General features: G+C 32.4%; 1 protein-coding gene across 1 annotated transcript; it reads right to left on the reverse strand.

The window, feature by feature from the left end:
• Positions 1-11,641: 11,641 nt before the first annotated feature.
• Positions 11,642-46,337, reverse strand: LOC133191488 (eomesodermin-like). The gene is made up of 6 exons (XM_061327239.1): positions 45,154-46,337; positions 37,984-38,138; positions 31,792-31,916; positions 27,847-27,993; positions 16,753-16,814; positions 11,642-12,625 (listed from the first exon to the last, which is right to left on the reverse strand). Exons 1-6 carry the CDS (start codon positions 45,777-45,779, stop codon positions 11,962-11,964), a joined length of 1,779 nt encoding a protein of 592 aa, XP_061183223.1. The 5' UTR covers positions 45,780-46,337; the 3' UTR covers positions 11,642-11,961.
• Between the last annotated feature and the right edge of the window lie 25,752 nt (positions 46,338-72,089).

Here is a 72,089-nt window from a genome sequence, read left to right on the forward strand (position 1 = left end):
AGTTGTAGTTTGTTAAAATAAATAATTTTGCTTCAGTAATGTATACAAAAATATTGTTTGTTTAAGAGTTATCGTTTAAGGACTTTCGGCTCCTATCGGCCCCTAAGGTGATGAGTCAGCCCTTTTTTCTTGATATCGTGTTACAGATCTTTTTATTCTGCACAAATATTGTTCAATATGTTTTAACAAAATAATTATACTTTAAAAGATATGATACAAAATGTCTCAAAAATTCACTCGTGATTTGTGTCCTAAATTTTGACCCCTACCGAGCTTCCATACTATGCACTTCCGGAAAATATTTAAACCCAGGTGCAATATGGCAACATGTCCTCTATCATCACTGAAAATTTCAGCGCTCTAGCTTAAGCCGTTTTTGAGTTCCATCGCAGACAAGGAGGTCCTCTAAATTTTAATAAAAGGGCGATAACTTATGACCGGAAGTGATTTTCAAAAAACCATATTGCCGGAATTAACTTCAGATGTCAACGCATCTACCATGAAAATTTGAATAAAATCGAACCAGCCATCTCCGAGAAATCTTCTGCACAAATTTTGTAAAGAAAAAAAAGAATAATAACTAGATGGTTCTCGTTGCGAGCAACGAGTGGGTCTTCCGTCTGATTTTGGATAAGATTAGTCAAGATCTTGACTGAGATATTCGTCTGTAAAAAGTGAAAGGACGCATATTGTTTAGAACATTATTCTGAACATCTTTTGTTCAATATTGCTTATCAAAATATTTCCCCTTGTTCGAGGTGTCAAAGATTTAGCATCCTGGCCCCTTATTACGTAACATATGATCAAAATTTTATAATATATAGTTGCAGGATGTTAAGATAAACATTTTTGCTTCAGTAACTTATAACAAAATATTCATCATTAAAGAGTTATAGATGAAAGACTTTTGGCCCTTCTGAGCCCCAAATTTGAGGGGTCAGCCCCTTTTTCTTGATATCAAATGAAAGGTCTTGTGATTTTGAAGACTTTTTGTTCAACAACTATTCAGAAATTTCCTTTCGTTTAAGAGATATATAGAATAAGAATATTTAGGGGCCAGCCCTCCAACTCCTTAATGGAGATGTCTTGCAAAAATTATAAGGGTGTATATTGTTTAGAATATTATTCTGAACATCTTTTGTTCAATATTGCTTATCAAAATATTTCCCCTTTTCGAGATATAATGTGTCAAAGATTTAGCATCCTGGCCCCTTATTACGTAACATATGATCAAAATTTTATAATATATAGTTGCAGTATGTTAAGATAAACATTTTTGCTTCAATAACTTATAACAAAATATTGATCATGAAAGAATTATAGATGAAAGACTTTTGGCCCTTCTGAGCCCCTAATTTGAGGGGTCAGCCCCTTTTTCTTGATATCAAATGAAAGGTCTTGTGATTTTGAAGACTTTTTGTTTAACAACTATTCAGAAATTCCCTTCCGTTTAAGAGATATATAGAATAACACTATTTAGGGGCCAGCCCTCCAACTCCTTAATGGGGATGTCTTACAAAAATTAAAAGGGTGTTTATTGTTAAGAACATAATTCTGAACATCTTTTGTTCAATATTGTTTATCAAAATATTTCCCCTTTTCGAGATATAACGTGTCAAAGATTTAGCATTTTGGCCCCTTATGGCCCCTTATTACGTAACATATGATCAAAATTTTTTAATATATAGTTGTAGAATTTTAAGATAAACATTTTTGCTTCAGTAATTTATAACAAAATATTCATCATTAAAGAGTTATAGATGAAAAATTTTTGGCCCTTCTGAGCCCCAAATTTGAGGGGTCAGCCCCTTTTTCTTGATATTAAATGAAAGGTCTTGTGATTTTGAAGACTTTTTGTTCAACAACTATTCAGAAATTTCCTTTCGTTTAAGAGATATATAGAATAACACTATTTAGGGGCCAGCCCTCCAGCCTCTTAATGGGGGTGTCTTACAAAAATTAAAAGGGTGTATATTGTTTAGAACATTATTTTGAACATCTTTTGTTCAATATTGCTTATCAAAATATTTCCCCTTTTCGAGATATAACGTGTCAAAGATTTAGCATTCTGGCCCCTTATGGCCCCTTATTACGTAACATATGATCAAAATTTTATAATATATAGTTGTAGAATTTTAAGATAAACATTTTTGCTTCAATGACTTATAACAAAATATTCATCATTAAAGAGTTATAGATGAAAGACTTTTGGCCCTTCTGAGCCCCTAATTTGAGGGGTCAGCCCCTTTTTCTTGATATCAAATGAAAGGTCTTGTGATTTTGAAGACTTTTTGTTCAACAACTATTCAGAAATTTCCTTCCGTTTAAGAGATATATAGAATAACTTTATTTAGGGGCCAGCCCTCCAACTCCTTAATGGGGATGTCTTACAAAAATTAAAAGGATGTATATTGTTAAGAACATTATTTTGAACATCTTTTGTTCAATATTGTTTATCAAAATATTTCCCCTTTTCGAGATATAACGTGTCAAAGATTTAGCATTCTGGCCCCTTATGGCCCCTTATTACGTAACATATGATCAAAATTTTATAATATATAGTTGTAGAATTTTAAGATAAACATCTTTGCTTCAATGACTTATAACAAAATATTCATCATTAAAGAGTTATAGATGAAAGACTTTTGGCCCTTCTGAGCCCCTAATTTGAGGGGTCAGCCCCTTTTTCTTGATATCAAATGAAAGGTCTTGTGATTTTGAAGACTTTTTGTTCAACAACTATTCAGAAATTTCCTTCCGTTTAAGAGATATATAGAATAACTTTATTTAGGGGCCAGCCCTCCAACTCCTTAATGGGGATGTCTTACAAAAATTAAAAGGATGTATATTGTTAAGAACATTATTTTGAACATCTTTTGTTCAATATTGTTTATCAAAATATTTCCCCTTTTCGAGATATAACGTGTCAAAGATTTAGCATTCTGGCCCCTTATGGCCCCTTATTACGTAACATATGATCAAAATTTTATAATATATAGTTGTAGAATTTTAAGATAAACATCTTTGCTTCAATGACTTATAACAAAATATTCATCATTAAAGAGTTATAGATGAAAGACTTTTGGCCCTTCTGAGCCCCTAATTTGAGGGGTCAGCCCCTTTTTCTTGATATCAAATGAAAGGTCTTGTGATTTTGAAGACTTTTTGTTCAATATGTTTTAACAAAATACTTCTATTTAAAATGTTATTATCAGAAATGTCTCTAAAATTCACTCATAAATCACATCCTAAATTTCTACCCCTGCCGAGCTTCCATACATCGCACTTCCGGAAAATTTGAAAACCAAGGTGCACATCTAGAGTATATCCTCTATCACCACTGAAAGTGTCAACACTCTAGCATTTGTCGTTCTTGAGTTTTTGTGCAGACAAAAGGTCTATGTAAAAATCGATCAAAGGGCGATAACTTCTGACCGGAAGTGATTTTTCAAAAACTGAAGCGGCGTTATAAACTTCAGTTAGCAACGCACTAACCCTGAAAATTTGAAGCAAATCGATCAAGAGATCTCCGAGAAATCTTCTGCACAAAATCGGTAAGGAAAAAAAAAGAATAATAATAATAACTAGATGCGATCTCGTTGCGAGCAACGAGTGGGTCTTCCGTCCGATTTTTGATAAGATGAGATGCGAATTTAACTGAGATTTTCGTTCATAAATATATAAATAGTCAAAGCGTACAATTTGCTTCAGTTATCTTTAACAAAATTTTGATCATTAAAGAGTTATGAATAAAAGGTTTTTGGCCCCTCTTATAGCCTAAGAACGAAATATTTGATGAAGATTTTAAAATATATATAGTTGCAGATCGTGAAATGAACATTACTGTTAAAGAGTTACAGATAAAAGACTTTAGGCCCCTCTGAGCCACTAGAAGATCATTCTAAACAACTTTTGTTCAATATTGCTTTTCAAAATGTTTCCCCTTTTCGAGATATACGTCGTCAAAGATTAAATATTCTGGCCCCTTATGGCCCCTAATTCCGTAATGTTTGATGAAAATTTTTAAAATGTTTGGTTGCAAATTGTGAAGATGAACATTTTTGCTTCAATAATTAATATCAAAATATTTAACGTTAAAAAGTTATAAGTGAAAGACTTTTGTCCCCACTAAGCCCCTCATTTGTGGGGTCAGCCCCTTTCTCTTGATATCACATAAAAGTTTTTGTAATTCTGAAGACTTTTTGTTCAACAAGTATTTAGAAGTTTCGTTTCGTTTTCGAGATATGTAGACTTGAAATATTTAGGGGCCGTCCCTTTAAGTCCTTTTAGGGGCTGTTTAGGAAAAATTAAAAGGATGTACATTGTTGAGATCATCATTCTAAACAACTTTTGTTCAATGTTGCTTTTCAAAATGTTTCCCCTTTTGGAGATATAAAGCGTCAAAGATTTAGCATTCTGGCCCCTTATGGCCCCTAATTACGTAATATTTGATGAAAACTTTAAGATATATAGTTGCAGATTGTGAAGATGAACATTTGTGCTTTTATAATTAATATTAAAATATTTAACATTAAAGAGTTATAGATGAAAGACTTTTGGCCCCTCTGGGCCCCTAATTTAAGGGCTCAGCCCCTTTCCCTTGATATCATATGAAAGGTCTTGTAATTCTAAAGACCTTTTGTTCAACAACTATTCAGAAGTTTTGTTTCGTTTTCGAGATATGCAGACTTGAAATATTTAGGGGCCGTCCCTTTAAGTCCTTATAGGGGCTGTTTAGGAAAAAACAAAAGGATGCACATTGTTGAGACTATCATTCTTAACAACTTTTGTTCAATATTGCTTTTCAAAATTTTCCCCTTTTCGAGATATAAAGCGTCAAAGATTTAACATTCTGGCCCCTTCTGGCCCCTAATTATGTGCCATATGACGTAAAAATTATAATATTTAGTTGTAGATTGTTAAGATAAATATTTTTGCTTCAGTAATGTATGCCAAAATATTGCTTGTTTAAGAGTTATCGATTAAAGACTTTTGTCCCCTATCGGCCCCTAATGTGATAAGTCAGCGCTTTTTTATTGATATCATGTTACAGATCTTGTCAATCCGCACAAATTTTGTTCAATATGTTTTAACAAAATAATTATACTTTAAAGGATATGACACAAAATGTCTCAAAAATTCACTCATGATTCGTGTCCTAATTTTCGACCCCTACCGAGCTTCCATACTAGGCACTTTCGGAAAATATCTAAACCCAGGTGCATAATGGCAACATGTCCTCTATCATCACTGAAAATTTCAGCACTCTAGCTTAAGCCATTTTTGAGTTCCATCACAGACAAGGAGGTCCTCTGAATTTTAATAAAAGGGCGATAACTTCCGACCGGAAGTGATTTTTCAAATTTTGAAATGCCGGTACAAACTTCAGATGATAAGACATAAACTCTGAAAATTTGAAGTAAATCGATCAATTGATCTCCGAGAAATCTTCTGCACAAAATCGGTAAGGAGAAAAAAAAGAATAATAATAATAAAAGTGAAAAAGAAACATAAGAATAATATAAGGGTCTTCCGCTGAAGACGGAAGACCCTAAAAAGAAAAGTGAAAAATCAACAATAGAATAATAGAAGGGTCTTCCGCAGAAGACGGAAGACCCTAATAATAACTAGATGGTTCTCGTTGCGAGCAACGAGTGGGTCTTCCGTCTGATTTTGGATAAGATTAGTCAAGATCTTGACTGAGATATTCGTCTGTAAAAGGTGAAAGGATGGAAATTGTTTAAAACATTATTCTGAGCATCTTTTGTTCATTATTGCTTATCAAAATATTTCCCCTTGTTCGAGGTGTGAATGATTTAGCATTCTGGCCCCTTATGGCCCCTTATTACGTAACATATGATTAAAATTTTATAATATATAGTTGCAGAATGTTAAGATGAACATTTTTGCTTCAGTAATTTATAACAAAATATTGATCATTAAAGAGTTATAGATGAAAGACTTTTGGCCCTTCTGAGCCCCTAATTTGAGGGGTCAGCCCCTTTTTCTTGATATCAAATGAAAGGTCTTGTGATTTTGAAGACTTTTTGTTCTACAACTATTCAGAAATTTCCTTTCGATTAAGAGATATATAGAATAACAATATTTAGAGTCCAGCCCTTCAAGTCCTTAACGGGGATGTCTTGCAAAAATTAAAAGGGCGTATATTGTTTAGAACATTATTCTGAACATCTTTTGTTCAATATTGCTTATCAAAATATTTCCCCTTTTCGAAATATAATGTGTCAAAGATTTAGCATTCTGGCCCCTTCTTGCCCCTTATTACGTAACATATGATCAAAATTTTATAATATTTAGTTGCAGATTGTTAAGATGAACATTTTTGCTTCAGTAATTTATAACAAAATATTCATCATTAAAGAGTTATAGATGAAAGACTTTTGGCCCTTCTGAGCCCCTTATTTGAGGGGTCAGCCCCTTTTTCTTGATATCAAATGAAAAGGTCTTGTGATTTTAAAGACTTTTTGTTCAATATGTTTTAACAAAATACTTCTATGTAAAATGTTATTATAAGAAATGTCTCTAAAATTCACTCATAAATCACGTCCTAAATTTTGACCCCTACCGAGCTTCCATACTTCGAACTTCCGGAAAATTTGAAAAGCAAGGTGCACATCTAGAACATGTCCTCTATCACCACTGAAAGTTTCAACACTCTAGCATTTGTCGTTCTTGAGTTTTTGTGCAGACACAAAGTCTATCTAAAAATCGATCAAAGGGCGATAACTTCAGACCGGAAGTGATTTTTCAAAAACTGACAAGCCGTTATAAACTTCAGATACCAACGCATTAACCCTGAAAATTTGGAGCAAATCGATCGAGCGATCTCCGAGAAATCTTCTGCACAAAATCGGTAAGGAAAAAAAAAAGAATAATAATAATAAAAAGAAAAGTGAAAAATCAACAATAGAATAATAGAAGGGTCTTCCGCAGAAGACGGAAGACCCTAATAATAAAGGTAAAAAAGAAACCGAAGAATAATAGAAGGGTCTTCCGCTGAAGACGGAAGACCCTAATAATAAACAGTACAATCACTATAAGGTCTTCCGTCTGGAACGGAAGACCTTAATAATAATAATAAGAAACAGAGTAAAAACAATATGTTCCCAAACTTCGTTTGGGGAACATAATAATAATAATAATAAGAAACAGAGTAAAAACAATATGTTCCCAAACTTCTTTTGGGGAACATAATAAGCCTTATTGTCTGGCATAATTCATTTTAAATGTATCATTATATATTTTGGGACTGATTTCGACAAAATCTAATTAAGATTAAGAGATAAAATGTAGAGGTATATACCACAAAGCAACATATCTGGTCTTTGTTCCCAAAATGTGTACAAAATGCACGATTTTGCGTTAAAGGGAAATGGGCTACCTCAACACCCCAGCCCAAAAATACTCAATGCCCCCCCTCCCCCCCCCCCATTTGCAAAAATCTGGATCCACTCGGATCCTGCTATTTCAACAGCCAAATAATTATTGAGACAATTACATTCCAAAATAAGTATAAGTATAAATAAGCAAGCTTCTGAAATAACGCATCTAGAATTTCTGTAGAAAAATCAATCTTATATATCCTACCATTAATTCTCATTCTGGGCAAAAAAAGTAAAAGACTGCTAAATCAGAAGTTAAGTTTGTACAAGCAGTAGTCACTTCCGCCTCAGTGGGAAGATTTATCTGCGGCTATACAACTCTACACATATTACTAGTAGGGAATATCCGCTGTGATAATCAGTCACTTGCATACATGTTCGTAAACGTGACTGTTACAGCTAGACATCGCGTTTACATCAATTAGATACAGTTTTCTATATACCATCATGCGCTTTGAAGGGAAATTTGCGGGTCTTGCGGATAAGACCTTAAAAACCGAGGCCCCGTGTCGGGACAGGCGTTAGCACGATAGAAATCCCTCACTGCTCAATAGCCCTGAGTGCCGAGTAAAGGTCTAAATATGAAGCCCTTCACCGGTATAAGGTGACGTCGTCTAGCTGTTAGATGGCCTGAACGCACTAAATTTTTAGACGTGACTATATTATTAGGAAAATGTAAAAAAAAAATTGAAAGAAAAATAAAACAACTTGAATCAATCCAATAAAAATCAAGATAGCCCGTGCGTCATTATATCCTACATCGATAAAATCATATTACGAAACCTATTCATTGATTTTCAAATTCTTCAATTAAAGAAAATATAAAAATTATTTATTAAAATAGTTTTAGCTTCTATTTAAACATGTATTTAAAAATAGTTGAAAAATGTAATTTTAAAAAATGTTAGATACACAACATCTAGCCTTTCAAAACATACTTTTACGGATTTAAATTATATCATCTCGTATCCTGTTTTCGACCGTATTGTATTTTCGACCATTTTTTTCCCAATCTGCTTCCTGTGCAGATACCGCGCGGTACAGCATTATTTTCTGCTGCTCCACTTGGAATAATACATTTCAAGTACAACTGAAATGAATATACACAAAATAAATTAATTTAATGGATTTCCCTCATGATTTTAGACCGATATCAAAAATTCTAATCTTTTTTAAATAGATATCGGCATTTTCTTGCAGATTTTCATTGAAAAATTCAACGTAATTTCATTGATTTTTTTTTTTTGAAATGCACAGCTACTGACGGAAGGGTATAACCAATGAATAAAATTGTCTACAACCAAAGTATGCAACTTGTTTTAAAAGTATTTTTATGAAAGAGAGATGATAGTATTTTTATTGTTTGGAATATCATACAGATTGATATTTACAGCCAATACTGACTGGGAGTCCATACTTTATTTAGGTAGAAAACACATGACGATATTATTTTTGTACGGAAAACCACACCCTCCTCATATTATGGCATATAAATAAAGTTAACAAAAAACTGCAATTTGGGTTATATTATTTTATTAACAGACACATATACTATTCTTGTAAGCCTTAATTTTTAAAGATTTTTTAAAGCTTGCAATAAATCAATAAATAACATCTAAATAGGTCGAAAATACAATACGCCAGGATAAGAGCTCTTTTCAATTTTTTTTCTCATAAATATATGCATATATTTATTTAAAAGAGTGATATACATATTAAATTTCATGTGTTTTCTAAAAATTTTTTAATGATTAAGATTTCTATACATTTAAAACACTTACAAGTACACATACAGGTTATACATCGCTAAACAAGAAAAAGAATGTAAACGTGTACATGTAATTTTAACTTGTAGTTTACACCTACCAGTACAGGTACAGGTATGTTTGCTAAGTACGATTACAAGTTTCATTCCTTGAATATATTCATTTGTAGGAAAATTTCCCAAGTTTTTTTAACTACAATTTATAAATCGGTAAACCCGCATTAAGTTCAACTCAGTGATGAGGTTCAAACTAAAAGCATGAATTAATTACAAGCTGCTAAAAAATATTGATATCTTTTCACTACCATTTATTATTATTATCACCACTTTCACTGCTTACGTATGGTATCCATGGAAACCAAGTTATATTCTTGAGGATTAAATCAAATAAAATCTGCTTATTATTAATAGTTCATGTTCATTTGAATAAAATCATGGATGAAATAACATATACCTTCTACTAGCAAAATCGTATGATTCTACTGAATCACTGTACATAATATTATCGCCATGATTACAGGAATAAAAACAATCTTTTTTCCAACATCCTTTTCACTTTTTTATGTAACAAAATTTTATATAATACATGTATAACTTACAATGTAAAATTAAAAGTTTCTGATAATTTTGCGTTTTTTAAAATTTGATAAAAAACTCATACTTTGATTTCAAAAATCATAAAGCTCTGTTTCCATAGCAACCAAAATACCTGAAGACAAATTATATATGTGTTGATCCTTACGTCAAGATCTTAGGATTTTTTTGTTTGTTTGTTTATGCTGTCATATAATGATCTGGGAAATAAAAAAAAGATTTTTTTTATTTCAAGACACAAATGTATGTTCAAATGTAACCATAGTAACAAACTATTACTCATGGATTCCCCATAGATTCAGTATAAGACTTCACCTTCCTATGTGTGGTCATTTACATTCTTTGTCCCTGAACAAATTCACAATGAGGGGGGGGGGGGGTGAAAATAGCCAGAAATCACACTGATTTTTCCAACTTTTAGGCCCATAACTATATTAACAGAAATCCATGATAACCAATATAATAATCTCCCCTTTATTTTCCAAGAAAAGTAACTCTTCCGTCAATGTAACGTAAAGATCAATAATACAATATTTTTTTCTTACTTCATCTCCATTAAATGAATAATTATACATATATATAAGTATACAAGATGAAATGTCTTTCTTTATTTGTTAATACGGGGATTAACGGTTGAAACCGCGGTAGGTAAAAAAAAAAAACATACTAGTAACCAGATTATGCAGGTTGTTGTATGGTTGCAACCTTTAACTCCCGGATTAGATAGCGTTTTATTGCTTAATTATTGATTTAAACTTGGGATTTGGCTCAATGTATAATTTGCATTCATAATTACATGCAATGTTTTATTGTTACATAAGTTTGTGTTATCTATTCTAAATATGACAGAAAAACAGGTGAATCATGGGTGGGGGTTGATTTTTGACATTTAAGTTGATCGTGTCAAGGTTTGGAAAGGGGTTCTCCGAGTCCTACCCAAATACTGATAAAAATTTGCACAAGTTGTCATCTTATTGTTTTTAAAGTTCAACAAAAAAGCTATGCACTAATAGTAATAATATTTGTTGTTTTGACAATAAATTCAACAAGTTCCAATTATGGGCCAAAAATTAATCAACCCCCTTTTTTTACACAAATCTTTCAAAAATTCTCTCTTTAACAGAATTTACATTGTTAAATTATGTAATATCAGACTGGTAATGAAATATTTACGCAAGAGGCCCATACGGGCTGCATATTAATGCTTGATTTAAAAAAGTGTGCTACTTCCCTGGTTACCAGAATTTGAAGGAGAGCGCATTTACATGTAGTATTACTGTCTTATGACAGCATCTAGTTTATTTCTTAACCATATTACAATGTTCAGAAAATCATCAAATGATGAAAAATATAATAATTATTCTAATAATATTGTGTTTTTTCCCTTGTTGGCTTGTTTGTTTTTCCCGGATAGAGAGATAGGTTTCTGATTTTAGGGTTGACGCTAAACATAAAAATAACTTGGAATGGCATCATGGCAGGGGAATGCTTGTATGTTAGTACGTGTCCATTGTATCTTTAAGCTTGTGACTAAAAATTTTATAACCATGCCTGTACCTGATGTTTATTTGAATTAAATAATTGATTGCTGTGAGCCCCATCCTAGCCCAAAGAATGCACTGTGTCAAATTATTTCTTATCTGGCCCTGTGGTACTGAAGAAAATAAAAAAAAATATACAAAGACAGACGTTATACAGAGAGATGTTCCTTGGTCAGAAAAGCTCACATGAGCCTTTGTCTCATATAAGCTGAGAATGACTGAAAATAAAACATGGAAGAACATATAAGCATTTATTTACACCGTTGTACAAATATCAATTCACAAATCGTGAATTTAATCATTTGTTATTCACAACTTTTTAACAAAGCTAAGACAACAGTACGGAATACAAACTGCATACGTTTACAAAACAATATCATGTTAACAGCAAATTAAAATCAGTTACTGGGTTCATTTATTTTACAATTGCATGCCAATGCCATTAAGTTCAAGTACAATGTAAACGTTCGCGCCAGTATTAAAACGTTTGTGTTCACAGCACTCTATTTTCATAGATCCTGGCACTTTTCATTGTGGAAAACAAAGTGGTCACATAAAGAAAAAGATACACTCAACAACAAAGGGTATATAAAGTTATATATACCGTCATTAACAAACAAACGAACAAACAAAAAAAAAAGAGGAATCGGTAGAGGAATTAATACACAGAGGCTTGCTGTCCCTGAAAACTTCCCTGAAATACTGAATGATCTAACACCTGTTTCTTATTATTACTTATATAAATGTCACCGTTGGGGTACTCCTCGCTTATTCCCGAACTATTTTGTTCGTTTTCTTGATCTGCTTTTTCTTGACTGGAGAGCTTTTCTACCGAGTCACGTGATAAAGACTTACTCTCAGACACCCTTGCTCTTTTTGTTGGCTGTTCACTTTCATTGTCATTGTCCTGTGAATATTCAAACACCTGTTCCAAAGCTCTTTTCAAGTCATTCTCGCATGTCACAGAGACAGGTTGACCACATTCTGAACTATTTAATTCCTTTTTTATGACGCATTTTACCTGTTCTGCTTGCACAGTTATCGAATCTGACATCATCATATGTGTTCCAAAGTTATAGCTGCTAGAATAACAACCTTCTTCTATTTGTTTAATTTCTCCCATACCGGAAACGTCATGGATGCTGGGAATTATGTTTTCCTGGATCGAGTTCGGTTGGTATTGTGTAACGATTTGAGGTGGATATGTAACAGCCCGTGCCACAGGTGTCGTTCCAGTGAAAGCTACATTGGTTGGAAACAAACCTTGTTGAGGATACGTCATGTAGTTTTGGTGCGATTGGTTCGAATTGTCAATGTGGCGTCTACAAAAGTTTAAAGTAATTCTGTTTACGACAAAATACTTTCAAAAAATTATGCTATATCAATTTAAAACAGTAACAAAAGGCCCATGCTCACTTTGTGCCAAAAATTAAGCTCTTTCAATTCTGATAAATGAAAATGTGATAAAAACTTTTTGTTCCTTCTACTATTGTTTTACCAATGGCCATTATTTTATTAACGATTTTAATCGACAACATTTATGTCTAATATATATTTAAAACTAATGACCTTATTGATCCAAATCCCCAAAGTCATGTTACCCTTAAATGTCATGGACTTTTATGAACTAGTAATTAAGGGGGATCGACCCTCCGATAAGAAAGATAACTTTCCAAGTAAAAAATCCTACTATTACTAATAGTTTATTTTACCAGAGTTCAATATTTGAGATCTTTCAGTAGTCAATTCGATCAATCTTAACACACAATGGAAACATTAACTTCTATTTCCTTTTGCCTACACTTTTCAAATTGTTTTATTATATTCAACAAAAACCATTTCAATCCAGATTTAAATCCCTTTCAAATGGAATAAGTTCTATCTTTTTATGGACCATTTTAAAAATGCTTTGATGTATCAAGTACCAAATGTAGAATTTTAATATAATTTTTATTAGTATTGCATTTTTTTCCATCGAAAAAAATATTTATAAGAAAGATAACTCTTGCTAATGGATGTATTCTTTTCTTAGAAGCACATATAACACTATGATGTTCTGACTTAGGAAGTAACGCTTTATTATGTTTTCTTATATGAGTTTAATAGGTATGACACTAAATATTATTTTCCTTTACACCTCATATTTTTAATTTTATGCTGCGATATTCTCTGTGTTAAAAATTTCCTCATATCATGAGCTGACAAAAAATTCGTTTCTGAAAAAATAAGCTATGGAAGGGAATTACCGCCAAAAGTCTATTTATCTTGCTTTTATTCTTATTCTGCCTACTTCTTTATTCTTTGTTATTATTGTAACTATATGTCACTTTATTGTTTTCATATTCGTCTTTATTACATTTTACTTTGAACTTTTTTCATTCTTCATTTTGTCCTTACTTCTATGTTGCTTTATTCTTGTAAATACGTTCTTTTTTCTTTTAAATTGAAACAGTTTCTTTAATAAATAATTATGATAATTTCTATTACAAATGTAAATTCATTCACGCAAACCATGAAGCGCATTCAACGAAGACAAATGCAAGTAGTTTGAATTTAATGCGGCATTATAACGCTAGGAGGCAGGGTGTTCGCTGCGAGTGTTGGTAAAATTAGGTAAGCAAACCCGGGCCGGGGTTATTCGTGATTTTTCAATTTTCTGCCTTAATACTTTATCAATCGAACCCAAATTTTCAAATGATGTATGTTATAGGCTCAGGCATGTACCTGGTGTCGTTCCCCCTGAAGGCTGGCTAGATGGTAAGACTTCGCCCGGAAGACTAGCTATATAGTGAGACTTCTCCAGGGGAAGTCTCACTATATATCCAGTCTTCCGGGGGAAAGTCTCACTATATAGTCAGTCTTCCCCCTTCATAGCGAAGCTTCCCCCTTTAATTAAGTTTCCGATTATTTTTTTTATTGTAAAACAATGTTTTTATACTAACGTTTTCAGTATTTGGATAAAAGTTCTCCATCCTCTATGAATGAATAAATAAATCTATGAATAAATAATTAAAACATTTTAATAGTGCTTTTATAATTAAAACATCTTAACCATGCAGGTAAACATAGGTAAACTGCACGTTTTTACGGGTAATGACCTCTTTACTGTTAAATTAATTGTGTCTAAATTTTCTTTTGATAAGAATCGTCTCGGAACAATACAATAATCTGCTGTGCACGATAAATTTTTAATGCGCACTTTTATATTGATTCACTTGAAACTATACATCTTTTATATATATATATATATATATATATATATATATATATATATATATATATATATATATATATATATATATATATATATATAATATATATATATATATATATATGATCATTACCTAAATATACAATATATACATCGTCGATGTAAATAAAATCCAAACCAAACACGGAAGGGGGAGTCTCACTATGGTCGTTTAGGGCGGAAGGCTCACTATATAGTCATTGCCCCCCCCCCCCCCCGAGAGGAAGTCTCACTATATAGCCAGACTTCCGGGGGAGGACTCACTATGGGGGAAGTCTTACTATATGACACCGATAGCAGTGGGGGGGGGGGGGGAGGGGCTGGCCACCAAACATTTTTCTAGCCATAACTTTTTACTACTGAAAATGTTCAATGAAAGTCTGATTCCCCCCCCCCCCCACTTTTTGTTGCAGTTTAGTCAAACAAGGGCAATGTATGTAGTGATGTATGAGTAAAATTTGGTATTGAAAGAAGTTGGACCCCACCCCACCCCACCACCAATAAAATTTTCGAGTTTGAAGAATTTTCCTCTTTTTTTGTTTGTTTGTTTGTATGTTTGTTTTTTGCTTGTCAAGATTTTTAGGTAAGTTATTTTTTTTCTTTGCCTGCCCCTTTCAAAATCAATGCTACGTCTCTAAGTTTTATCTGTATTCGCTATAAAAATTGCCAATATTTATATTCATGTATTTATATTTTGAAAATCTCAATATTTTAGATTATTTTTGGCGATTTTTTATTTCCAATTTGCTAAGATGGGTAGGCAATATCAAGCCGACATTTTACGCATTTTTTGCCAAACGAGACATCGACAAAATAATTTTTTAAGTTATTCTAATGTCAAACACTGTGTGCTTACTAGAGATATTTACTTCTTTATTGAAAAGTGCTATTTCTATACAAAAAAAAAAAAAAATAAAAAATAAAAAAAATAAAAAAAAAATACATATTTTCATAAAAACCGGGGGAAGTTTCTAGTATGCCCCGGTCTAGCCTGGTGCCGGCCACGCCTACCTATGACGTTCCGCACTACTTTGCAGTGCATTATGGGTTGACCGAAACCAGACTAGCCCCGGTCCCCAGAATCAGGCGAATGCGCATGAACAGTTATTATTCTGAAAGAAAGAAATGTCAGTCCAGTGGAAGAATATATAGGGGTCCTGAAAAACAACTCAATTTATAAGGGTAATTTGGGTATACTAGTAATTATCAAAATATTTAATATTTTTTATATCAATAAAACTGGAATTCAATCATCCAACAAAAAACTTGAATAGAGTAATATTTTTCAGGTGACAGAAAATACACAATTATTTTGGAGTTTTCCTCATTGGTCCGGTTTTAATGACCCAGATTTTCTTAAAACGTGTTATTTAAAGCAACAAAAACACATTTGAAAGAAGAAATGTTTATAAATAGTTAAAATATAATGTTTAACACCAGAATAATTTATAAATTTATTAGCTTTTAGTAAAAAAAAAAAAAAAAAAAAAAAAAAAAAAAAAAAAAAAAAAACCACTTAAAATGCCAGCTTGATACTGCCTTCCCATTTTACCAACTTGGAAATCAAATATCTTCGAGAAAATCTAAGATATTAAGCATTTCGGGGCAATTTAACGCGTATACAAATAAACCTATATCTAAGATAACTTGAAAGGGTTCGATTGATAAAGTATTAAGGCAGAAAATTGAAAAATCACGAATAACCCCGGCCCGGGTTTGCGTACCTAATTTTACCAACACTCGCAGCGAACACCCTGCCTCCTAGCGTTATAATGCCGCATTAAATTCACACTACTTGTATTCGTCTTCGTTGAATGTGCTTCATGGTTTGCGTGAATGAATTTACATTTGTAATGGAAATTATCATAATTATCTTTTAAAGAAACTGTATCAATTTAAAAGAAAGAAGAACGAATTTACAAGAATAAAGCAACATAGAAGTAAGGACAAAATGAAGAATGAAAAAAGTTCAAAGTAAAATGTAATAAAGACGAATATGAAAACAATAAAGTGACATATAGTTACAATAATAACAAAGAATAAAGAAGTAGGCAGAATAAGAATAAAAGCAAGATAAATAGACTTTTGGCGGTAATTCCCTTCCATACTAACGTGGTTGTCCATTTAATTGATATTTTCATTAGCTTCTCTTGTGTGGTATTTGGAAAATCCGCCAATAGGCAGCGAGTGAAGACTTACCCTTCATAGTTGTCACGGAAACCTTTTGCAAAAGGATTGTGATCAATTTTCAGCTGCGTAATCTACCAAAAGTAAAACGAAAATCAATTAGGCAAATTAAGCAATAATCCGGGTATTGGTAAATCAGTCCCGAAGGAAGCAATTTCAGTTTGGGAGCCCGATATGACAGAAAATTCATGACCTCTTAACAACCAATCAATGGTTTTGAGGAAGCATGTTAAGGGGGCACAACCATAGATTAACTTTTTTTCTAATGTTTAGTTGGTATGGCCATTTTTTTAGGGGGACACAACTGTTTATAAGCTTTTTTTATCGGCTGCAAGAGTGGCACGTCTATTTGTGGTTGTAATTAGACGTTATTTTTTACTAGATCAATAGAATAATACCTTAATGATAGCATACTTAAAAGTTATGAGTAAAATAATATTGAAAACTTGCTTTATATTACGTCTTCAATTGTTGTTATTATGTTTAAATTCTATTTTTATTTCTCACCAGATATTTATGAATTTAAGATTTTAAAATAAAGGTTTACAAGAGGTACTCCCCGACATGGGAGTATGAAAGATATGGACGCAAATCGTTGTGAGTTCCCGGATATTAATTGATAAAAAAAAAAGGTTCGTAAAACAAGTAGATTCTTTTGAATATCCTTCAACTGTGAATGATATAAATAGTAATTACAGTAACTACTACCGAATATAATATTGTTGGTTATGCGCAGATATCCAATGGGCGTGGTCACAATGACGAGGGAGCGTAGCTCCCGAGTTGTCAATATGACCACGTCCATCGGGTATCTGCACATAATCAACAATATTATATGGGGTAAGTCACTTGTACCATAGTTGATTGTTTCTGATTTTAATCTTTACATACAAATGTAATACGAATTTTGACTGACTTGCATTATTGAGAATGTGCCTGACTTCAATGACACATGTTGGTTCTTATTTTTGTCGCATATTCAAAATGTGAAAATTAAATGATTCAAACCTTTTTCAACTTAATTTTAATTTTTTCAATAATTTCAAATATTTAATAATGTAAAGGAATTTATGCATTTAGAATAAAACTCAATTATTTAAGTAAGTTTTTGATTTTCTAGTTTTCTTGATCTGTTATTAATTGAACAATCTTGGAATCATTTAAGAGATACCAACGATGCCATTACCAGACAATATTCTCAATACTAAGGTTATGTCTTCATCAATATGAAAACCACGAGAATAGTGTCAAACGATAAATTGTGCTTTTTTGCACTTGTTTTTGATTTGTTAACGAAGGTCAACGTCTTAAATTTGGTATATCTAACTAATACAGATGATTTTTTCTTTTAGTTAAAAGTGTGGCTTGGGTCTTTGCGTTGTTCTTTTGTCTCAACTCAATGGGCGGAATTTATCGAATAATGTGAGTTACGTACAGATAACCCACAATTTTAACAAAAGAAAGCACGCCTAACTATGGTACAACGAATGATACAATGAGATTTTTTCTACACTAAACATTTATTGTGTTGTCCATCTCCGCCCCGTGTACAGAGCATCAGCAGACAAAGATCCAGGGTATTAGCACGAGGAAAGTCGGCTGATTTTGCATTATGATGATAATGCATTCTTATCATTTATCACTGGTTTTTATCTCGATAAATTTATTTTGATTAACACTATCTTGAATATTTTTTTTTAGCTCTGAATACAGTTTTTAAAGTAGCACGAGATCCTCGATGTTATGATGTACTTCCGATTGAAATATTGTTTTAATTTGGTCGAGTGCTTATTATCGGGTCAAAAATTTTGATACACCGTTTAAAAGAACTCCCTGAAGCTATTTTAATGCAAGTTTTCACAAACTGGGATTTTTATTTAAAATAGAAAAAAATTACAATTATGTAACTACTAATATTTATACTATGGACGTTAAAAAGTGCAAATCCTATAAAAGATATTTCAAATGTCGCTGCTTTTGAACACTTTTTAAAAGAAGATCTATAGATGTATTTCCATTGTTTAATTGTATTAAGAGAAAAAAAAATCATGAAATTAAAGATTCTTAATTTCCAAACCATTTTTGGAAGATTGGATGCATACAACTTGAAACAAATAAGCATGGCACGATTTTTCAAAGTCTACGGAATATCGGTGCTCAAGGGAGTTGTTATTTCCAGAGATTTATCATGAAATTAAAGATTCTAAATTTCCAGACCACTTTAGGAAGATTGGATACATGGAACTTGAAATAAACAAGCAGACACGATTTTTCAAAGTGTACGGAATGCGCGAAAGGGAGTTGTCTTTATTTCCAGAGATTTATAAATTGATTCCGAAAGTGTATACTAAATAGTTACGTAATTGGTGGCAAGCAACGGAAAATCACGAAGGATAGTAACCTTTCTGAAATAGCAGTCATTTTCGTAATGTTAAGAGGGCTGGGAGGTCGTGGCCATTTTTAAACTATATTGATCTCCTTTAGAAGAAGAGCTCCATATAAAGATATAAAAAAAAAATGATCAAATTTTAAAACTAAAATGTATGAATTTTTTCTTTGCCAAATGATAGTTGACAGCTTAAAATATCATATCTAAAAAAAAAGTTATATCTGATGGATAATTTGCTGACCACCCACCCTCTTAAATGGGCGTAAAATGTAGGCGGGAATCAAGAGTTAGCGTGCGCAGTTCTTTACTGCCGTGTCAATAGATAAGTTCAACTCGAGGGTTCCTTTTTAAGCGGAAAGTTTGCGGGAATGATCTATTTACCTTGAAAGCCAAGGTATTTATGTATTTTGAGATCAATGTGATGGAATTGGTACAGTGGGATATACTGTAATCGGGCATCTACAAAAACAAGTCTAAAGGCTTTGATACTCTTACACCTCCTCCCATAATTAATTATCTTCTCTAGTCTCTAAGCCATAGAACTTGGTCCGTTTGACATGTGATTAGTTGCGAAATGATTTCGAATAAAGTAGTTTTTTAGCTTTTGAAAAGAGACGCAAATTTTCATATCTTGTGATTGGTCATCTTCAAAATTACTTTCTTAAAATTTACTCTGATTCTACACGTAAGTTGTGCGAGATTGATATTAAAAGGATGCTGGAGTTCCTCATTGACAACATCTATGTAGTTTTTGGAGACTAGGTATTCCAACAATCCGTTAGAATCTTGATGTGTACTAATCGGCTCCTTTATTAGTCGATCTGTCATTTATATTCCCATGAAGCAGAAATTATTCAAAAACTTCTACATGAGAGGAAGAAAACACTTGCTATGGCCTTCAACTCGGTATTCAGATATATCAACGACTTTTTATCAATTAACAATAGTATGTCGACTCGATATATCCCAGTGAACTCGAAATAAAAGACACTACAGAGTCTGCCTACAGAAGCGTATTAGTCACATCCTACATGTATTACCGGCAACTGGGACTGCCGATGCAACTGGGACGACAGACGGCAAAGTTGTTTATCGCTATGACAGAGACCTGATATTTATCATATTTTTGACTATAATTTATAACATTCATTTACTAACGTGTGGTGGTTCCCGTTTTAACGATACCATTAACTATTTTTTGTAGAATATAAAACTATGATTTCTTATAAAAATAAGATAAGAACAGAATAAAGTTAAATTTCAAGCGTTGTTCAAGAAAATTTTGTCAAACTGAGCTAATATGATTAAAAACTGCTAGTCATATTTCTTGTTGTATATAATAGATTTAGGCTCTCTACGACAGAACTGCAAAATGTGAATACTAGTGTTTGTTGTTAACTAAGTGTGCCACAAGTGTTTGATTTTGGTGGGTTAAGATAGATCTATATTGGCTGTCGTGAACGGCAGACGGTGCAAAACAATGGCAGAATATGGCAATCGGAAACAATGGATACGATTTTTAATAAAATATAAATTTACTGTATCTTATTGAGCTTCAAATTTCGGAAAACATTTTTTTTTGCTGTAAATATTGGTCCCATGTATAGTAGTTGTTATACAACAGTTACTGAATCAAACTTTTCATTTATTACCAAAATGAACGTTTAAAACGGTCCATAGATGATTTAAGAGTCGCAAATTTTGTTTTCCAGCAACACAGAACGAAAAACGGATATTTGGGACTGTAAAATATGATGGACCTTAGTAAAGTATTCAAATATAATAGTTATTTCAATTTCTATGCTTAAGTCTTATGTCATCATAAACTTGGGTTTTTGAATTGCTGGTTTGAGCATTCCATTTCTGAAAAAATAAATCATACAATTAAGAGATATCTAACATGCTAATGACAATGTTGTCAATCAGCTCCGGTACAGACTGATTTGTCATTAAAAAAATCTAATATTAGATACGAGAATGACGCCCGAATAATGATTTTTGTTTGAATATTCTTCTGAAAATGTGTCAATCAGTTCATTTCCTGTGATGAGATATTTTTTTATCATGCAGTGAAGCCGGGATTTTCTTTAATACAGAGGGAAACTGATATAGCATGGCTCCTAGTTTCTCTGGTTCAAAACTATTTTGGTTATTAATTTTAATTTGAATGGTGACGATTAAACACATGAAATATAGAATGCTTACTTATCTGGTGAAATAAATGCTACAAGTTTGATTCCTCTTGACCCTCTCGTGCCCGATTTTATAATTTCTTTTGACAAAAACTTTTGTGAAGGAGTACATTAATTTTCCTAAAAAGCATATAATGTCTACAAAATAAACTTTTAAAGGCGATAGTTATCGGAAATGACAGCTATCGATACATAATAAAAAAAAAAAAAAGCAAAGCATAGCCCAGCTATCTTAGACTATGTAGATTTTAAGAAGAAAAAAGAAAGATTAAATGATACTGTTGAGCTTGGTGATTTTAAAAACATAATTGCTACAGGAAAAAGATTGTGCTAAGTATTATTAACAAAAAGTATAAAAGTTATATAAAGACATTTACAAAAGTCAGAATAATAATTTGGGTTATTTTTAGCTCATCTGAGCATGGCTCAAGTGAGCGTTTCTGATCAAAGGATGTCCAGCACATACCCTCTTTCAAGGGGCGATAATTAAAAATTAGTGAAAATTTAATGGGGCATCTTTTAAAAATCTTCTCAAGAACGACTGGGCGAGAAAAGATGAAAGTTATGTGAAAGCTTTATTGCATAGTGTAGATTCAATTTTTTTTAACCATGACTCCCTGAGCTAGGGTGGAGCCACAATCGGTGATCAAAATTTTACATAGGAATATATAGAACAATTTCTTTTAAAATCTTCTACTCACGAACATCAAAGCCACGATTAGTCACATTTTTTAGTATATGGAAGCATCTTAATGAAGTGTATATTAAATTTGTTCAATTCATGACTCATGGGGGTAGGGTGGGGCCACAATATACTATCAAAGTTTTACGTGGGAATATAAGGGGGGGGGGGGGGAATCTGCCAGAGGACAGCAGGGCTATAGTAACTCTGGTAAGCGATGTAACCCATGGGCCTCTTGTTAAATCCTTAAATGTTTCAAACTATAATTATCCTTCAAGTGATTCCAAATATATATGGTTGCTAAACAGAACTCAACATTTTGGTGATGGGAACATCAAAAACTAAATTGAAATAGAGTTGTTACCGATTGCCATCATCTGTCGTCAGTGTTTGCCGTGTTAACATCCATTTGCTGTTCAAGACAGCCAAAATATCTAAACCCACCAAAATCAAGCGCTCGCAGCACACTTATTAAACAACACAGTCTATCAACATTTTGCAGTTGTGCCGTAAAGAGCCTAGATTTATTATATACAACAAGAAATAAGATCGGGAAGTAGCAATTTTAATTTTATAAGCTCAGTTTGACAAAATTTTCTTGAACGACGATTGAAATTTAACTTTATTTTGTTCTTAATTTGTTTGAAAAAGAGATCATAGTTTTATATTCCATAGAAAAATAGTTTATGGTATGTTACATGTGATATAATATAATATCAATATTATAAATAGTCAAAAATACGATAAAAATCAGGTCTCTGTCATAGCGAAAACAACTTTGCCTTCTGTCGTCAAAGTTGCATCGGCAGTCCCAGTTGCCGGTAATAGGGTATGTTAGTGCCACGTAATCTTTTCTTTTTATAATTTGGTAATTCCAGCTTTAAAGTTGGTAATTCCAACTTTAATCTTGGCTTTTCCAACTTTAAGTTGGTAATTCCAACGTTAAAGTTGTTTTTTCCAACTTTAAAGTTGGTAATTCCAACTTCATAGTTAGTTTTTCTAACTTTAAAGTTGGTAATTCTAACTTTAAAGTTGGTAATTCCAGCTTTAAAGTTGGTAATTCCAACTTTAGAGTTAATAATTCCAACTTGAAAGTTGGTAATTCTAACTTTAATCTTGGCTTTTCCAACTTTAAAATTGGTAATTCCAGCTTTAAAGTCGGTAATTCCAACTTTAATCTTTGCTTTTCCAACTTTAACGTTGGTAATTCCAACTTTAATCTTGTCTTTTCCAACTTTAATTTGAGCTTTTCTAGCACTTTTCCTTAGCCTTTTTTTTTAAATTTTAAATCACTTACCAACTTTATTAATGCAAAGTTAATACACTGAAACAAATTGGATTTTTTACCTTGACCTTCCCTTTGACCTTACATATAACTTTCAATTTTAGAAAACCCTTATATTTCTTTTGATCCATCTTATATAATTTTATAGAGAATAACTTAATACAATTCTGTAAATGGAAGGATTTCAACCAAACCCATTTAAGAGATCAAACATATATTTTGTTTTGTATGCGAGAATGTGTTTGATAGATAGGATGAATCGACATATTTCATGCTACAAATACAATTGAACTAAATGTATCTGTATATGAAAACACAATGAAATAATTCCTTCTTTCATCATAATTTCATAATTAAATCGTTTCTTTCCATTGTAATTACATTGCATTAGTAGCAGTATAGTGTGAATTTGATTCCATGTCTAAAAAGGTTTTTATCTTCAACTTTACAAAATGCTGTAATTGATGCACATTGTATAATTTACATATACTGTTCATACAATATTTTTCAATAATTACTAATTTCGTAAAAATAGTAACTAGTTTTTTCTTAAAATAGAGGCTCTTACTGTGTATCAAAACAAAGAAATAAAGTCATTTAGATATTTTCTGAAGAAACATTATTCATTGATAGTTTTCGAGTTTATGTTGACTGATTTATATTGATAAACATGTTCTAGAAGTAGTAGGAATAAAAAAAAACCTGTGAAGTACAACATATTTTTAGCTTTTAAACAAAATAGATGAAAATCTAATATTTTAAAGAGAAAAAGAAGGTTTTTAAAACCACGTTTGAACATAAATGTTAAATTTTGTGATAATTTGAAATTTTCCATTTGGTATACTTTCCCCCATAAATTTTTATCTTTGTTAATATATTAATGAAAGTGACACTAATTATGAATATTTAACATGATAGCAGATAAAATGAGAGATTTTGCTTAATTTTTTTGCTAAGATGAGCGAAGTATTTTTTTCCAGTTGAGATAGTGTGATGAAAGAAGGGGGTATACATCGTATAGAGTTTCAGGTAGGACACGTAACCTGTCAAGCTGTGTATTTCTGGGGCTTTTTAATTACATAAGATATTATTCCAATCATTCAAATGGGGAAAAACATTACTTTTAACCAAAATAGATTGCAGAGTTATTATGAACTACCGGTTTTATTCAAAACGTATTAGACGTAAAAATATCTATTCAAGAAAATACAACTCTCTCTCACTCTCTCTCTGTGCAAAAATAAAAGGGGGGTTCCACTCTCCGGATCACCCCTTCTGGATAAGCCAATGCGTCACAAGTGATGGTACCATCGAGATATTCGTTCAAACGGTAGAGGAAAAACGTTTAAGATTAAACAGAAACGAATTATCATAAAAGTAAACAAAGGGCCTCAAAGATTTTTCAAAATTTTTTGATGGTAAAAGGTGAGATAGATAATTTTGAAGACGATTGCTCCCACTGTTTAAAGAATAGTTTTGCTGTCGATTTTATATCATTCAAACGCCATGCCCCTTTTTTGAGGCAGTAAGTTGAAGTGTGCATGTTTTATTGTTGCATTAAAAATTTTCCAAAAAATTACAGGAAGATCCTAACCCCTTCCGAATTTCGGCAATTTATATTTTTCATTCTTGCTTGTCATTTTCTTTCTTCCTCTCTCTCCATTGGTGGATAAACGTTGCTACGGACCTGTCTTGGGTTCAAGTCTATCACATTATGATCCTCGAGAAAATAAATCACTTATCGGAGCCTCGCTGTCTATAAGATTCATCAACCCGATATATTTCTGTAGACAGTCAGTAATAAACCTTATAAGTAATAATGTCTCCCAACTTATTCGATACTCAATGTTCTGAGTACGATAAATTTTTAAACCGAGGCTGACTACTGAATGTTGATGTTACCAGGATGTCAACAACCTCGTTTAAAGTCAGCATTTCGTAAATTCTATGGTCGTTATAATGACCTTGTTAGCAAATACAACCTATCACTGGGTCGTATTTTGATTGACATATTTCATACCAATTGTTAAGTCTTTGTTTTTATACTAAATTTGACTACGGATTAAACCGTCTATCAATACATAAGGCTCACTGCGGATGTAACCGGTCGACAGGGAGTGCTTACTCCTCCTAGGCACCCGATCCCACCTCTGGAATATCTGGAATATCCAGGGGTCCGTGTTTTGTCTGTTCACAGATTTGTATTATTATAGGTTTTTTGAGATCGATCACTGTTCGTTATCTTCACTCATTTCATTGGGAAAACTTAAAGTTGCATAATGAGTCAAAACCATGTCTTTCTTTTAAGAAAATTGTATCACAAAACAAAAGATTTCTCTGAAATATGAATATAGCGAAGTTTTGACAACTCAACTGCACTTTAAAGCAAGAAAAAAAATTGCATAATATAAGTGCCGGAAAAACAAATGTTGTATCTATCGCTTTGTTTTTATCGTCAATGTGAACAATGTCAAGGTCACGCGTCCTTTATTTTTAGCATGAAACTTGTAAACAACATTGAATTGGGGCAAGCAGTAGTAAGGAATAAGTTATGATCATCTTTGAAGATTGTATCAAAATTCTCAGTCATCCGACATTTATATCTATGGAATTGAAACCATGGTAAATTCTTCTACTTTTCAGCGCATGCGTACAATAAAGGGGAAGACTGAAGTGAAGCAATATTTTTGTGATGGGTTATACAAAGATTTTTTTTATTTTTATTTTTCTCTATTAAATTAATTTTTTTAGGTTCTGAAACCTGTAATTTTCTGAAACCTAATATCTTCAAGAACTGAACAAAATTTGCATGTGTCATGCAAAAATTCTACTGTTGTCAATTTTCCCGTTTGTCCGTCACAGTGTCACTTTAAGTGCAGTTTCTGATCAATTTCTATCTAACCTTTGAAATGGCCCTTATCCTCTCCAGATGGGTGAGTGAGGCGGACTGAATGAATACATGTATATGTTTAATGCAAGTTACCTCAAGTTAATTCAGTTTAATATAGTGAGTTCAAATATTCTAATTACATGAAAATAAATCACCAGAAACTGCTTGGCACACATCTGCATCATTATCAATGTTTGACGTGAATTGAACACAGTGTGTGCATTCTCCGGCCTTGTACTTTGATACTTTCGTGTACTATTTATCACTTCTATGGAACTCATTTTTGAGTTAAACTTTATAAAGCAATGTTACAATGTACCTCCAAAACTGGATATCAATGAAAGTAAATTCGGAAAAATTTGCGTATACAGTGTATATAAAAAGGTACTAGTATTGTCTTCTGTAAACAAGAAAATATTAAAAATCTGAATGAATTAAATTTCAGTTTTAAAAAAAAATTGCTAATTGAAACATTTGAAACCTTAATTTACAATAGAAAAAGTACGAAATGTTCACTTACTATACTGTATTTATATATTTTAGCTATCTAAGGATGTCTTTAAATGATAGACATACATATGCAGATATATCTACAATAGACAACAGAGGTAACATTTTTTTTATGATACTAAATGTTTCAAGAACGGTAAACCGTACGCGCAAATTTTCTATCAGTTAACAACTTTTACAATGTTACCCATCGCCATGCATCGTCATCCGTAGCTATAAATATGACCCTGGAGGGCGTGGTTTATGCACTTAGTGGGATAGAAAGGGTAAAATATTACATTTACATGTAAATGGAAATTTGAGCCGTTTTTTAACCACTGACATACCGATTTCTTCCGCTCATAGGTTTTGCTGAAGCGGAATTGTGAAGTTCAGAGAAAGAGAGAAAAAAAATTGATTTACATTAGTAGACAAATGATATGTATGAGATGGGCGGGATCTCTCTCTCTCTCTCTCTCTCTCTCTCTCTCTCTCTCTCTCTCTCCTAGCATCATAAATCCTCGCTACAGCAAAACCCACGTGCTGGTTGCAGAGGGTGGGCGCGTCTTAAAGCATTGCCGCGAATACTGCTTTGAATTTCATACTATGTAGCAATCAGTGTTCAATAAGAAAGACCCAAGCATTCTATTCACAAACATTTATACCAATTCAATGCGCATCATTGTAACAACATTTTTTTTTTATCAAATGTCTCTCAACCAATCAGATACTACTAATTTAAATGATTACATGAAAGAGAAAAAATAATTCTCCTTTAAGGCTTTTCATCTTCACAATCACTTAAAGGATTTTCTACGTTTTAAATTTTAAATAGACAATTTTTCAGAAATAAAGTGCTTCCTGTCTTCGAGGAAAAACAAAAAATCTGTTTTGGATGCCCAACCTTAAACAGCTGTTAAAGTTTATAATAATTCTATAGTTTTAAGTGTAAAATGTCAAGGATTCGATTTGAGACAAACATCTTAACGTGCTTATGAACATGTCCTTTTTTTCGTTTACATAAAGATTCTTCTGAATGTAAAACGGTAGTTGAGAAGCAAATTGAATGCGGAACCTTTTCTGATAGGCAATTTTTTTTTCTGACGATTTGATACCTAATAAACAGTACACATAAATTTTCAGTTTTACTCTTATCTGAAAAAAGGAAATTAAACTTACATCGGTATTTTGGTAAGCAGTGACAGCAATGAATTGCGTTTCTGGAAACGCATGCGTCTGTAAGCTCTTTTGCTCGTTTGGGCCCTGTGACCCCACCTCTATAACATGGATCCTCGGTTGATACTTATGCATGGAATTCAAAATAATCTGAAATAGTACAAGTCTTAAGAATAATACAAAACGATATGGTGAAATAGGATTTCATTTCTTACTATTTACAATCTGGAATTACAAACTGTATTCATCACCCATGATGAATTTTTTTTTATTTGTTGTGAGTGTTGAAAAGCATGTCATTGTTTAATAGACTCAGCATTGATAAATAAAGTGTATAGATTTTGATGCAAATCATTTTCAAATGTCAGATATCTTTTTTTTAAAAAAATCATATTTGAAAAAAAAACAGTATTTAATGGTCGTTATATTGTAAACCTGCTTTCCTTTGCAACAACTAACTTTTTTAAGTTTTGCAAGGACGCGGAAATCACCTTGAAGTTATCCGAGTTATCGCTCCAGCATCTTGAAAGAAAAGACAGAAAATCGCGAAACAAAGATCCTAACATATGTATGAATAATAAAATCTATTATACCTATTCCTATTTTTTCTTTCTAAAAATGTGACTAATAAAACTGCTTTTTTTCTAAACAGTCTACCGTGAAAAAGTTTTTGTGCTTTTTGCCCATGGTGAAACTCGATTTCCCTAGATTTTCATCTCGGAACTTTTCTGGTTTTATCCGTATCGTGACGTAACCAAGTAAAGTCTGCTTCGGTATAATAAAACACCTATTTACTGACTATTCTGACAATAGCAAATTTATTGTCCCCCTCGACAGCAACTATTTTCTTCGGCTGCGCCTCGGGAAAAAGTTGCTGTCTTGGGGGACAATATACTTGCCATCGTCTTTATAGCCATTATAAATAGGTGTATAATATCTCGAAAGAAAGTAGCCACAAGGAAAGTTAGTTAACAATTTTTGATAAATTAAAGAAAGCATCCGCTGTAAATATTTAAACAATGGCGTGATTTTTAATATAGTTATCGTTTATGATATGACTTATAAGTGTACTTTTATGTAAGAACTTGTTTAACACAAATAAAAGCTCTGAATAAAATCTTGAAGATTAATATCTTTATACTTTAAGATTTATTTTTAATCAATATCCTGCAATGAAAAAGATTTCAGGAAAATAACTGTGAATTCTACGTCTTAGAAATACTAGTATACATTGGAAAATAATTTTTGTGAAGCGCGAAAAACATTTTTTATAAACGATGACAAAGGAACAATCCGGCTCGACTATTAATTTTTTATGGTCGACAAGTACTGAATGTTTGAAGAAATATCGAGATAACAAGATTACCTATGAAGAATCATAATGGAATATCACAATAAAATTCTTGAGTATTTTAAGAAAACGTAAGTTTATTCACCATGTAACTGTATAAATGTTTGCATCTCAAAGTAAATACATAATTAAACATGAAATATATCCATAGGATATGAATGCCCCGCCAAGGGTATATTAGTAATGCAACATGAAAATTTGTACATGTATTAGCGTATGAAATTTGAAATGATAAATTTTCACCAAATTATATGTAAGTGCAAAAGCTTACATAAATATATCTTAAATGGTTTCTTTAAAACTAAGCAAAATGCAAATTTAAGAAAAGTGAGGTCAAGGTCACAGGAAAGTGAGGTCAAAGTCAAAGGAAAGGTCAAGGTCAAAAAATGTTGATGCAGTTGCATGGCTCTTATCAATATCTATCAGCATATGAAGTTTGGTAACAATATCTTGGAGTTTCTTTGAAACTGGGCGCTGAACCGAGCTAAAGGTCAAAATGTGATGCAGTTGAATAGCTCTCATCAGTATGTATCAGCATATGATGTTTGACACTAATTTAAGAAAAGTGAGGTCAAAGTCAAAGGAAAGGTCAAGGTCAAAAAATGTTGATGCAGTTGAATAGCTTACATCAGTATGTATCAACATATGAAGTTTGATTACACTATCTTGAATGGTAACTTTAAAACTGAGCTAAACACTAATTTAAGAAAAGTGAGGTCAAGGTAAAAAAAATGTTGATGCAGTTGCATGGCTCTTATCAATATCTATCAGCATATGAAGTTTGATAAAAAATATCTTGGATAGTTTCTTTGAAACTGAGCTTTGAACCGAGCTTAACGTAATGTGCGACGATAGGACAGACGGAAGGATGGAAGGACGGAAGACGGACATGACAAACAGTATATGCCCCGGCAATATTGATGACGGGGCATAAAAACTCCTTAGTACTTAACATGTTAAGATAGTATATATGAAGCTCTCAGTGCATAGTAAACAAAGTAGTCCGTTTGTGGCAAAAATTTAATTTTAAAAAAATTGAAAAAATTACGCACTTTGAAAATTTTTTCAAAGTGCTTTAAAACTGGGACAAAATCAACGCATTTCGAAATTTTTTTTCAAAGTGCGTTAAATTTGGGACAAAATCAACGCACTTTGATTTATTTTTTCAAAGTGTTAAGAGTGTACATCAACAACGCACTTTGAAAATTATGTATAAAACAATAATTCTGGACTTAGATTTTAGTTATAGACAGCATTATTTTTTCATATTTCTTTCGAAAAAGTAATGAATTGATCTACCCTCATCGAGAACGAGAAGACAGGTAGAAGGTTCCTCAGCCCAACTCTTGTGCTGGTAAACGATGTAGTTCTTGTTCATTTTAATGATAAGAATTTCATTCAGCTCCTCAACTATTATTTTTAAAAAGTAATTTTTTGAACTACATGTGATTTTGAGAAACTACTGATCATGTTAGCTATATAGCCCGTTGGTTGTCTGTTTAATATTCCGCCGAGCTGCAAAACCTTTATTCAAAATGTATCCACAATGATTCCTCAGAAAAAATGGCATTTACAGGGTAATTGAAACATGCTATTAGACATGTCTAGCCTTCTTATGATATCAAATTAAAGATTTAGAAGTAATCTGACTGTATAAATTTTGTTTATAAGATTTTTTTTTAGAAAAATGTATTTGTGAACGAGGTAAAAAAACTAAAAATTCAAGTGAGTAATGTGACTATGGAATATATATATTTTTTAATCAAATAAATGAGTTAACCATTGTTTCATATATGTTCACAATAGATAGATAGATGAATATGATAGATTGACAGATGAGAGAGAGAGAGAGAGAGAGAGAGAGAGAAATTTTCATGGTATGGAAAAATCATAATTGCTCCCTTTTCCCTAAGAAAAACGCGAAGCTTTAAGTCACTTATCGATCCCTACATCAACCAAACTTATTACAGACTGGATAAAATAAAAAAAAAAAAGAAACGAAAATGTGCTATTAAACAATCATTCCTCCATTATTCAGGCCCGTAGGAAGCAATTTCAGTTGGGGGGGGGGGGCACAGCCAAACATTTTTCAGTTGACAGTTGAGGGGGCACTACCAAAAATTTTCTGACAAACAAAATAAAAAAAAAGAAGGTCATCAGGCGTTTTCATTGAGGGGGCACAAGCATATAGTTTCTATGTTTACTATAGTAATCTATATATCGGTAAAATTATTGGGGAGGGGGGCACGGGCCCCCCTGCCCCCCCCCCCCCCCCGATTCCTTTTATTTCTAAAAGACCCTATTATAACAGTTACATGTACTAGAACCTTTGGGAACAAGACAACCTCTAAAAATCTTTAAAACGCCTATATCTCAGATCCTGAAGTGACGTCATCACCGAAAAGTTATCCAACCAGGTTCAAATAATCATTTATCGTACCTAACATCTGTTAGAATATTGACCAAGCCGTGTACATTTTTTTTAAAAGTGCGTTAATATGGTCGATATTAACGCACTTTGAAATTTTTTTTTTTCAAAGTGCGTTAACTTTATCCCAAATTTAAGACCTCTGGCTTTTACGTTGCTGTTTACCTACCTGGCTGACCTGCCCTTGGTCCACTGCTCTATTATTGGTCAGTTTCAATTTTCCGAAAACAATATCCTGTTTCATCCAATGGGCCCCGGAGCTTGGGGAATCCGGGTGAAGATAAACACGTCCATCTGCAAAATATAAGTACCTTCATCTAAGATCGCTTGTTTTATAACAGATAAACTGGGTAATTATCAATCAAAAATGCTCTTTTTAAAGACTTTCAAATTCGATGCTTTTTGAAGCTTTAAAATTATTTGTCCTGTGATGCAGTTTTTCATTTATCTATAAAAAATTGATAATATATCATATTTATATTTAAAGCAAATGTATATTTTGATGCAAATATAACCTTTAAACATATAAACATATAAAATACGTGAGACGGTATCCAATAGCAGATGTAAGCTTAGGATCTTCGTAGTATAAACTAATCGGATACCGATGTTGTTATTTGAGAAAATCCGCAAAAAATCATCCTAGAAACAAGTAACAAGACTACTAGTGTAAACCAATTATTAATTGTATTGATTTCTGTCATTTTTATTTTTTATTACATTTCATTTTCTAGCCACCATGTCGTCACGAAAATTCGTAATATAAGGTAAAAAAGGAACCCACAGCGACAATCCGGAGCCAATTAGGGAAAGGTAAATAATATTGTACTTCACAATGCCAGCACAGTGGTCATACCGTAATTTGATTCACAGTGGTCAAATGGCTTTTTCCGCCGGCGGCAGGTGTTTTACAGAATAAGAGCCAGGTCGGGTAACTACCCGGCAGTTATTTGAGCGGTTGATCGATCGGCATTATTCTAGTCAACATGGACGGTCATTATCTACAGAGAGTCGTGTAATCTTTGACAAGTGTTAATATGGAAAGGACCACATAATGAGACGTCCAATAAACATGACATTTCCCTCTTCTTCGATACTTTTTCTTTAAAATCTGACGTTTTTGTTTTGGCTGTATTCCATACCCTATCGAATACAGTTTTAATACAGTTACTGCATCTCTTATGTCATTTGTACAGTAAACAACAAAATATGCTTCACTTCATACTTCATATGAATTTAACTGCTTTAAGGTCTGACGACACGTTGCTCGAATATCTGTTTTATATCTCTTCGTAATATACAACAAATTAATCATCATCATCATTGTCTGTGATTTTTAAACTGTTTTCAAAATGTCTAACTTGTAGATAAAGACACCAAAAAATTGACATTGGGAATACTTAGCCTAGTGATTTCCAATAGGATTATATATTAAATAGCATCCTCTGGGATCTTACACAGATGCCCGGTAAGGTACCTTAATTTTTTGTGAGGAAAATTGTTAAAGTAGCAATATTTCAATGATAAATTCTTGGAAAGAATTATATATTATTGATGAACGTGTCGTCGGACCTTAAAGCTTGAAATATCCAAATATGGACACAAAGGGGCGTGGCTTGTCATCTTTTGCATATTTGTATCATAGTTATCCAGTTTGATTATTTTTTTCTATATACATGTACATTGTATATAGAATATCCTTTCGAAATACATGTTGGTCGATTTCAATATCATGTCAAAACTTACTTTCTCATTTATAACTTATTTCGAACTTATTTTTGTCTTTTATTTTCACAACAAAGAGCAGCTAATTGTTTAGGTTTTATTCAAAGTAAGGAGTAAGAATAAAAATAGTTTCACGATGTCTTTGCCTTAATGATAAAAATATAATTAACTCATCACACTTCTCATTTAAGATTTACTCTCCTTTGATTTGTATTTCTGGTTTTATTCCGATCGTACCAGGTCAAAAAGGGTTACCACATAAGAAACTATAAACTCACATGTACGAACGTTCTATTAAGAAAACTACAGACATGTATATATGTCCATAGGACATGAATGCCCCGCCAAAGGTAGTGTCATTTTGGAAATTTTGAATTTACTAAGTGGGGGTAAATGCAAAATTTACAACATGGTAACTTTTTCATGTACCTCTACCTTGTAAATTCAAAATTTACAACATGATAGTAGATCTGTATTGTATCATGAAAAGAAATTTACAATCATGCCTCTTCGGTCTGACCTAATAGTAAAGTATGACGAAAGAAGGTATCTTTTTCATATCTTTTTAATTTACATAATTGGTACCTTTAGTACAGTTGGTGTCTTTTAGCATGGTATGTAGTGTTGAATCAGTCTTTCTATTTAATTTAACTGCTAAATGAAATTGTCTCATTGATTCAAGTTTTTTTTTCTCATAAATAGTAAATCTATGCATAGGTATGGTTGAAATATCTATGTGTTTGGATTTGTAGGAAATAATCCTTTATGGAATTGAATAAGATGAACTCAGAGCAAAGTGACGGAACTGATATGTATGATCAGTGTATGATTTTGATAAAAATATCGAACATTTAAAAAAAAAAAATGAGTTAAATGCAAAGTGTGACGGACGGATCGGACAGACGGACAGAAAACAGGACGGAATACGGACACGATAAACGCTGTTCCGGTCATGTTCATGGCGAGCATAAAAACACTCTGTTCGTACTTACAAGACTTAGCTTTGTTAATTAGAGAGATTTTTCGATGTAATTTATTAAGTAGCCCCCTGTATCTATGTGAAGAAATGTGCGATCCTCATCATTCTCTTGACATGTAATAATTTACAGTCGAAGAAAAAAAAATCGACACATTTCAATGATAGGTAATTTGACACCAACTCCGTAATAGGAAAGTGTACTGGTATTATCCTCACGTACTGGTATTATCCCCCCCCCCCCCAATTCATTATTATCCGAAGGAACACCTGTAAGTTACAAACATGCCATGTTTCTAAACAGGGGAAATGCGCAAAATGAAAGGGAAAAAGCACAGTAAAATATAGACATAAATATATCTGAGTGTGCGAACTTTTTTGAGACTTGTATTTAGTTTTGCTCAGCATCAGCTGCACCGAATGTAGAATTATAAAAGACGTATGTGTGTACATACATGTAGCCCTAGTTGCCTGGAATTAAATCGTGTATGCGAGGCGATAATTAGATAGGAGTAAAATAACCAGTAAATATTTTTTTTTTATCTCGTATACACGTAGACAACCGATTTTACGTAAATTTCTATCTCTTTTTAATTTGACCAAAACTGATTGATTCGTTATTTTAAGTTTTCCCTTATAGTTTCAGTTGTACATCATTGGACTATAAAAACAATAATGCCCGTCAAGTTGATGCCAATTTGCACACATAGTATACCGGGATACCCCAATCTCACCTATACAGTTTTGCGGTGTTCCAACCACATAAACCGGGAAGAGTACCCAGGAATCTCTGTGAAACCGTAGGATCCGCAAGCACCGCAGAAAAAAATTTACGCAGCAGCGGCCGATCTATTTGTGGTTGTGATAGAAAGTGCACATGGGGAAATGAGACATTATTTCTCTATTAGTTCAGTAATTAAAAATAATTCTTTTAATGATAACATGTATAAAATCATGACTACATTTTTTTTTTTTGAAAATTTGCTTTAAAATAAGTCTTAATTTTTGTTATTTTATTTCAATTTCATTTTCATTTCTCTTCAGACAATTATTAATTTATGATTATATAAGAAGAGTTTACAATAGGTACTCCCCAACCTTGGAGTGTGTAAGATATGAACGTAAATCGTTATGATTTTCCGGATAATTAATTAAAAGTGCTAAAAGTGCATGATGAATAAAATTGAAAAGTTGTTCAACAAGTAAAAATTGTTCTGAATATGCTACAGCACACAAGGATATTTTTTTCTTCATTTTGCACCGCGCCGTATAGCATAGTCTACTCTGCAGAAATCATCGGCGTCTTCACGTGACAAAGGTCCAGGGTATCAGCACGTGGTTCATCATGCGATCTCATATCTTGATGACAAGATTATCACTGACTTTATTAAATCGATGAATCAATTTTGATGAACAAACGTACTTAAATTTCTATTCATTTATTCTTATTTTATTTTATTTTTTATTTATTTATATTTATTTATTTAGTTTTTGCGTTGAAGACAGTCTGAATTAAAAACTATCTCTCTTTCAGCTTCGAATATCTTGTACTTTCCTTGGATGCTTAATTGTGAACTCAAGTACTTTTTGAAATGCACAATTTTGTTTGCGGCCGATTTGATGTTTTGCATCAGTTTTACTTGTTTTTTTTCTGAGGTTGTCTGCGGAAGTTTCTAATGCGTACTGATACCTTATACTCCATTCCGGTACCTTATATGCCGAATTGACACTGTTAAGACATCGCAGCAACCCCCAAGCTCAGCTCGGCGGTGGTTACACGGTGGCAGGACGTTTTCTATACGGAGTCAGTGCAGTGAAGCGAATCTGTGGCGAAAAGAAAGACGGTATCTGGCAGTTAGATGTCGGTGTCAGTAGGGTGACGCTCCCGCGCATGCGTTTTTATTACGAAACTCTCCGTGAGATAGAGGTGGTAACGGTCTCACGACGTCATCACATTATTATTATTATTTTAAAAATATATGCTTCGGGGCACCCGTATAGTAAACGAAAGTTAACTACAATAAGATTAAGTATTAAGTATAGTAAATCAAAGTATCAGAGTTTTTCCTAAAAAAAAAATTGAATTAAAATATCAAAGTATCTACGATATTGAATCAAAAGTATTTTTACTATGAAATTCATTTTTTTTTTTTCAGTTTGGTGTCAAGCGAGAAAATGCTTATACGTATTCAAATAACCATCACTGATGTGAAAACTGAGATATCTGGATGCTCCGATCTAAATCGAAAAAAAGTTCTCGAGTAAAATTTTTTAAGTAAATCAAAATTCCGTAGTAAAGTTTTAAAGTATGTGCTATAATCAACTTTATTATACCTCTGTAATTTTGTTCTTTATAAAGATATAACGAATAAACCTGCTATTTTTTTCTAAATAGTCTTTATCGTTGAATAGTATTTTCCTATGGTGAAATAGTCACCGAACTATTCGTCGGCAATATTCTATTTCCCTCGCGTTTCATATCGGAACTCTTCTGGTTTTATCCGGATCGTGATGAGACACAAGTAAAATCTACTTCGGTATAATAAAACACCTATTTACTGGCTATGAGGACAATAGCAAGTTTATTGCCCCCTCGACAGCAACTACTGCGCCTCGGGATATAGCTGCTGTCTTGTGGGTCAATAAACTTGCTATTGTCCTCATAGTAAGTAGATTGGTGTATTAGTCAACTGTAGTAAAATAATAGTTACATTAAATATAAAATGGTAAATGAACTATTGTATAGAATTAAAACATTTCAGAATTAAACAAAGGAACTATTCATACTGGGCCGATTGTTTTTTCGTCGTTGCTTGTTTGTTTTTTTCTTTGGTTTTATTGTTGTTCTTTTTTTAAGGGGGGGGGGGGGATAAGAAATACTAATACGTCGAATCTGGTTTAAACTGAATAAAGATTGCTATACGGATATGATCAAATAGAAAGAAAGGGAAAAACGTCTTTTCCTTTCTTCCTTACTTCAATTATCTTTAAATTATTTTCATGCTATTTTTCCTTATTTCTTTTCTAAGTTTTTCTTTTTTTATTTTGATTCATCGAAGTGCCCTGCGGTGGGTCGAGCCTTCCTCTAATCGCAATCCAGAACCGGGATAAAAACGTTCGTTTTCACTGCATTGCTTCCAACAACACCGGAATCTTTTCTGTCAACATACCGCAAGATTTGTTGTGATACCGCTCAACAATCCGTCCAAATACCGCAGACACGCCATTCTCCGTACCCGCTCCATAAACAACGTTTCTACTCCTTTGCAATCTGAACAATGTTTCCGTGTCATACCGCAACAATCCGCCATATCCGTACTCACAACGTACTCACGTAATGAAATGTAAACATTTACACTTACATTTAGACGACACATTTCTACACACATTTCAAACCGTACAAAGGAACTGAACTTAAGGTCAATGAAATAAGATTTTTTTCAGAACAACTTACACTAATATGATTACATAGTACCAAAAACTTTACCTGTCACTTACATGGCTTTATTGCCGAGGTTTTTATATTGTCCTTGAAGGGTGAAAGAATTTAATGGGTTAAGAAAGCAGTACTTTAAATACCACCAAATCTACATCTATATAATAAAATAAGGTAACCCAGCAAGTCACGGGATGGGAGGGGGGGGGGGAGGTATCACTTACTTTGTGAAAGCTGCTCTGCTTGTCCGCACGGGACCCACTTGCCATTCTGAAATTTCCAGTGATGCGGATCGGCCAGAATCATGTCAACAAAAACATTATACTGTTTGTGAGGGTCCAGACCATTCAGGCTGAACTGTAGCGTTGGAAACATCCTCCTAATAAATATTCAAATTATATTTTATTTGCTCAGTGAAATTATATCGATCCTATTGACTAAGTAACCATTCAAATGGAATTGAACCGAAACTAAGTATGTACTTATAGTAGGCTCATTTTTTTGGAGGGGGGGGGGGTGTTATATAATGATAAAAATATAAACGTTTCAATAATATGAATGATAATAATAACAACATTTAGATGCGTCAGATGTATATACTATATAAATATTATTTATATTCAGAGTTGGTATTAACTTCTCATAAACAACTTAAAAGCGATGCCAGTGCAATGCAAACGTGACTCTAGAGTGATAAACCGTTTACGAAAATAGATTTCTGAATTTCTATTAATAGCAGTAGTAAAAACGGTAAAACTAAGTGTTAAATGATGAATTTCTGAATCGAGACTTTCTAAAGACCACGTGATGCGTGCATACAAATTTTCATATATGATACAATTATAGTCTTTTGATGAGGTCAATCCCTAGATATAGACCTTAGAGAATGCATATCGACCGAGCACGAAGTGCGAGGTTGATATGCTTTCTCTAGGGATTGTACCGAATCAAAAGACTACAGTTGTTTTATTATTTTTTTATGGTTAATAAGAAATGTCTTAAATCTATGTTTCTAATACTGAATACTTTCTCATATAAGGCATTGTTATGTCATTCGCATTATGAGGTCACAGTTGCGAATAGCAGCTGCAGTATCTGTTTTTCGAAACATCCAGTTTATAAAGACTATTGTGACGTAAGCACTATTGCTGGTTCACCGAAGAACGTTTCCAGTTTTAGAAACAGCAAGGTTTATAATTTTTTAGAGACTTAAAATAGAAACACCGAGTTTATAAGACTTTTTATACTTGATCAAGTGATCTAGTTTGAGCCAATCAGATAGATGTGTTACAACGCACTTTGAAAAATTACGCACTTTGAAAAAAAAAATCAAAGTGCGTTAATTTTGGGACCACTTTAACGTACTTTGAAATTTTTTTTTTTTCAAAGTGCGTTAATATCGACCATATTAACGCACTTTAAAAAAATGTGCACGGCTTGGTCAATATTCTTGCAAATTTTAGGTATGATAAATAATTATTTGAACCTAGTTTAATACTTTTTCAGTGATGATGTCACTTCAGGATCTGAGATATACACGTTTTAAAGATTTTTAGGGGTTGTTTTCTTTCCAACAGTTCTCGTAAATTTTATAAAAGGGAAATTGGTCTTTTAGAAATGATTGTTTGATAGCATAATTTCTTTCCTTTTTTATTTTAATTCAGTCTGTAATAAGTTCGGTGGATGTGACTTAAATGGAAAAAGGAGCAATTATGATTTTTCTCTACCATGAAAATTCTCTCTCTCTCTCTCTCTCTCTCTCTCTCTCTCTCTCTCTCTCTCTATATATATATATAAATGCTGCCTTGATTTACAGAATGCTCCGCTTTGCGGTGCCCTTGTAAAAGTTCCAGTCAAATGAGTATTGTGGCTAATCTTTTATTTTATTACTATCAAATTAAAGATATACACGCTATATAAACGCGATTTTTTATGTGAAACAAATGACTAAATGATTTGAGAAACATGATGTGTAATAAAAAATAATTACTTTCCACAAAGTTTTACTAAATAAGTCGTTGTAATTACAAAACAATAAGCAAGATCTGCAATTAAGAATTCAGCCTATTCATGAATATTGATGAAGGAAGTGCGTAAACAGTATATAGACACGCATGTCCGCGGGAAATCATAGACAACGAGGTACGTTGCATTTTGACTACGATTTTGAATGAAAGTTAATATCTGTCATTACAGAGTAGATGGTTAATACTGGTTGTTTTCAAAGATAAGTATCTTTAAGCATAAAACGTATGCCATCCATGTCAAAAGTTATTTTGTATTTTGCAATCTCGATGCAAATTACGTCACTTCCGTTTCGCACAGGAAAAACTAACACACACACTTACATACATAATCCCGTTACTATATCCCCTCAAACGTTGCGAGGGGATAATAATGTTGTCTATTACTAAAATTCAAGTCCAAAATTTTTGTTTTATACACACTTTTTCAAAGTGCGTTAAGTGTGTACATGGTAAAAAATTATTATGTACACTCTTAACGCACTTTGAAAAAAAAATTCAAAGTGCGTTGATTTGGTCCCAAATTCAACGCACTTTGAAAAAAATTTTCAAAGTGCGTTAATTTTGTCCCAAAATTAACGCACTTTGAAAATTTTTTTCAAAGTGCGTAATTTTTTTAAAGTGCGTTGCCACATAGATGGCAACATTGGAGAAAAATAATAATGCAAGTTTTTCAGTCTGTCTATACAAGGCGTGTTTGTGACACCATGCAATTCCCCCTTCCCACTACCACCACCAACACCAAATGTAATGCTTCAATAAATGTAATTCTATTATCACCCCTAAAAATATTACATGTATTATAAAATAATAATTCTAGAAAAATAATGTTGCTTTTTTATCAAGGAGTGAGAAATATAGACATTTGTATTTTTTTCTTAATTCAGTATTTCTTATTTGAATTAATAGAAAATCTTTAAAAATACTTTTTTTGCTCTGCTGTATTTATATTATGCATTTATTTGGCTTTTTATTTATCTATATTTTTTTTTATCTATATGCACATTTATTTACTCATACATTTATTTATTTGACAGCGGAACTTACCTTATGAGATTAGAGTTCACTCTGAGATGCAGACCCAAATATTAGCGATTCGCAGTAAAAATTGAGCGAATAAAACATAGTATTTTTCTTAAGTATCTTTTACTTTACAATAAATATGCAGGTGCCATATAATTTTATATTTACTTTTTCATATTAAAAAAAAAAACAAAACAAAAACAAATAATGATAAATGAGCAAAGCTTTAAGATTTGCTCTAAATAAACACGCATCAAAATTAGTCTAAAAAGTAGCTAATCGTAAATATTTATTAATTAATTTCTAAAAGAAAATATATATATTAAAATTTGTCAATATTCTATTTACGTGAACCAGTCGCCAGTATCGTCTGCTATCTTGGGTGCATATATATATATATATATATATATATATATATATATATATATATATATATATATATATATATATATATATATATATATATATATATATATATATCTTTGGAAATTCCGAAATTCTGAATATTAATCAATATTGTTTTTTTTAAAATTATTATATACCTGTTTGAACTGCCTTTCTTAATAAATAATTCACGTGCAGTTGAAATCACATGTGCATTCTTTGTTTTCATTTCATTGATGGTTAGACATAAAAGTTTTAAACAGTGGTATGTGTAATTTCTCTGGCGAATTTCTGAGATTTTTAAATTTCTCTTGTCTATACAAAACGTCTGTCTCACAGTGTGAAAAAAGACGCATCCACTTAAGAGATGAACACACTGTTAGACAACCATTGCATTGAAGGGATTCCTATCACATATATTTGTATATGCATCATTGGGCGATACTTTGACACACTTAAGACTGAAATGTTACGATGCAATCACTACAGATATATTTTTGAATTAAAAAAAAAATCAAAAAAAAAAATATATATATCAATATACTCAATTTTAACTAAAAGAAAATCTTATATTCATTAGCACATCTTAAAGTTTTTATGCGTAATTATTTTATGTTAAATCGGTAGCCATATTATATCATATATATATATATATATATATATATATATATATATATATATATATATATATATATATATATATATATATATATATATATATATATATATATATATATATTACAGTTTTAAATGTAGTTTTAACTTTATTTCATTTATATACGCAATGAATAATGTAAACAGGATTCGGAAATAAGATATTCCAAATTAAATTAGAACTAATAAATCAACAAATATTCGATGAGTTTTCATAAAATAATGCAAATACAGATATGAACATTCTAGGGAGGAAGTCAGGGGATATACGTTCATAACTTTCAAATAGAATAATACGGCCATTGTACAATTATTCCAAAAGAGGAGTCTGATAAGTTTCAAATCTTTTGAATGTTGTTAACAATGATACTATATGTTTAAAAATATTGGTATTAAAGGGAAAAAATCCCGAATCATATAGTGTGCTACAGCAAAGTTTTTAGTTGTTTTTGTAATCTGGAGTACCTCTGTACACCATAGTTTGGAATTTGATTATAGTGTGTGTGTGTGTGTTTCTTCTTCTTTTGTGCAAAGTATCCAACTCAAACAATCAATATCAAAACAATTGTCGCACCTGTGACTTCGCGAGCTGTCTCTATAATTTTCCCCCCGAATTTATCAGATAGACCGTTTGTTATATTTTTACAATGTCTGCATATTCAATAATTGGTCTAACAAATGAAAAATTTAAATTTTCTAAAGATTTTCTATCAAAGAAAAATCTCAGTCGGGCTAGAATGGGTAGCATATTATGACGCTTTCGCTAGAATGATATTAACATGATATGATCATCAACCGTTAATAGAGAAATGGAATCAAAGTTATAAAGTTTGAACAGCAATGCATGCTTTAGCCCAGGTAAGAAAACATATTTATTTGGGACTATTTATTTCTTGATCTGTGTGAAAACATTAGGCATAATGTTTATATGACATTTAGCTACTATAGATTTGTTTACAAAAGATTCCAAAATATTTGACTTATTCAGTAACGGCGTTTTGTGTTGTTTTTATAGATTATAAGATACGAGTTTTTTCTGCATTTATCTCCTTTCTTTTCTCCTGTATCGCTTTTAGATTTTTTGTTCATTTTCATTTACGCCGAATCTTTCAAAGTTTCCTAGGGATATATCCAATTTCTTTAAAATTGTTACTGCTATAAAAGTTTTATGAAAGTTATATATATATATATATATATATATATATATATATATACGAGCATACTACAACAGAATTCGGAATCACAAATTTCCCGTGAAGTATCAAAAAAATTAACAATCTAAATATGAACATTTACATTTAGCCGAGGTAATCATTTTTGTTCTTAATTTCTTTCTTACCGCATATATCTTTAACCATTGGAATCATTAATGTCAATCAATTCGCGGAAATGTCAAGTATACTCGCATGTAACATGTACACGTGCATGTAACACGAAAACAAAATAAAGCTTTTGAACTTTCCATACTCAGAAATAAATAGGGGAAGTGTTATTTATATCTTTTCTACCAACAACAACAAAGACATCAACATAAAATAAATAAATAAATAAATAAATAAATAAATAAATAAATAAATAAATAAGAATAAATAAATAATAGAAATAATGAAGATGTACAAGAAACTAAGACAATATTATTTCTCAAACACATGTATTTATATTAATTTGAAGAATATTTTCAAATTAAAAAAAAAAAGGAAAGAAAGACATTCGAATGATTAATTTAGATGTAAACAGAAGATCAAAATTTTAATATATCGTCATAAATTATTAGATACTTTTGAAAAAACGCTAGCTTGTACGAGATTGGCCGCTCCTCTTACGCATCCCGACGCACCTATACTTTTGTTTTGAACATATTTTATTGAGTAAATCAAAAGGATTGGAAACAAGTTTTTATAACTAACTACTAGTTCCTCTCTTCATATATATATATATATATATATATATATATATATATATATATATATATATATATATATATATATATATATATATATATATATATATATATATATATATATATAGGTCATTTGTTTCCTCTTTCCATAACTAAGAAGACAATTTAATGCAATGTAACACCTTTCTTTTAAGAAGATTCGCGCCTTTCAATTAATTTATTCATTCAACGTAAATAAGCTGAATATTCACGATTTTTATCAGACAAGGTTTTATATGATCTACATACTAGAATATGGAATACTATCTTATATATATGGAATACTATCTTGCTTTCATTTTCCCCCATCACTTTCTGACTTTAATAATTCATCTACCCAGCTCTCCAAAAATTATGAATATTAGTGTGCGCAATCACAAGTTAAGTTCCTAAGTTTTAAGGTGTTTGTGTGGTTTTATTTTTTTTTCTTCAATAGAAAATAGATTTTGTGGTGGTATTCTAAAAAAATCTCGATCATGAATTTTTTGTAAAATTTAATTTTGCAAAAGTGCTCAAAATACATGCATCTAAAACCTGCTATTTGGTAAGATTTAGTTCTTAGAAATTCCTATTTAAGAAGTCAATTTGATTCATGTTCATTAAAAAGTTTCTTTATGAAAAAATGCATATTTGCGGAAAATTTTAGTTACTTCACCATTTTTCTCCAAAGACGATATGTATATATTCATCATTAATATCCCAATTATATTAACTAAGGTATTCAGGCGAACTGAAGCGTCACAGTTAACCATTGGAATCTTTTGACTTACTTGACTGTGGGAATTCATTGCTAAAATTTTCATTAAAAAGGAGATAAGAGTCCAATTCTTTAAAAATTGGTCATGATTAATAATCGATAGTTCATTTCTTGTTATCTGAAAACTTTTTCGTTTTGTTTTGTTTTTAATAAAAAAAAAAAAAAAAAAAAATTGTATTATAGTTAAAAAAAGAATCCATTTTGAAAAAGAAAAGTTTGGCAAGTTTATCTCTAATTTATGTCAAATAGCTGAATTCAATAGATTGTGACCAGACCTGCAAAAATATAAACAAGATACCCTCTCACCATTGCGTATCATCTCGAAAAATGGCAAAAAGGAAACAATATCAACACCCCCTCCCCCCAAAAAAGGCAAAAATAAAATTTGCTCTAAACATATATAACCATTGATTAATTCATCAATTAATTAAATCATAAATGAATTTATTCCTTCATTTATTTTTTATTGTGTTTATTTATTCATTATCTTTTATTATTTTATCATTTGATTCATTTATTTGCTTTTAGTATAGGAGAGTAACGTGAACATGCAGATGGAGACAAAATAGTGCGAATGCAATAATCTATTTTTTTTTTTAGAAAACCGTCATACCTTCCTTGTTTGGTGATGATCATTTCAGTTGTATGCTGATGGAATTTGATCCACAACTCTCTGTTACATAAATAGATGCATGGATTAAAAGAATTCGAAGGGATGGATGCGGTAGATTGCATGGGAGCCACGACTGCCTCCGAGTTGGAGGGAGGCATATGGAGTGGGGAGGATGTGGGTTGGTGTTGGGAGGGCTGAGTATACATGGGGTTGCTGTAATAATGCATGGGGTCCACTTCGTAGCCATAACTGTCGTTTTGACTGTACGGAAGCGAATACGGAGTGTCGCTCATGCGAGTCTGAGATACCACTGGCTGCAGGCAGGCATAACTGGCCCCAGGCCCCTCCCGAGGAGGAGTATAGCCCGTAGATACGGGATTTAAAGAATCGGGTTCATCAAAATTTTTATCCCGGCTCTGATTGTCCAAAGGATGCTGTCCATACTGAGTGATAGGTGATGTTGATTCCTGGACGGTGTCCTGGGGAAGATAATCCTGGCAATAGTAAGGCTTCAGAGTGGATAGGATCGGAAACTGCGACTCCGATGTGTGGCAGGATTCGCTCTGTGCGTCATATATGTCCCCTTGTTGGTCACTGTATCTGTTAAAATTCACAGTATTTGCCATCCTTTTATCACGCCGGTTTATCTGTTCTCAGTTTCTACCCTTCTTTCGCGCTAAATAATACCGCGCGGTTAGAAATTATCTTATTTGCACCGTTTGCACTTCACTGAAAGAAGTGTAAATATATGTTATCACACCAATAGTCTCATCACAGGTTCTGTGGAGGAACTACTTCTCACAACTTGAACTACACGCTTACGTATCTATACAACAAATTAGGCAACAAGTTGATCACTGGGTCCTGATTTTCTGTCAATTTTTCAAAAAAAATCTTTGCTACCTACATCAACGATTTGGTTCGACTGCCAGCTGATATACCTGGGAATGTTTTGAAAAGACAACAAAAGAACTGCGGTGATACTTATAGGTAATTATGATTATTTCCAGTGAAAGGCAGAAAAGTGTACGCAAGCTCGTGCTCTGATTGGTCAAAGGATCATGCCAGTCAATCGCACGCGTTCATTTCGCTTCAGTAGAACATTGTTCAGTAATTTAATCGGCGGACCCAAAAATCGTGATAAACATTCAGTTCTAATGAGTTTCTCGGTCGGAAACATTGCATTCAGCAGATGTCAAACATTTTTTCTGGCATTTTGAGTTTCATTAGGGGTACTAGAAATATAAATGATTTTTTTTCATGAATGAAAACCACCGCAATAGGAGAGCTTCAAAGTTACCGTGTCGTTGTAAAAGAAACATTGTCGCGGATTTACAATGCCGTAAAAACACCCACCAAAAACGATACAGTTTTTGCATTGTTTACCAAAAGCAATTTAAAAATACTTTTAAGGAAATTTAATTTCTTCGAATTGTCTATATTGATGTACTCAAGTTTATAAAAATTGTAGAAGTACAATCTACATTTTCTTAGACAAGACACTACGCATTATTGGGCTAGGCTTGCATCTTACAGAAATGTTTTATCTAGTAAGAATCCCACTCAGTTAGTATTTACACCACACCGCATAAAGGTACGTGCCTTGAACAGTAAAGGTTCTAATTAACGAGGGGTAACTATTTTATTTTAATACATGTATCTTGTAAAAGAAGGTGGATGCATCAGAAAAGAAAACTGCTAAATATGAACAAATAAAAAAGACGAAAACGTTAAAACACAACCCTTAAGGATTTTGTTAAATATTAATTAGCATTGAAAGTATTCATTTCTAAACTAAAATGCATACACTGATGATTGCACTGAGGCAAAATTGACTCTCCGCGTTTCCACGTACACGTACTTTTAGCACAATTATACCATATACAATGAACCTCAAGTGAATGCACCCTACTTTTATTCTACTGAAAGTATTCTAAATATCAGATAATGTCGAGATTTAAGTTCACAAGAACCCACTAATACACATAAAAACTATAATTATTTTGATATTCAAAGCAAGATTATTTTAATGAATTTATTTAGCACAAAAAAGCAAAACTTCTGAAGAAATAGAACATTTCAATCGTATCAAGCTAAATATGGCACAGAACTTGCAATAATTAGGAATGTGTACTGTATCATTACTTACCCCCCCCCCCCCCCCGCACCCCTTCCCTTTCTTTTGTCACGATAGACATGAACAGTAATTTATTTGTGGAATACTTAGATGTAAGAATGCAGGACACTTCCACGTCTATCTATTTCTATCTACTATCTAATCCACGTTCACGTCAATCTATTTCCTAGACTGTAGAAAATATTTGACTGACTTATTTCCATTAATGTATGCTCAAACCTCATTTTTGAAAAAAAGAGAAATCCTGGATAATCCCTCCTTGTTGTTTCCCTCATGATAAGTTGGATGACGCGCAACATACATGTACATCATGTCAATGTTATCCTGGTTTCAATTCAAAACCCTTAAATCTATGCTATAGGAAGACATTTTATATTGCCTTTTCTGTTTAATGCCTGGGGCAAAGGCAACATTTTAAAAAAAATTAAAATAATTAAATAATGAACTAGAGTACCATACGAGCTTAGGATTCCTTTACATGGGGATTGAACTAGAGGAAAACCTAAAAATACATCGGGATTGAACTAGAGGAAAACCCGTGCAAGCGCGGTAAAGTAAATTAATTCCAATACTGACAAAGAAATGCTATTTTTTTCTAAGTCTTTTGTATTGACAATATTAGGAAATTATTTTTGCAATAAAAAAAAAGAAAATTCCTTCAAAATACAAAATCCTATGAAGTGATTATTCTCTTAAAGATATACACGCTATATAAACGCGATTTTTATGTGAAACAAAATGATTAAATGATTTGAGAAACATGATGTGTAATTAAAAATAATTACTTTCCACAATGTTTTACTAAATAAGTCACTGTAATTACAAAACAATTAAGCAAGATCTGCAATTAAGAATTCAGCCTATTCAAGAATATTGAAGGAAGTGCGTAAACAGTATACAGACACGCATGTCCGCGGGAAATCATAGACAACGAGGTACGTTGCATTTTGACTACGATTTTGAATACAAGTTAATATCTGTCATTACAGAGTAGATGGTTAATACTGGTTGTTTCCAAAGATAATTATCTTTAAGCATAAAACGTATGCCATCCATGTCAAAAGTTATTTTGTATACCAAACGGCCTGCCTCGTTTTCTTGACGCCATTTTTGTTTATCAATCTAAAAGTAGCGACGGTGTCACATGATGCATGAATTTAAATAGAAGCATTACTCTCCTAGTAGGATAATAAATAATTATAATTTAAGATCTTTAAAATGCGTTCATTTCTAACGGTGTAATTTACAATATTTTCGTAACTTTATTTGGTAAACAAAATAAATAAATTTCCAACTTTATTTTTAACTGACGCAAGTTATAGCGTATATATCTTTAAATAACATCAAAAATCGTGTTGTATTATATAATATGGCGTCTGAAGAATTTTATCTTTAAAACCTCCAGGTTTCATAGAAAATAAAAATGAATCTCAAGTGCCTTGTGGATCCATGGTCGCAAATATCTAAACACCCCCCCCCCTCCCCAAAAATGTTCGTCTGCAGCAGCTGAAGATTTGGAATGGTAGAAAATGCTTATCTGCTGTTAAGTGCATATAACTCGGGTAAGACTTTGACGATATTTCCATAATACATGTACCTTTGTTTTATACACAGAGAAAACATTGAATTTTTCCAACTTTACGTACATTATTGTGTTTTCCATACATCGAATAATTGGCTGCAACCTTACAAAGTCACTGGATTGAAACCAATTCAGAAAGAAAAGAATGTATTCTGTGATCTTTTTCATTCATATGTTTCATAACTCAGAGTCATATTTAATGGGGAAAAAGAATCTCATCTGAACTAGTTGGATCCTCCAACTTTCACTGCAGCAGACAATTTCCATATTAAGGTATTCAATGTATAACGACCATATTTTGTATCTAATAAATGAACGGTCCTCTATTTGTAACTATTGTATCATTTTGATGGTGTTGTGAAACAAAAGTACTCCACCAAAGAAATTTAGTTCTGGGTACGCAAGTTATATGATTTGGACGTCTTTCTCGTGCACATTTGATTATAACGTCACAATGGGGAAAAAATCTGGAATTATTTTTTAAACTCTTCTATACAGCATACTTAAGTGATTTTTTTTTACAATTTAAATGTTCGAAACCGAAAACGTTAGAAAGTGTCCATAAATATGCATTCAGTTGCATACCTGTATATATGAATTCGACTTGCATTGGATTTCTTATTTTATCTATTTATTCATTTTTTTAAGTGAACGCACAGTGGTGTATGTACAACTCTCCTGTGATGTTAATTAAGGAATAAAATAGCTCCCCAAGTTATACTGTATACATATAATCTGGGTTGTGGCAGTTTACGCTTTATAAACCGCGAAGTGGTTTATATATATATTTACATTTCCAATGTCTTTGTCCGAGATAAAATTACAAATTGTAAAAATACTTTATTTCTACATAAATCTACTGGTTCATCGATAGGCGCGGTTAAAAAAAAATCACGTGCGGGGCGTGACAAATAGAGACAGAAGCGGGGCTATTAGCACGGGAATTTGCAGAATCAGGAGCATGTAAATATAAGGAATAACTGTCAATTTTTTTGGATTCATGACGATGATCAATCGATTGGCTTGCGTGATAATTTTATGCATAAACGCCTTCGGCGTTTATGCAAATTATCACGCAAGCCTCTCGATTGATCACATCATGAATCCAAAAAATAAGACAGTTATTCCTTATATATATATATATATATATATATATATATATATATATATATATATATATATATATATATATATATATATATATATATATAAAACTTTTCTTATGTAATGGAAGCACAATGTAACATCTCTCTTGAGAGAGAAAGAGAGAGGGAGAGAAAGTCAGAAAGTTAATTGGTAATATTTTTAATGCACGCAGAATTAAATTGTTTACCTTGATATTGTGATCTAAAACTAGACATATATTTAATGCTATTATTTAGTGGCGATGTCTTTAAAAAATAAAGTACTATCATTTTAAATAATTTAATTTTTTCATACGTATTTCGTTTCAATATTGTTCTGTTAATTTAATAGTGACTCAAATTTGACTTGAAACAACTAAATTGAAATGACTCAATGGAATTTCTTGTAAGAAATTGAAATGTTTGGGAAAATAATCCTGCGATAGACTTCGCTAACATTTTTCCTGCTCAAATACACAGCTCCGACCGTTGCAACAATATTGTTTTCAACGTTGTTGGAGGTATTGATTGTGACGTCACAATGCCACAGCACGCGCACTGACTCTCCGGTAAATATCCAGTGATATTTTGTATTATTATACCTCATTATAATTATTCTAGAACTATACAATGCGTAATCTGATTGGTTCTAGATTATCACGTGACAGAGTCATAAAACCTTATTTCCTTTTCGTCGTCATGCTTGTCATATTAAACCTCTTCGGAGACCCAGTGCATTTTCCCGCAATAGTTATCGTTCGTTGAAAGAAAACTCTCGAGAGTTGTAGACGTCACAATAGCCTGGTTCACGTCATAAAAAATGATGGTTTCAGTAACTTTACGTTGGAATTGAAAGTGAATAAATCTTCATATTTCCCTCACGATCATGCAATAAACAGGTCGGGAACAATTCCCCTGTAGAGAGATCATCTCGCTATAGCGCGATTATCCCTCTATAGCGGTATAAAACCCCTGTCACACCGGGACTGCGTTCTCACGGCGATCGCACGGCGTCCATAAAAAATGCAAAACGCCGAGGTGAGCGCAGTAGAGTCTCCTACAGCGCCGTGACAACGCGGCGAGATCTCCTCTGAACGCTGTAGGGTCGCGTAGGGTCTCCTAGAACGCCAGGGGACGGCGCGCACTTTGGGCATGCACAAAGTACGCGCCGTGTGATCGCCGTCTGATAAGAACGCAGTAGAAACGTAGTATGATCGCCGTAGCAGCGCGGTGAGATCTCCAACAACGCAGTGGGAGCTCCGTACGCACGCCGTGGAGACGCACATGATTGCAGCATGGACGCAGTGATAGTAGACTGCGCTTCCACGGAGACCTCGCGGAGTCCTTGGAGATGTCTCGGCGTTTCTATCACGCTTTTACGGCGCTTCTAATGAGATTAATTGTCTTGTGATTTTTTTGACTGCGATTACACAGCGACAACAAGGAGTCACTGCGATCATTGCGCTCCCTTGGCGTTTCTACCGCCAACGTTGGCGATCACGATGCGCTTTCACGGCGTTGTTAGAGCGTTGTCAGCCAGCTCACAAAACAAGAGCAATGGCCATCTAATATTTGATCAGCAATAATTCTAACGTATTTGTTGCACTCCTGGCCAGGAGCATGGGAGTAGAATTGGGAAGTAAAAATTATACCAGAACCTGTTCTGTTGTCTCAGTGGAGTTGCGGTGGAATTACTTAAATTTTATAACAACTTTTTAGTGTTTTTTTTTTTTTTTTACATTCATAATAAAATCAAAGAAAAAACACATCTGAATTGATATAATTGAAAAAAGAAGGGGTTTAATTATAAAACTAAAGTAATTTAGTACTAAATTATTCAAATATATCATTTTTTAAAGTCTTTTCGTTATGTGACTCGAATCTTTAAAAAAAATGTGTTTCACTCCTGATGAATATATATCCATAGTGAAGAACGCATCTTTGACGTATTGTGAACGCAGCAAGCGCAGTGAGAACGCCGTGAACGCGAGATGACAACTCCTAACACGCCGTAAAAGCTCCGCGGAAGCGCAGTCAATCGCGAAGAGATCTCCGTTGGGAACGCAGTAGCCCGCCGCGAGAACGCCGTAGAAACGCGTGGGTCGCCGTAGGGACGCCGTGACATCTTCACATTGTAAAAATTTTGCAGAAATTTGTGCGATTTCCCTGCGATTCCACTGCGATTTTAACATTTTTACAACGCCGTAATGACTCCGTGTGGACGCAGCTTGGTGTGACAGGGCCCTAATAAACATTACCATAAACAGTTGTTTTGTTGTTTTGTTTACAAAATAATAAAAAATCTCGTGCTTTTTAAAAATCCGGGAGAAGGCTGCATTGAAGCTTGAATTTCCTACATAAAACTGACAACCAGGGCTAGAAATTTAAGACAATCACTGCTGCATGTGAGAATAGGAGCGAAAATCAAGTGTAAATCGTGCATTTTTTTGCAAAGGTTTTAAAATTTACAGTTATATATGTTTATGAAGCAATATAAAATATGAATAGGTATCCAAATTATATTCGTTAAGGTTTTAGCTTTCCCTTCGTGCACATAAGGTAATAATTACGTTCTCCAGAAACCCATGACCATAGCTAAAATATTTGATCTTTGGTGGACTACAAGAAGTATGGAAACGCAACAGGGTTAATTGTAACATTTGTTTATAAGTCATGATTAAAAAAACAACTATCAATGACGTATATACAAGCTGGATTCCCCATTTAATAATTAAATTTTATTGAAAACAAATCAATTTAAAAAAGTTTAAATAAAGTCTTGCCGATATTGACATACATGTAGTACAAAATGTTGATATATGGTAACCTTGGACTTGCATTAAGGCGTGATATTCTCGACGGATAATAACCGTCTGTCAAATGGTGATCTAGATTTTCTTTGGTTGTCTTAGCTCATCAATATTCATAGGAACATAGTCAAGGATAACTGATAAAGAGCACAAAACAGTTCAGTATGAATTATTCTTTTATAACACAGAGAGAACAAAAATGCGAAATTGTTGAGTGATCATTGCTTTCCACGTGTTGTGTTAGTTTGAAGAAGTAGGCTCTGTGTTCGTATTTCAATGACATAAATTCTTAACGTTTTTTTCCCGGTGGCAATGAAGAATTCCACGTTTGAGGACACATGCGTTGGAATCATGTTGGGATCCTGCATAACAAGTGTAGATTTTTTAAGTGGATCGGATACTTTACAATACAGATGTTGCATAGGAGAACCCAGGCCCGTACAATATTTTTTTTTTTCAAAAAGGAGGGGGGAGGGCTTCAAAACAATTTGACCAAAATAATAAATAAAAAGTGCCCAAGGGAATAAAAACTTTTAAAGATACGTATTTATTTAGAAAGAAGATTTACTAACACTATGTGAGATACTTCTTAATTAACATTTTATTATTCCTACAATCAAAATTATAATTATATTTTTTATTGAATTAACAAGGGGGGCCATCACGTACAAGCGATGATTTGCAGGTTATAAATGGCTTCCTGTAAGTCGAGTCATACTTGAAGGTCACCCATAAGACTATTTAAATTAAACTGGCTGTGAATTGAATAATTACGGTTAATGTTGATAACTTTTACCATGCATCTATTTTTGAACTTCGGTATAAATCTAAAGAAATATAGTCACATAACCGAAAATTTGTGATTTTTCCAAAACAATATGTACAGTCATATCCTGAGAGCAATACAATAGTATGATCTAATGTTTGTTTTTTTCTTTTTAAATTGAGTTATTTATGTAAGACGAAAAACTGAAATTTACACTGATGGTTTTTTAATTCAAGGGTAAAATATACAAAAGAATAAATATATAGAAGATCCTGCAAACATTGACGAGTGTAGCAATGAGCTCACGAAATGAAACTCCTGCTCCCACATGTGTATAATGAGTAAGTCCATTTGTTGCTATGGGAAAGTCCAAATATCTGTCCGAAAAAATATAAATTAGGAGGACACAATTTAAAAAAGAATTTGTAAAAGTATCATTACATTTTATTTAGTGGTATTAGAGGAGATGCTGATAAGAAATGGGTACCCCAAATCGTAATGGACGGACAGACAACTTTATAGACAGACTAACTGACGGACACCTCATCACTATATACCCCAGCTTTTCAAACGGGGTTATTAAAAAAAAATAAGGCGATTTCAAGATATACGTACATCTGCAATAAACAAGTTTACTCGTACTGATATTTATCACTTGTGGTCCTCCGTAGGAAGTGTATACAATTGTGCATGATCTTATTCAAATTTCCAAGGTATGCAGCAGTAGAGGCAATATTTTAAAGCAATTATATTGAGATGAGACAATAATTATTTAACAAATGGGTCGACATGCTTCCGGATTTTCCTTTTACGGTAGTTAACACGTTTACAGATGGAATCGGAATATAAATCTCGGGTTTCCGAGATGTATTTTCTCCCGCTAGAAAGGGATAATCGCGCTCTAGCGAGATGATCTCTCTACAGGGGAATTGTTCCCAACCTGATAAATGTATATTATTATATAGTCCATAAATAGTCCCTATATAATCTTTACAAACGCAAACAGTTCATAATACTACATATTATCTGGATTTGAGGTCAGTGCGCGTGCAGCGGCATTGTGACGTCACAATCAATACCTCAAACAACGTTGAAAACAACTGTTGCAACGGCCAGAGGCAGTTGTGTATCTGAGCAGGAAAATTGTTATGTAAATCTATCGCAGGATTATTTTCCAAACGTTTCAATGTCAAAAGGAAAATACGGAGTTATAAGTTGTAATCTCGACATTTTTTGTTTTTCTACGACAGAAGTTCGTTAATGAAAAATCTTATCGTCAGCCTTCAATGTCTTAATTATTGAAATACTGACTATATAATAAAACAATTATGGACTCTTTTGGTGGTGAATATGGTTTGTTATTCACCAGAAAAATATCAATATTGACATTTTCAACAGCGAAAACTGTAAATTATTTATTTAATAAAAGTGATATTCTCTCACAGTGTGAAAGGATATTAAAATGATATTCTCACAGTGTGAGAGAATATCAGAAGTGCGATAAAACTCTTGATTTTCTTTCCCTTCAAGAAGAATGTTATAAAAATACTCCCTGGTCTGTTATAAAATAGAGAGAATAAATGAACCATCCAGACAGAGAGTAAAAGTGCCAACTTGAAGTTTCTCCAAGTATGTCCATGTATACAAAGTTTTTCAATCTTGCAATTGCTTAGCTATGGCGTCTCAACCGCTCAACTATGACGTCACAGCCTAATGTTACTGTGATACAAAAAGAAGAGGCATAGGAGAAATCAAAGAAAATGTAATAAACAGAAAATTCAAAGTTTTGTAGTTGAATGTGAAATTTATTTCATTCGTAAGACGGGATTTTTTTGATAATTTCACTCGTGCTTCGCACTCGTGAAAATATAAAAAAAAAATCTTGTCCCACTCGTACGAGACATAAATTCCCACATTCAACTACAAAATATTGAATATCCTCTGTTTGCGTTTGTAAAGATTATATAGGGACTATTTATAGACTATATAATAATATACAACTAATGCTGGTTTTTAGGTCAATACGATGATTTAGACACTGAGAAGTACAATATTAACTGTGCCCGAAGGGCGAGGTGAATATTGTACTTCGAAGGTGGCTAAATCATCGCATATGAAGGTATATGACTGTCGAGGCGTACGGACGTGTTATTTTCGGTCCTAAGGCTTATGAGTTGTTTTTCTATGTTCCAGTATTCAGTGTGTTCTATTTCTTTGTTATATGGATGTATAGACCAAGATTTTCACCGTGATTTGTGATATTCATTAGACCTAAAGGATTAAAAAAGGATTAAAAATGCCAAAGTCTAAAACCAGATCGAAAAAAAGGAAGGCTGAACTCATTGGAGCGTTTCATAGTCCAACAAGCTAATTCAGAGAATTTGTGTCCCCCGCTTAGGGAAAAAAGAAGAGCATGCGCAGTTCGGGGGGGGGTGTCGGAACCCCCCCCCCCCCGGATTTGTAGAATTATTAAATGTATACATGAATATTGAAAAAAATAAAAAATGCCAATATGGATATAAAGATTTGATTGCTTATTCTTTAAAATGTGTATAGAAGATACTTTTTATGTAGAGTATTAATCACCCTGTAATAATGATTTTATGAGTTTGTACACACCAGAAGTCATAACTTTTTCATTTCACATGTTGAATACTATCATTTAGTTAACCCGGGTCTCTCGCTTGCTAAGCCAGCATCATACCCCTAGACCACCGAGGCACTTGATTGTATACCAGATTAAATGCAAACAGTAGGTCACATATAATGTTTTTATTCAGGTTCGATATTGTCAAAATTTTAATCAATACATGGTGTCTAATTTAGCCTTTACTTAACAGTTCTAATAATTGTAATAAGAATATAATGTCCGCCGTCAACCTGTATTACACGTTATAACTCTCCGCATGCCCCTGTGCTAAGAATAGTGCCATGCGACTTTCAATACATGTAAATACTTAAGTAATAATTAAAAAACGGGGCGGGACACTTTGATAGGGATGAGAGAGGCCCTAGAGAGTTATGAAATAAAATTTCATTGCAAAAGCTCAAAAGCTTCTTGGGATATCGCCCGGAAAAGAAAGTGTTACACACAGACGGAATGTATAAATTTAAGACCTTGAACTCTGACCTTTTGACCTCAAAATCACTAGAGGTCTTCCTTAGGCCACAGGGAGTTGCTATGTAAAATTTCATTGCAAAAGCTCAAAGGATTCTCCAGATATCGCGTGGAAACGAAAGTGTTAAAACAGACAGAATTTATGAATTTATTACCTCGGCCTTTGACCTTTTGACCTCAAAATTAATAGGGTTCTTCTTTAGGCAATAGGGAGTTGCTATGCAAAATTTCATTGCGGAGGCTCAAAGGGTTCTCGAGATATTGCGCGGAAACGAAAGCGTTACAGACAGACAGAAATACAGCTAGACGGACGGACGGACAGACCGACCCAAATTAATATCCCCCACTTTCAGTGAAAGCGGGGGACAACAAATAATGACAATGATAGCAATGACGACAGTTCAGTGAGCGCTGAGAGAAGCAGAACACCAAATACGTCTTTTCTCAGCAATATTCTAAACACAGCAAACAATGTTCTGTATGGCATACCAAGGTCTAACTTTGACGACGAGCACGAGAATTCTATAAAACAGCTGTAAACGTATTTGATTTTTTATACATATCATTAATTTTCTTGGTATTGATGCATTAAATATCTAACAAAATTTTAGTAACGTGCATTTGTGTTTATTTGAATGCCTCTATATTGTCTAAAAATGTCTGGGTATCAAGTTAAACAAATTTCCATAGATTGTTTCAGTATAATAAAACAGTTATGGAATGGGTACTCGGGAAATAGCAAATTTATGGTTCCCCGAGGTAGATAACTATTTCCTTCCTCGGGAATTAAACCATGAATTTGCTATTTCCCAGGTACCCATTCCATATCACTATACTATCGCAGGATTATTTTCCAAACATGTCAATGTTTTACACACAGCGAAAGGAAAAAGAAGAAGTTATAAATTGTAATCTGGACATATTTTTCATTTTTCTACGACGGAAGGTCGTTTAATGAAAATGGAATCGTCATGCAGCCTTCAATATTTTATTAATTCAAATACTGACTATATAATAAAACAATTATGGACCTTTCGGCTTTGCTTCGCCCAATATTGATATTTTTTTCTGGTGAATAACAAACCATTTTCACCACCGAAAAGAGTCCATAATTGTATAATTTTATAATAGTGTTGTGCTTTGCATGTACTATGCCTAGGTAGTTGTCAGGGTTTGACACATGGTGCACGAGCCGGAAGACTGATAATCTCGGGGTCGTGAGTTCCATCCCCGGCGTGGGCGCTGTCGGGTTTTCTTCAGAAAAAGAAGTCGTGCACTATTTCGGCATAGTATGCCTACGCTATATAAATCCTTAGAACACTTTGCGAAAATAGTTGGGTATTGATTATATAGAGACAAACTGACAGGAAGCATAATAGTACTCAATATTTACACCTTTACAATATAATGTCCAAAGAACATTTTGAACTGTTGTGTAGAGGGTCCTAAAACAGGCTGGTATAATCCTTAAAAAAAAAGATAAATAGCGGGTTCCAGTAAATATTCTACCAAACCTCTTTCTTTACCCTTCACTGAAATAGTGATGCCGGAGAAACGTCAGGAGTACTTTTCAACAAGTTATTCGAGAAGTGGTGTAAATCAGATGTGGATACTTAAAACCTACAAGAAATTTTAAGAAAATTTCAATGGTCATTTGCAAAATTATTTTGTTAAAAAACATTCTGATTGTACACACAAGTATTCTGAAGTTGATATTTAAAGGATGCTTGACTTTCTAATTGACAATATCTATGTAGTTTTCGAGATCAAGTCTTCCAACAATCTGTCGGAATTCCCATGTCTGCAAATTATGCCCCTTTATTACCAAACCTATTTTTGTGTCGCCTGCAGAGCAGAGCGACACTTGTCTGTCTCTCTGTCCGTCTGTCACATCTTATATCTCGAGAACTGTAAGAGGTATGGATTTGATATTTTGCACATATATTGCTTAGCACTATGGCTTTTGTAAATAACCATGGTTACCGACCTCATGACCTTTGATCTTGACCTTTAACCTACTTTTCGAAAGAGTTCATATTGCCGATAATTATACAGAATATTTTTGACATTTAAGAGGTAAGTTTTACTGTCTATGCTATTTAGAATGTGCACTGTTTATCATAAGACAATATGAAAAATACCAGCATTACAATCCACTTGACCTTGACCTTTGACCTACTTTGCAAAAAAAAAATCTCGGGTAGTTTAATTAAACTTATGAATTTCGAATTTTGAGAGGCAGGGTTTAGATAATTAGAATTTATACATGTTTATGAGCTCATGATAGTGTACTTTGAAACCGTATGTTATTTAGTTACCACAGATACGTATATTTAAATATTATGAAAATACATCGGGATCGGTTTTTGGTAATGGATCGTGTAGACTGAGAATTGCAGTGTACTGAAATCCTTTTTGAATGATTATTGGAAACAGGTTTAGCTCATGTAAAAGTACTTCGAAACTGTCTGATATTCACGACACAAACATATATTTAAATACCATGAAAATACATCGGGATCGGTTTTCAACAATGTATCGTGTAGACTGACAATTGCAGTAAAGGCAGACTGAAATCTTTTAAAGAATTGTTGAAAACACGTGATAAAATGACAAATTGTTTTTTTTTAATAATTTCAATTTAATTATTCATTTGAAAGTTATGGAACCATATTTTCTTTGATTGTCAGATTCTATCGCAGTCATACTATCCATGGATGCCAGTTTTTCTTTGCAGGCAAATGCATGAACTATCAGTCTATCATGCTTATAGTAAATAAAAAGCTGACCACTCTTAGATTTATTTACACCTTTAATGAAGCTATAAATCAGGCGACACATGGGTTCCTTAGAACTCTAGTTATATTCATATGAAGCAGAAATCATTCAAACACTTCTACATGAGAAGAAAAAAAAAACTTGCTGTGGCTTTTAATTTGACATTTAGATATATCGAAGATGTATTATCAATTAACAATAGTTACTTCTATTCATTTGTCAACTTGGTATTAAACAAAGGACACCACAGAGTCTGATACATCAGTTTCATATTTGGATATTTGACTAGAAGAAGACGTAAATGGTAACTTAACAACAAAATTTAATGATAAACGTGATGACTGCAACTTTTCTATCGTCAACTTTCCTTATTTATGTAGCAATACACCCTTATGACTTGCAAAAAGAGTTTATGTCTCCCAGGTGCATGATTCGATACGTAAGAACTTGCTCTTAAACGAGGCAAGCTATATACAATCAAGTTGATAAGTCAAGGATATCAACAGTCTCATTTGAAGTCATTTTTTCGCGAATTCTACGATCAATACAATGACCTTGTCGGCAAACACAATCTATCATTAAGTTGAGTACTGACTGATGTTTTTCATACTAATCGTTAGGCTATAATTTACATCTGATTATCTACGGATTTTCCTGTTTGCCCGATCATGACAAAGAGCACACGGCGGGTGTGACCGATCCCATCTCTGATACTTTTAGAGGTCCGTGTATGCTTTGCTCCCAGCAAAGCAATATGTGGTTTTCTTAAGTTTTATGCATAATTGTAATATTTACTCGACTATCGAAGACATTCTACAGCTTCTTTTTTTTACTTTATAGGGCTGAAATTTAAAGATAACTATATAACATTCACTTGTGCACTCACTGGTGTAGGAAGTTGAGAATAACTTGGAAAATTGCCCACGATTTTTTTTATTCCTTTCTTCATAAGACGGTATGTATTATCTTCACCCTCATCCCCCGCAAAAAATCTGGATATAAAATCTTACACGGATTTCTCCTTGACTTTACTGGCTAGATTACAGAATTATCTGTATACATGTATTTAACTGAAGGAACCAATGAAAATAAAATCCATTAAAAATATAAAGACGTCAGCAATCTCAACCAGCGGCCCCTGAATGATTTCATTTCACTGGGGATCAGAACTTTTGCGGATGATTAAATAAATGTGTCGCATCATTCTGTAAAGTTGTTCATCATTGACCATCTATTTGTTTTTTACGTAGGGATGAATGAGATAATTCATCTCATGCACATAAATGTATACAAAATCTATTAATTGATAAATTTAAAGATTAAATACAACATTCAATAATCAAAAATCAAGGTGTTATAAAGGTTGTCATAGTTTGTATTTGAACACACTGATAACTCATCAAGTAATGTTTGTATATATATCGTTATCTAATACTCAACAGTCGATGATTCTTATTTAAATCATTATGTATGTTTGAACTGTAGTATGATTCTGTTATAACTATAGTCCGCCTATTAAAAGTTTTTATTTATTCATTATTATTGTTCCTTTTTTTTTATTTATTAATATTTTCAATGTCAGTCCAACTTTGTTTTGTTTTGGTTTAAATTCGTTTTAGACCGACATACATGAATAGGTATTTTTCCTTTACCAGCATGAAAAGAAAAAAAATAAAGCATTTTTAAACACAATTTTGGAATACTTGCGAAGAATACTATTACCTGACCAAGAAAAAAGTATTATGCTTAGCATTCTGTAGATTACCGAAAATAAATCTCAAAGCGCTTTCTATCATCTCTGCTGAACATTGCACTCTAAAACCAGGATTTATTTGAAAACAAATTTACTCGCTGCTTGTTTGACAAAATACCACACACATCTCTCTGCACAATAGTTTACGGTGATATCTAAACAAGTTAATATGCATAAGGCTCATAAAACACATTTTGTATATGCAAGCTATGGCATGTCAAACATTGCAATATTCGATCTTTTCCATTTGCATTGTACAATTTTCAATTTATATTCTATATTTTCCATTTGTATTGTATAATTTTCCATTTGTATTTTATAATGTTTATTGTATTCTATAATTTTTCATTTGTCTTGTATACTTTTTCAGTTGTATTGTAAATTTTTTATTTGAATTCTATAATTTTCTATCTCTATTCTATAATTTTTCATTTGTATTGTATAATTTTCCATTTGTATTTTATAATGTTTATTGTATTCTATAATTTTTCATTTGTCTTGTATACTTTTTCAGTTGTATTGTAAATTTTTTATTTGAATTCTATAATTTTCTATCTCTATTCTATAATTTTTCATTTGTATTGTATAATTTTCCATTTGTATTTTATAATGTTTATTTGTATTCTTTAATTTTTCATTTGTCTTGTATAATTTTTCACTTGTATTGTAAAATTTTTAAATGTATTGTAAAATCTTAATTTGAATTCTATAATTTTCCATTTCTATTCTATAATTTTCCAATTGTATTCTATGTTTTATTTGTATTGTATAATATTTTCCTTGTATTGTATAATTTTTATTTGTATTGTATAATTTTCCATTTGTATCGTATAATTTTCTATTTGTATTCTATAAATTGTATAAATTTCCATTTGTATTGTATAATTTACAAATGGAAAAGTATACAAAACAAAAGGAAAATTATACAATACAAATAAGTAATTATACAATAGAAATGTAAAATTATGCAATACAAATTGAAAATTATACATTGCATATAAAAAGTGTACAATACAAATGGAAAAATATGCGATACAAATTACATGCTATGACTTTTGACCCCGTGACCTTGGCTCTCAAGTTTGACCTAATTTTCATAAATTTTAATATTGGTGATACCTTTCAAATGAGAGATGATAGAGTGTTCATATTTGACAAGTGCATTACCTGTGTCAAAAAGTTTCTGAATGTGATATGATATTGACCCCTTACCTTGACCTTGAAGTTTGACCTAATTTTCAAAAATTTTTACATTGCTGGTAACTTTTAATGAGGGAAGTTAGGGCATTTACATTTGACATGTACATTACTTGTTTTTTTTCTGTATCAATTATACAACTATACTTGTATGTACAAACGACAGCAGAACGGCTAAATTATAGACAAAATTAACCAGATATATTTTTACAATTAACATGTAAACATCAGAGTTCATACCGTGGACAAACAAAATAAATTATCGTGATTTACGTACATATACCTTATAAACGATTTTTGTTGATTTTAATTTTATTAGTAATTCTTTTCTTTTCTTTCTTTTTATTTATTCATTTATTTGAAAATGTATTTTAAAAAAATCAGTCGGTTTATCGAAGTCGTTTTTCAACGCAAAAACTAATGGAAATGGCTACCATGCAGTTACTTATTGCCAATTATGCGCATTTCATAAAAAGAGAAATTGTGCAGTTGTTGTTCAAATTTTTCTCAGTCGTGTGTCGTCAGCAAAATTTGTTGAGGTGATAAGAAATAAAATCAGACAGGTTCATATGAAAAATGCAACATTAGATTGAAATTGTTGAACAAGTTAAATCAAACAATTAAAATGATTTGTTTAGGTGTTCTTTTTTGACATAGGCCCTATATTTTTCACTCATACTTTGAATCGTAAGTTTGAGTTCAAATTCTCTATTGTGATAGAAGATACATGTACGCTTTAAAAGATAGTGTCCTGATAATCATTTGATCAAGAAATGAAGTCAAATTATTCTTGTAGCATTGCTATGTGTACTGCTGCAAAGAATGCTCCAAGAGAATGTTTCTTCTAATAAACGCACTGTGTCGTTTTTACTGAAGAGATATGAATGCATGTTTAACACGTGAGCTTGATTTAAGAACAAGGCTAGGGGACTAATATTGAGACTATATACAAGCAGCACTAACTGATATTATTTCTTGTGATAATAAGAGGATTGTCTGTTTGAAAATGAAGAAAATAGTTTTATTACGCGTTATATATTGACTGATTGACGCAGAATCGGGAAAACGTGACAAATAACAACTGAAATGGAAGTTTCGCCGACTTAGAGCCAGGTAGAGGCCGTTTCAAAGGGGGTGAATTGTGCACAATTCTACTGATACCACGAGTAGTACAATAGGACCATACAGTCATGTTCAGTTTGTAATTTTTCAAAGACTGTTTTAAATTTAATAAAAAATAATGCAAAGAACGTTTTGTCTAATTCATAAGTGTTTTGCTTTTTGTGCGATTCTACGGCATGTCAGACGTTGCAATATTCAATCTCTTCCATTTATATTGTTTAATTTTCAATTGTATTGTATAATTTTCCATTGTATTGTATAATTTTCCATTTGAACGGTATAATTCTTATTTGTATCCGTATTTGCATTGTATAATTTTTAATTTGTAATCTATATTTTCAATTTGTATTGTAAAAAAAAAATCATTTGAATTGAATAATATTTCATTTGTATATTATATTTTGCATTTGCATTGTATAATTTCTTATTTGTATTTGTATAATTTCTCATTTGTATTCGATAATTTTTCATTTGTTTTGTATCGATAATTTTTTCAAATGATGGACACCACGATAAAGTGTAGAAAATATATCATTGTTGTGTTAATCGCAATATATTAGTATATTCAAAACAAATTGTACTTGTTCTACCAACTTATATTTTTGTTATTTTTCACTTGACACTGTAATTAATATCTGGAGACGCATAATGATTTGCGTTCATATATTACACCAATTTTGGGAGTACTTATTGTTAACCCTTATATAAATTGATGATAAAATAAAAAATTAAAAGATAATGATAACAATAACAATGAAGACTAGTGTGAATTATCTACATATATTTCCGTTTGCCTGATCATGACAAAAACAACAGGGCGGGTGTGACAGGTCGTCAAGTGATGCTTACTCCTCCCTTCCACCTGATCCCCCCTCTGTTGTTTTTAAAGATCCTTGTTTGCTCTGCTCCCGATTTGTATTGTTTCAATGGACTTTTGAGCTTGATTACTGTTGAACTTCGTTATCTCCATATTTCATTACATCAAGTTTCTAAAATATTTTAACCATAATTTTTACAAGCAATATGAGCTGCAACTTTGATGTTGGAAAGTTTTGTTGCAATATTGTTATTAACTATTTCAATGAAAAAAAGAGAAACTTTATAAACTTTCATTTTTTATATTTGCAATGGAAGAAATAATTTTATTTACGAAAATGTTCAACACTTTGGATGATTAATCATTTCTAATATTTTTATTTGATTATTGAACGTTGGCGTAGTTTAATATTGTATGTTTATTCGTAACTTACAAACGTTTAAGAAAATTTTAAGAGCTTTTTATATTTTAGTTCAAATGACGATTCGCAAAAAATTTAAACGTAAAAATTAATCAACAGACTTTTGACCCAGATTCGCAAAAATAAAGTCTCACGAATTTGCGGAGAACTTACCATTTTTAATTAAAAACAACTTGCATTGCGCTTGCCACAAAACAAATAAATTTCAAATCATGGCGTAATTGTAATAAAGACATGGGTACAGTATATATATATATATATATATATATATATATATATATATATATATATATATATATATATATATATATATATATATATAAAATAACAAAATGTCATTCGCAGCTGCATTCTCTAATTAACCACAACGCATCAAAATTATGATCCTCTCTACGCAATTTTTCTTCTTTTTCTCCATTTTTTTTATCTGTTACACATGTAAGTACATATATTTAAACTTTTCATGAATCTGCATAATGTTATCCTAAACTTAGTTACTTCAAAGATATCTTTAAACAAATTATAAACAAATTATATATGACATATGACATGATAACCAATTTACAATTCTATTTAGAGAAATCTAACTCAACAACAAACACAGTTTCATATTTATATACCTCAGTGAAGAAAAATCAGAAAAAATCCTTGATTTTATGTATAAACACCATAAAAGTTTGCTCGAATAAGATGAAATACGTAAATTGCTATAATTTTAATTTGCTCGAGGACTGTTCACTATCTAAAAATAAAAATTTTATGAAAAATTTATGCTAAAATTTGTAATTTCCGGAAATAATATTCAGCCTTCTCTACAATTTGTTGTAGTCAGTTCCAAAAATTTTAGTATGTAGGTATTCTAACTATAAATGTGTATTTTCTTATATTTATTTCGCTAAATGCAAATTTATAATTTAAGAAATCTTTGGCATTCGCTGCATGAGTTTCATACCTATTTTTTCATGCCTGATGAAAAATTTTTTTTTTCATTGAACAGTAATGTCATACATGTATATGAAATATATGGAGATAACGAACGGTATTCGAGCTCAAAAGTCCACAAATTTTTAAGGAGAGCAAACACGGACCTATAAAACATCAGAGGTGGGATCAGGTGCCATGGAGGAGTGAGAATACCCTGCCGACCGGTCACACCCGCCGTGTGCTCCTTGTCATGATCGGAAAATAACGGAAAAATCTGTCGGCAATTCAGTGTGTAAATAATGGCCTAACAATTAGTATTAAAAAGTCAGTCAGCATTTGACTTAATGATAGATTGTATTTGCTGACAAGGTCATTGTATCGACCATAAAACTTACGAAATGAAGACTTTAAACGACTGATGACTTTAAACTGACTGCTGATATTCTTGTTTCATCAATTTGTTTGTCAATAACTTACCTCGTTTTAGAAATTGTTCATACGTAGAGCATACTCTGACGTATCGAATCAACTGAGAGATATAAACCCCGTATGCAGGTGATAAGGGTATATTGCTGCATAGGTAGGGAAGTTGACGATTGAAAAGTTAAAGACATCAAGTTAATCATAAAGCTTGGTTGTTAGATTATTATTAACGTCTTTTTCTAATAAAGTATCCAAATATGAAAGAGATGTGTCAGACTGTGGTATCTTTTATCTCAAGCTCCCTGGGATACATCGTGTCGACATAAGAATGGAAATAACCATTGTTTATTGACAATACGTCGTCAATATATCTAAATTCGAGTTGAAGGCCACAGCAAGTGTTTACTTCTTTTCACGTTAAAGATTTTGAACAAATTCTGCTTCATATAAATACAAAAAAGGTCTGCTAATTACGGGGCACAATTGGTATCCATGGGAATTCCAATAGATGTTGGAAGACCTGGAATCCAAAAACCACATAGATATTGTCAATCAGAAACTCGAGCATCTTTTTAATGTCAACTTCAGAGTACGTGTGTGTACAATCAGATTGTTTTTTAAATCAGGAAATTTTCTTAAAATATGTCATCATTTTCTATGCGTATGTAACTTCTGTAATTGAAGACTTTGGAACGCCTCAGCTGCCTTTTATGAATAAAAATTCTATTTTGATGATAATGCTTAATATTATCATTTTATGCTGATATTTTGTCTCCATCATCTCATATTCTTCATATATACCGATTCTTCCCCATTGTTAGTGATATGTCTCCATTATTTGCTGATTATTTTTCTTTATATGCTGATAATTTTTCATGAATCTAGTATGCTGAGTTTTTTTTAATTACATGTTTATGCTGGTATCTCTCCATTTTAAGCTGAAAATTTTTCATAATATATGATTCTTCTCCATTATATATGATACTTCTCCATTATATGTGATACTTCTCCATTATATACTGATAATTTTTCATAGTATGTGATACTTCAGCATTATATATGATACTTCTCCATCATATGCAAATCGGTAACGGTAGCCTGGTGGTAGGGCGCTCGCTACGTGATCAGGAGGCCCGGGTACAATTCTCGTTCGCCGTGCCGCGTCAAATGTAAGACGTAAACATAGGTAGTGACTGTTCTTTCACCAAGCTCCTGGCACTAGAAGTGAAAGTCACAGTTCTTTCTGATGAGACCTTAAGAACCGAGGTAGGCTTTGGTACAATAAAGAACCCCACTACTCAATGGCCCTGAGTGCCAAGTATAAGTCTAAATTTGAAGCCCTTTAGCGGCATACGGTAACGTCTCTATATGAGTGAAAAATTCTTGAATGGGACGTTAAACAACATACAATCAATCAATCAATCATATGTGATACTTCTCCATTAAATGCTGATAATTTTTCTTTATATGTTATGCTTCTCCATTATCTGCTGATAATTTTTCACTGTATTGTGATAATTTTTCTTCATGTGATACTTCTTTATTACATGATGATCCCTTGACATTACATGCTGATTCTTAGATACTTTGTCTTTATGTCACATTACAGTTTTAAAATACAAGAGAATTTAAAACTTACTAAAACAAAATAAATGGTTATAGTTTATTTTAAATTCTCTGAATTTTGGAACTTTAATATAACACTTATATACTGATACTTCTTCGTTATATCCTTTCTCATTCATACTGAGACGCCACTACTTGCAGGTGGAGGGCTGCAAATTTAGACCTGTATTCGGCATTTATGGCCTTTGAGCAGTGAGGGATCTTTTTCGTGCCAGCACCTACTGTGACACGGAACCTTGGTTTATACGGTTTTGTCTGAAGAATCAGAGGGATTCGAACCTGCAAAGTAAGTATCAAATCTCTACTCTGCGACTCTAGAACAAAGGCTTAAACCACTGTGCCACGTGTTCAGGAGTCAAAATTACTTGATATTATTATTGATGAAACTTTGTCCTGGAAAAGTCATATTGAAGCACTTGTATGCAAGAAATCCAAGAGAATTGGCATTTTAAGAAGAATAAGATATTTTTTGTCAAATTATGCATTGTTGAAGATTTTTAATACTATGATTTTTCCTCATTTTACATATTGTTGTACCATATGGAGCAATCCAAGAAATGCTGATAACGTGAAAAAACTTTTAATATTACAAAAACATGCCGCTAGGGTCATTTTGAACATAAGAATTTTTCAAATACAATCTTTTGTCATGTTTACACAACTTAACTCGATGCCTCTATCATATTATTTTATCTATAGAAAAGTCATTTTAGTGTATAAAGTAAAACATGAATTCATGCCAGATTACTTAAATGTTTTTAAATATGTATCAGAAATTATCCGGAGGGAAACAAGAAATTCCAACTCAAATTTATTGTACGTACCCAGGACAAAGACTGAATATTATAAGAGATCTTTCAGTCTTTCAGTGTTTCGGGTAGCAATATGTGGAATACCTTGTGTGAAAACATCAGAAATTCAACAAATATTTTATGTTTTAAGAGAAACTATCTTAAAGAATACCACCATACATTTTAATTATGTTTGGTATTTATTTATTTCATATTTCACATTTATTTTTTATCTTACATGTACTCTATTTCTTTAATACTGTGTTTTACTAATCCTGTCTGTATGTATATTATAATGCAGGTCCATATTGAAAACTAGCATTGTTGATAAACTATGTCATCCTGGATAAATAAAGGCTTTATTATTATTATTATTATTATTATTATTATTATACCTATCAGCATGACAAAGAAGTATCAGTATATTATAATGACAAAGTATCAGCATATAGCGAAAAAGTAGCAGTACATAATGACAAATTATCATCACATAATGAAGATTAGCAGATTGTTATTTAAAGCATCAGACTGACCATATAATAAAGATCAGAATGCACTGACAAAGTAATATCATATAATGTCATTTAAAGTCCCATCATATAATTGAGAAGTATCAGCATATAATATAAAAATTATCAACATATAATGAAGAAGTATCACTATGGAAAGGCGAAGTATTAGCATGTAATGTCAAAGTATCATCGCATTACAAAGAAGATTCAGCATATAATGTCAAATTTCAGCTTTTAAAGACAAAGTATAAGCATATAATCTCAATGTATCATCATGTTGTAAGGACGTTTCAGCAAAATATCAACACATTAAGTCAAATTTATCATTATATAATAATGAGGTATCAGCATGTACAAATAGAATATTAACATGCTATGTCAAGGTAGCATCATGAACAGAAGTATCAGCAAGTACATACAAGTATCAGCAAGTACAAAGTACATGTATCAGCATGTACAGTCAAAGTATCAGAATGTACAGGCAAAGTATCAGCATATACTGACAACGTATCAACATGTTAAGATAAAGGATCATCATGTACAAAGATCAGCATGTACAGACAAAGTATCAGCATGTAAAGACAAAGTATCAGCATGTACAGACAAAGTTTCAGCATGTTAAGACAATGTATCAGCATGTACAAAGTATCAGCATATACAGACAAAGTTCAGCATGTAAAGAAAAAGGATCAGCTATACAGACAACGTATCAGCATGTACAAACAAAGGATCAGCATGTACAGACAAAGTATCAGCATGTAAAGATAAAGGATCAGTATGTACAGACATTTAGTATCAGCATATACGAAGTATCAGCATGTACAAAGTATCAGCATATACAAAGAATCAGCATGTACAGACAAAGTTTCAGCATGTAAAGACAATGTATCAGCATGTACAGACAAAGTATCAGCATGTAAAGACAAAGTATCAGCATGTACAGACAAAGTATCAGCATGTACAGACAAAGTGTCAGCATGAACAGACAAAGTATCAGCATGTACAGACAAAGTATCAGCATGTAAAGACAAAGTATCAGCATGTACAGACAGAGTATCAGCATGTACAGACAGAGTATCAGCATGTACAAGCAAAGAATCAGAATATACGAACAGAAAAAGATTGTAATGTCAAAATATTAGGACATGCATAAACAGAAAACAGTATCAGCATGTATGGAGAATGTATCAACATGTAATGAAGAAGTTAATGTATATAAAAAGATAGCACCAGTACACAAAGGACAAGTATCTCCACAGCATGAATGTAATCCGGTAAAGCAGTTCAGATATTCCATATATGACAATGTTCAAAGCAAAAATGACCATATTCCTGAATTAGTCATATGATCGTTCAGATACACGTGGTATAGGCGATTTTCATATCAGAATCACCATGTTTAACCTATATTTAAAGCAACATATACTGAAGTATCATAATAATATGATATTAAAGTACCAGCATATAATGACAAACTATCAGCATATAATGTTAAAGTGTCTGCATATGATGTAAAAGTATCGGCATTAATGTTGGAGTATCAGCATATACTGTCAAACTATCAGCATATTAATGTCAAAGGTCTGATGATGAAATATCTTCACAACGTGAATTATCCACATATGGCCGTTGAGGCTTTCCATATTTCCCGGCAAAAAAGGATTTATTTAGATTTAAATCCAAACCAATGAAATCCTGAGATCAGTTTTTTTTTTCATAGAGACTGTCGTTTTAATAACTACCATACAACAAGTCATAACAGATATTGGCTTTTGAATCTTGTTTGTACTATGACCCCTGAATAATTGGACTTCAATTATTTCTCTGAAACATAAGAATGTTGTGTCATAAGAGTGTATTTTTAAGGTAGAGTGGGTCCTGTTCCATGTTTTTGTTCAGCAAAACTGTATATTTTTATGCATACTTTAAAAAAGAGACGTTTTTTTAAGCCGCAGCAGGCTTCATGTATTGAAAGAGAAGTTGATGTTACAGGGATTTCAACAACCTCGTTTAAAGTAAGCATTTCGTAAATTCTATGGTCGTTATAATGACCTTGTCAACAATTATAGCCTAACAGTGGGTTGTATTTTGGCTAACGTGTTTCATACCAGTTGTTAGACCTTCGTTTATATAGAAATTTGACTATTCCACGGAATGTTCCGTCCACCGGATCAATTCATAGGACTTACGGCTGGTATGACAACAGGGAGTGTTTTCTCCTCCTGGGAACCGGATTCCACTTCTGGAATTTCCAGGAGTCCTGTTTTATGTCCGTTCACAGATTTATATTGTTTGTAAATTTTTTTTTAGATTGATCAATGTTATTTGTTGTGTTGTTGTCGTCGTCGTTGTTGTTGTTATTATTACGAGGGTTGTCCCAAAATTCCGTAGACTGAGCTCATATCTATTGCAAAAATTAACGTATCTTTATATTATTTTGTGGGTGTTTAAAGTGTACTTTTAGCTGATGTATAACGAAGTTTTAACATGATTACTTGAAAAACGTACGAGTAATTAGAATTTTAATTTACCGTGTCCTACTACCCGGCGCAATTCCCGACGTCAAAATATACGTAAATGTCAACGGTACGGATTTTTTGGGGAAATGCACTTATCAAAATAACATGTTCTACTTTATCAAAAAAGGTTAAAGTTTTAAATAAGAAATATTATAATTATTATGATATGTTTAACATTAAAATATACCGAAAAAATGTTAAAATTACATGCATCCACTTCTATTTCATAATATTCTCCTGCATCTCTGAGGGACTTTTTGTCCGTCCTTCCGAATGGAGTTGCACTGTGTTGCTTTGACGACGATTTATGTAATACTTCTTTCGGCTGGTGTCCGTTTTTCTTCTTTTTCACATATACCTTGAAAAACTGCAATATATTTATCAGTTCCATCCTTACAATTGTGTCTTCGAATGCGTCTCTGTTAGAGTGAATTCAAGTTCCGAACTACATTTTTTCATATTCCACCGCGCCGCCTATGTCAATGCAGCGTAATTCTTTTTTAAATAGTCAAGTGT

This window comes from Saccostrea echinata, unplaced genomic scaffold (assembly GCF_033153115.1).
Source record: "Saccostrea echinata isolate AGI-Se365-2 ecotype Australia unplaced genomic scaffold, CSIRO_AGI_Sech_v1 ptg000023l, whole genome shotgun sequence".
Taxonomy (NCBI): Eukaryota; Metazoa; Mollusca; class Bivalvia; order Ostreida; family Ostreidae; genus Saccostrea; species Saccostrea echinata.

What these genes read in the sequence shown, in the direction of transcription:
- LOC133191488 (XM_061327239.1), bottom strand. Translation starts at nt 45,779, where the DNA reads ATGGCAAATACTGTGAATTTTAACAGATACAGTGACCAACAAGGGGAC. An exon ending in ACCAAGGGCAGGTCAGCCAG is followed by an intron (nt 27,994 to 31,791) that starts GTAGGTAAACAG and finishes GTACTATTTCAG; the next exon opens with ATTATTTTGAATTCCATGCA. An exon ending in TTCCGTGACAACTATGAAGG is followed by an intron (nt 12,626 to 16,752) that starts GTAAGTCTTCAC and finishes AAACTTTTGTAG; the next exon opens with ACGCCACATTGACAATTCGA.